This window comes from Miscanthus floridulus, chromosome 18 (assembly GCF_019320115.1).
Source record: "Miscanthus floridulus cultivar M001 chromosome 18, ASM1932011v1, whole genome shotgun sequence".
NCBI lineage: Eukaryota > Viridiplantae > Streptophyta > Magnoliopsida > Poales > Poaceae > Miscanthus > Miscanthus floridulus.
Genome location: NC_089597.1, coordinates 32,240,638 through 32,312,726, shown reverse-complemented (window position 1 = coordinate 32,312,726; position 72,089 = coordinate 32,240,638). Strand labels below are relative to the sequence as shown.

The following is a 72,089-nucleotide window of genomic DNA, read 5'->3' as shown; positions in this document are numbered from 1 at the left end:
TTCTCACATGCCATTTCATGTGTTTTGTGTGTTGAATTATATAATGGCCTACTTCGTTAGGTTTTATTTGTAGCACGTGATCACATTTCAATACGTCCGTAATATTAAGCTGAATATTATGACCACAAATAATGAAAATAACCACATAATGAAAAGTCCAATACTATGCCACATTAAACAACATAATAATATTAGAAGTACATGCCAACAGTAGACATAGGGGGCAAATTCACTTTCAAATCCTAGTTTGAAACATACTGAGTAAGCAACTCATCATCCGAGTACCAGTCCTCTACCACAACCCTGTTGCTGTGGCTAGGCTCACCTGCATTGCTCTGACCTGCCTGTCACCTATAGTAAGTGGCATCCACTTCATCTACGGCCTCTGCAGCCTAAGTGAAGAACATGTCGTCATCCTCCTCCGCCTGCAAGCCCGCATCTGCTAGAGCAATGAGCTCGCTCAGTCTGCCAGTGTTGTCCTCAGCCTCCTCCGCCTACAAGCCCACCTCTGCTAGAGCAATGAGCTTGCTCAGTCTGCCAGTGTCATCCTTAGCCTCCTCTGCCTGCAAGCCCACCTCTATATGAGCGATGAGCTCACTCAGTCTACCAGTGTCGTCCTCATCATTGTCCCCCTCATCAGACAACACAATTGGTGATTGAACGATGCGACCAGCTCACGATCTGTGCTCATCTAACTTCTTTTCCTCATACCTTGCACGAGCCACCTCTGCGGCATGTTCCTCGCTGCATCCAATCCCTTCATGTATAAAATGCAATCAGTTAGCAACGCAATTATATTACATTTAAAATCAGGCAACGAAAAAAGGCTTTCAAGCACTCACTAGCACATAATGCAACAACATGCTTGTTCAAGACCTGCATCTGTACTCTTGTCTCCTCCCTTTCCTTCCTTGCTCTCTCCTCCTCTAACGTCATTCGTCTCTCCAATCCCCATTTGTTAAGCCCAACATCGATCGGGTTACAAATACTGCGCTGTCTAGCAAACTCACGCATCTTTTGTTTGTGATGTTTAATGAATAGGTTGACGTAGTCAGGTCCATATCCCCTCTTCCATGCAATTACTTGCCTCCCCTTCAGTTCATCCAAGAACTTAGCTTGATCATCATAACATTCTCACCTGTATTTCCTAGTGCTCTGTTCAAATGAAAAATTATATCATATATGTCTTAGCAAAAGAAACAAAATACAATTTCATGTTTACCACAAAAATAACCAACCTCATCATAGTCAACCATGTGGCCACAATAATGGCCTATTCCAAGCTCCGAAGAGACTAGGCCATAGTTGGATTTAACACCACATTCGCACATGACAGGAGGTGCTTTGTAAATTACCCTTTCTTTCTTCTTTTCCTTAACCTTTCGTGGTTCTTCCGGCCATTGGTTCTTAGAACCATACAACCACTCCTTGAAACGACACTTCGCCATTGAAAACACCTAAATAATGTGATATTAGTACATGAACACATATAGCTCAATATTTCAACACATACACTTTGTGCTTACTTCATGCTTGTTTAGACACACAAACTCCAACGTATTCTCAGGATTTATCACAGCTCGATCTCTGTAATCGCACAGAGGAGATTCCTCGAGTTGTCTAACTATGACTAGGTGCTTCTCCTTAGCCGTCATTGGCGGAGGGTTAGGGGGGGTGGAACCCACCACTTGAAGTGCTCACGTGGATGTCTCCCTCTAAACCAATCGTCGAAAAGGAGGTACCTAGGGTCAAACTTGTTTGCACCGTCGATCCACTAAAAGAAAAAGCACCCCTCATGGTCCTACACAACGAGATTCCAACAAAATATTTGTAGCATACTTACACAAACAAAGAAAAAAAAGATAGTGGAAACAATTTCTTACATTAAAACGGCTGCATGTGTAGAAGCACCGCGCCGCTGTGTCCGGATGTTTCGATTGAAAAACGTGGGTCGGAAAACCACAGTTACAGTTAGGGACAGGGAGGTCAGGAGGGATGGGGGCATCTTTGCTAGACACGTTGGGGTATAATTCTCAAGGACGACCCCGTTTTCGCCAAAACTCCTCCCGATACATTTCTTGCATCTAACAAAATGGATGTAATTTAACAAACAAAAATCAAAACATCACAAATAAATGGCAATGACAACCATAACTACAATACAACTAATTTTGTTCTAAGAACCGAAAGCAATTAACATTAAACCCTAAACCTAGGGTTTCCCATTTGACGGACAACAATGAACCCATAACATAACTACATACGCTGCGGTTACCTAGGTTTGCTAGCTTTTCCATGCCTTGGCATCATCCTACGGTTGTATAATACAAATATTGAGGGATAGAATGAAACCCTAAGTAATGACGATTCTTAGGTTGAAAAATCCGACTAATATATACCTAATCGATGCGAAAAAAATTAGGAGGGGAGCGATGATACCTTGCTCTCGAAGATCTACGGATCAAATCAAAGTTTCCAAGGTCCAATATGCCAATTTGTGAGATAGGATGAAGTGGGGAGAGAGAAAACCCGAGAGGGAGGAGAAAGAAGAGGAAGAAGGCTTGGGCAGGAAGGTTGGGGCCGGGGTTAAAACACCACCTCGGCGCTAGTAACCCTGGCGCCGAGCTACCTGCCATGTCACCGCCATGTCTGCTTCGAGCCCAAGAGCTCGGTGCCAGGGACGCTGGCGCTAAGACGTGTAAGCTTGGCGCCAGCAATGATGGCGATGAGCTAAGGGTCCAGATTTTGAAATCTTTCCTCCAGGGACATATTTGTGAAATTTTTTCAAAAAAGGCTAAAAAATAAAAAAAATTGGTATTTGCCAGCCATGTACTCATCAGCAGAGCACAGTTGCATGCAGGCAATCAGTAGCACAATATCAAGCAGTAGGCAACTAGTCCAATGCAAATAAAGCTGCTGGCTGCCGGCCACCAAGACAAGCTAGCATCGGACGAACAAACCAAATTCACAGAACACAGGTACATTTAGGCACTGTTTGGTTTCCATAAGTCAGGTGACTTATTAAGTCAGGTGACTGAAAACCAGTGACTTATAAGTCATGCCTGTTTGGTTGTAGATGATTTATAAGCTCATGCCTGTTAAGTGAAAGGTGTGGGCCCCATGCGAAAAAGGATGGCTTATAAGTTTTAAGAAGGGGTGAACCAGCTTATTTCTTATAAGCAGGGTGACTTATAAGTTGGTGGTGTTTGGCAAAATCATTCACTTATTTAATTTTTTAACTTATAAGTAGGTGACTTATTTGGAACCAAACAGGCCCTCAGCAACCGTAGGGCCGCCAACACCGCCGTCCACAATCTCAGCTATCCCGCCGAGATTGCCAGACGCACCGTGACGGCAGCTGCCGGCGCTGCCAAAAGAGCCAACTGCAGGGGCAAGCGCGCAGGCCACGTGACCGAGAACACTGCTGACGCCTTTCAGAGCTCTTCTAGATGGGGTCCGGATCTACGCAGTCGTGGGCCTCCGCCGTGCGGAGCGGCTTAACCACCATGGTTCCGGACTGCTCTCCTTTCCACACGACGACGGCGACAATGAACTCCTCTCCAGTAGACGGCGGCGGTGACCCTCTGCTTCACGCGCGAAGGGGAACATCCGCGCCAAAAGACCGCGCCAAGATGGGAGACCGTGCGAGAGGCAACGATACACGCGATGTCTAGAGCGCGTAACTTTATGTGGATTGAGGGAGTTTTTCTGAAGTCCTAAAAGATTAGGAGGATGTATTAGGAATCGTTGAATAGGGATTTTTTCTCATCTTGCTAAACACAAGGATTAGAAGGAGATTTAGGGAACTCTTGGAGATGCTCTTACTTACCCCCGAAAAGTAGTACCTATCACTTCGACAAATGGTGTGGATTAGGATTGAATATTCATGCCCAAGAATGTTCGGTGCCATATTTTGCTTTCGCTTATGTTTTTTTGGTGTGTGGTTCTTTTGATAAACGAACGGTAATCAAAGGATCTAAAAAATTCTCGAGGTTGTGGTTGTGGTCAGATCAGATCAGACGATGATTGAACTAATAAGTTGGACAAGAAGACTAGGAGAAGCAAAGGCTAGCATGAGTGGCCAAGGCGACATGTGTGAGTGTGACTAGTGACTAGTGACTAGTGCCTTTGTCTCCACACAAAGCTATGAATTTTTTGTATTTTGGCCCTTTTTGAAAACATTTTTTACAAAAAGACCTACGACAAAACGTTTGCTAAAAATAGACCATTTTTAGGCGTCTTAGGATATGACGCCGAGGTATGAGGGTCGGCATCGACTGACACGACGCCGAGGTCTTGCCACATCACGGACGACCCCGGTCGACGGCGACACGGTGGCGCGTGGGGCCAACACGTCGGCGTCGTGTCAGCCAACGCCACGGGCCGAAACTCAGCGCGTAATCACACCGCGTCGAGCTATTAGCACCACCCGGCGCGCGGCCCAGGTGGCCCAACAACCCTTCGTGGCCCAATAGCTGGGCGCGGGGTCACTTAACACCGAGCCACTAGGCTCGGCGCGGCCCGACTCAACGCCAAGGTCCGGTCCCTTGAAGCCACGCCGCGGCCCCCTTCTTCTTCCTCCCTCCATTCTGAAGACCGCCGGCTCTCCTCTCAGCTCTTCTCCCCCACGCCGCCACGAAACCCTAGCCCCGAAAATCGACCCTAGGTGCCAGGATCTCGTCTTCCGAAGCTTCCTCGAGGTAATGGTCCCTCCCCTCCTCCAATCTATCGGCGTAGATGTGCTTGCATTGTCTCTAATCATGTGGAATCATGGGTGTATGGTGTTTTGGTATATGTGTGTTTGCATTTGCAAAATGTATGGCTTACGATGATTGAGTGCATTGTTGTTTAACTGTTTTATGTGCTGAACATGTTAGGTTAGTTTGGTTTCTAGTTATTTTGGTCATTAGGGTTCTTTGTTTATTGTAGGTGTCATTAGGGTTAGTTATTTGTTTGTTATTAGGGTTAGTATGTATTTTAGTTATTTCTTGGTCATTAGATTTCAAATTTTTATGACCAAGGCGTTTTGCCAAGGTACTCCTCTTTCCCCTCTTTCATTTCATCCATTTAGATTCGGTTGTTTTTTAACTTGGCATTATAGGTTTGGTTCATGTTCATGTCATTCATGCAATGTTTGGTGGTTCAAATGATTGAATGACCCAAATGTATGATTGTTGTTGTTGTTGTTGTTGTATATGTTCTGGTTTATAATCATTGAGTTAAATTTTGTGTTTGTTGGGATTCAAATTTGCTTAGGGTTTGTAATGAAAAGCTTTGGATTTAGTGTTAGTAGCTTTACATTCGTTGCAAGGTACTTTGGATTGATTTTTTTTCTACGTAATGTTAGGATGCCAAGGCGTGGTAAAGCTCGTATTCCAAGGTAATCCCAATGTTTATTCATTATTTGTGCAACAAATAGAAAACCCTAGGTTTAGGTTTGGTTCTCCGTTAATATGACTAAATTCTTTCAATTGTAGCTATGGTCGCCAGAGGGCAAATCCCTACGACCTAAAGCCTCTCCCTGAAGGTGTTCCTCGACCAATGTGCTTTTCTGGTGATCCTTGCAAGGTAGACATCTCTGAAGATGAGAAAACATATAGACAAAGGTACTGGATGTGTCCCAATTATGCATGGGAACCTACAAAGCAACAGCGCCGTGCATCGTTTGTGAGGAATTTTTATTGTGTGATAATTAATTTTCTTGTGATATTAAGTATTGCTTATTTATTTGTTTTGTAACAATTTGTTTTTCTTATAGACCGTTCCACCATTGTGTGACTTTGAGCAGTGGATTGACACTGAGATCAAGGAGTCGGACAAGCAGCATCTAGAAGGCCTGAAGGAGTGGGATGCGGAGGTTAAGGAGAGGTTTGAGCAGAGACGCAGACGGGAGGCTATAGAAAAGGAGCATAAGGAAGAGGAGGAAAGGAGGTGTGTTGCTACGTACAGGGCGGAGAGAGGGAAGAAGCTTGAGCGTGTGCGCCGAGCGAAGGCAGCGATGGAGGAGAATCTCGATGCCCAGAGGAAGGGAAAGTGGCCTCGTTGCACTCAATAGGTATTTGGTTTATTCATGAGCGATGTCCTGTAGCCCTGGACTTTTTTTACTATGTTGTAATGCACTCTGCTTTTATTTTAGATGAATTTATTCCCTGGACTTTTTTTTATTATGTTGTAATGCACTATGCTTTTATTTCAGATGGTCTTATGCCCTGTACTTCGTTAACTATCCTAGGACTGTAGTGCTACTGTTTGTATCACTGAAAAGGCTACTTGTGCTATTGCAGTCACTGAAAGGGCTACAAGTACTATTGCAGTCAATGAAAAGTCTATTTGAAAACTCACTGAAAAGCCTAGATTTGTTTACTGTTGTATCCGTATATGCAATGAATTAATATCAGAGTGATGTGCTGCATTTAGATGAAGTGACAAAACACAGGTGTAGCCTTTTCAGATGAAATGACCAGTCATGGTTGTAGGCTTTTCAGATGAAGCATCTAGCCTTTGCAGATTCAATAAATGAGTACGCACACAAGTTTTTTGTCAAGTAGCATTCATGGTGAACCTGCCTTCATCTCTATATATAGTGGTCCATGTCTTGCTCCACATCCACACAACTTGTTTTCTGGTTTAGTTTTAGCAAATGTCGAGCGGAGGTTCCTCTAGTGGAAAGGGTTTCGGCGGAGGGAGAGGAAAGGGGGTGAGGAAGGGACCTCCGATTGTGTGGGAGGGTTCTCTGGGTCCTGATTCTTTTGAAGAACCAATAGAGGAATTTCATTTGTTGAGGAAGAGTGACTTCACCCATGAGAGACCTCTTAGATCATACGACAAGCGCATTGAAGATTGGCCAAAATGCCGCCACGGTTTGGATTGCGTTGTGCAGATGTACAACGACTGTGACGGTGGAGGCCGTCGTTTCTTTAGATGCCCGAGAGGATTTGTATTTCCTTTGAACTCTCTCCTTTTTTAGATTTGCATTTGGTTTCTAGTAGTACTTATTGGTAGATGGGTTTTCAGGATTCAAGCTGTCCAGATAACTGTGGCTTCACTAGATGGGTCGACCCTCCTCCTATCTATCCCCATCAACAGTACATCACATATCTACAGGGACGCATCTTTGACCTAGAGTATGGCCCTAGAAGTAATAGGGACAAGTCGGACGATGACAACAGCAATGATGCAGAGGAGGCACTATGCAATAATCCGTACTGCGAGTGCCCGTACCATAAGAAGGACGGGCCTCCTTCTCCACCGCCACAGCCGCCGTCAACTGGAGGATACTATGGGGAAGGCGCAACTCAGTTCAATATGTGGGAGCATTATTAGGACCAACCTTTGTTAGTCAATCCGAATGTGGAATGCTTGTATGAGTTGTTCTTTTCAATCTCCTAAGGCATGCTAGGTTTAGTTTGCAACATGCCATTGTTAGTTTTCATGTAAGTGTGTACCCTTTGCAACATCTGTATCACTTGTTTCTTTCAATCCCCTAAGGCATGCTAGGTTTAGTTTGTGACATGCCATTGTTAGTTTTGATGTGAGTGTAATCATTGTGCATTCGCTATTTCATAAATTGCAGTTTACCTACCTCTAAGTTTCATGTACTATGGTTGATTCCCAAACTGAAAAAAGATTTGACTCTCTCTAAAAATAGGGGATTGAAATCGAACCAACCTTCGGTTTTTCCTGTAGGAACAAACATACAAACATAAATATAGCATGTCTACTCTTATTAGTATAACTCGTGTTAGTAGAAGAGGAATCGTTGAGAAAGATTTTTCATTTGAATCATGCAAATAGGATTTCAACCGTCTTTAATACTTTATTCTTTCTATTAGGCTCGGCGTCAAGTCGGACGACGCCGAGGTAGATGACCCTGGCGTTGATTCAGACCACGCCAACCCTAGGGTTTGGCTCGGCCGTTTACGTCTCGAGTCAGCCCACGCCAACCCTAGGGATCACAATGGCCGGCGCCAGGTTTGGGCCAAACCTCGGCGCTGAGTCGGCCCACGCCGAGGTTAATGGCTCGGCGTTAATTTACGGCACGCCGAGCTTAGGCACCTCGTCGCTTCGAGACAACGGATTCCAGTATGCACCAGTGGTCGGTGTCAAATAACTAAACACCAAGGTGCCCACCCTCGGTGCGTGTTCAATTGACGCCGAGCTCCTAGGTTCACCAAAAAACATAATACACTGAATACACAGAATTTCACATAACAAATGACCACACCGACATACACATTCATTCAACATCCATACATACGTAAGGTCCAACACATTCAACATCCAACATAGTCCAACACATTCAAACATCCAACATAGTCCATACATATGCTTCATCAATCAACCAACATAGTCCAAACATAGTACAAGGTCCATACATAGTGCATTACATAAGGTCCAATGCATACATAGTCCATGCACAAAATATAGCATATGAAGTCTTTGGATCTTTTAGCTCGCTCCTTGTACCTTAACGTGGACGGCGAGCGTAACGCTTTCCCCTCCCAAACGGATAGGTACCTAGAGTGTACCTATCCACTAGTCTGAGCGTCCTCTGTGGACGTCCAGAACCGGAGGGGCCTTGAGTTCCTTGGGGTGCATCTCCAAGCTAGGACATGCCAATCTCATCATACTCATGATCATAGTACTCTCCCTGTCCTTCATCATCTTCATCATCATAATGACCATGTCCTTGACCACCCTCTGCACTAGTTGCTGCACCATGTGAAGAAGAAGTCCTGCCAACATGTGCACCAGTTGAAGATGAAGTCCCTCCAACATGTGCAGTAGAAGGTCCAGCACCAAGCTGTTGTGGGACTGCCACATCCTCGGATTTTGACTCCAAGGATCATGGCAACGTCCTCGAGAGTGACCGTCATCTCCCCGCACGGTAGGTGAAAGTTGTGTCTCTAGACGCCACTGATCTATCAACGCCGTCAGCGCCGCTGGGTTGAAAGGTGGCGTGCCTCGACGACAAACACGAGCAACGGTAGCAAGGTTCGCTAGCTTTAGGAGGGGCGTGTACCTCTCGTCGTAGACCATGGTCGTAGAGGTCTCATGTGTCATTGGCCTCAACACATTCAAAACTTGCCAAAAAAGACAAGCATGAAAAAATATTAGTTTATGTCACTTTATAAAGAGCATGGACTATAGAGCAAAAGATGAACAATGCACTGTTTCATACGAATTATTGAATATACCTCTCCGTTCTCGATCCTCCGAGCCCGGTGGTGCTCATCTAACCTTGGATCAAGAAGGGGGAACCGATCCATCCTGCAACATAAGGAATGCCAAAGCATTAGTATAAGTTAAAGCATGTATATGTGGTACGAAGTAACATAACAATAAAAAAACAAAAGTAAACCAATGCACTATTACACAAAGCAATTCAAGTAGCTAGCTTGGTGGATACCTGTTGTCTAAGTAGTTCAGGACATTTTCTCTTATTGTGGCCCATCTTATGGCAACCAGAGCAATGTCTCTTTTGGGTGTCCTCTACAAAATATGTCCCAACCTTACTCGTGGTTGATCTACCTTTCATGGCTCGGTCCATATCCATCCTGAACCGCTTCCGCCGCCTAGGTCCTCTACTCTTCTAGAGTAAACCAAGATCAGCCACATACTTGGGGCCATCATAAGTAGGCCATTGACTCTCGTCAAGAAATGGCTCGAACTTAGGATTCCAGGTGCTCATTAGGTTCCTCAAAGAGAACTCCGCGGCCATACGAGGAGGGACCTCAGCGTCAACACGTCTAAGGCGACAGGCTGTAATCATGTGGGAGCAAGGCCTATGGTATATAGTCGGTTTTCCACACGTACACTTGTTCTCATTGATCACTACTTTATGTTTTCGAGCACCCCAGTCTTCACCACCAATGTTAGTTCCACCACCCTCTAGAATCTCATATCCATGGTTGATCGGATCGAAACATGAACCCTTCTGTCGTTTAGACTTTTTCTTTGAGAAAGCTAGCTCCTCAGATGCTAAAAGTGGCCAAGCTTTGCCTGTTGTCCATAGAGACCTCGCATGCTTCTTCCTCGAAACAAACCAAGCATTCAACTTGTAGAAGGTGAATGAGGCAATAGCAGTCACAGGCAGACCACGACAACCTCTTAGAAGGCTATTGAACATCTCTGCCATGTTACTAGTCATGAAGCCCCATCTCCAACTTCCAGTGTCATATGCAAGTGACCACTTATCCTTCGACGCCATCAACTCGCTCAAGAATTGCCTTCCATCAACATTTGTGGCTAACTTCAGGGCATCTAGCTTGTCTTTGAATAATTGAACCTCTTGCTGTCTACAAACCTCCTCAAATAATTTGAAGTTGTCCTTTGTGTGATCACGCCTTATAAGATTCTGAGCAAGGTGTCTGGTGCACCACCGGTGATGTATTTGGTCGTAACCAGGAATCTCTTATTCTACGGCATTCAGAATGCCAGCATGCCTATCAGATATCACACATACATCACGTCCCAGACCAATTACCACTTGTCTTACTAGCCTGAGAAACCAACACCAACTATCCATGTCCTCCTTCCAAACAATCGCAAAGGCCAATGGCACAAGCTGGTCTTCTGCATCTGTCCCAATACAAATAAGCATTGTGCCTTCAAATTTCCCTGTAAGAAAGGTCCCGTCAATTGAGACGATGGGCCTGCAATGCTTGAATGCTTCGATGCTCTGCCCGAACGCCCAAAAGGTCCTTCCAAATACCTGGCTACCATTCCTTGTTTCACCCTCCTTAGGTAAATACTCGAAGTGCATCCCAGGATTTACAGCCCTCATTGCGTTCAACATTACAGGGAGGCGCTCATAAGCTTCTTCCCAATTTCCAAATATTATTTCCAGTGCACGCTGCTTTGCCCTCCATGCTTTTCCATACTTGACATAGTAATTGTACCGTTGGAAGATGATCTCAACCAACGCGAACACCATAATGGTTGGCATATGCTTCACCACGGGCATAACTGCCTTACAATGAACCTAGAATTGAGCTGCAGATGGTTCTCTTCTGCCTCAGCAGTGGCACAAACATGTGGTTGCTTCACTGAGGTAATCTTCCATTTGTCTGCCTACGTCTTCCTAGCACATACTCTCCAACCACACTATTGTTCTTCACAAGCAACAGTGTACCTCTTGTCCTTGAATGAATTGATGACCCTAAAAGGTCGGTTGTGTACAATGGAGTACTCTTGCAACCATGTTTTCAACTCATCCATGGTAGCAAACAATATGCCCTTCCGTATGATGAGGCAACCGCTAACATCAGGCACTGTTGTATCACTTGGCCCACCATTAGCTACTGCCCTATGACCATGGCTAAGGTCCTCGAAATCACCAACTAGTGGATCTCTCCAAGGCAAGACCCTAGACAATATCTCTATTTCCCTAAAATTGAGACGACCAACAGGGCGATCGTCATCAGAGTCTTCGGCTATCTCCTCTATGAAGGATTCATCATCTCCAGCTATCTCCATGTCAAAACGGTTCGTAGCCCTAGCATCACCAAAGTCTTCTTCACCACTAAGATCATCTTCGTCGCTAAGCTCATCCTCAATAGAAAAGTCTCCGCTAGCGTCGTCCAAACCTTCTTCTACATCACCAAATACATAATCATCATCCTCTTCATAACTATCATGATTGCCCTCACCATCGGCAACCGCATTCTCCTCCTCATCTCCACCGTAGCCTAGTTGTGTGACAAGTATTTCTTCTTCAGACAAAGGACCATAACCTATGTGAGCGGGGGAAGATGGGCATGCTTCGAAGCTATCATTTCCTAAGCCGGACTCCTTACTTACTACTAAATCCAAAGATCGCACTTCTGAGGCCAATACAACTGCCTTGTAATCATTCCATTCAGACTCGCTTGTAATTTTGAGCAACCGCTTGATCCGAGGACCCTTCGATGACCCAACATCTATGACACCTTCAAACTGAACATGCACGTCTCCTTCATTCCAGCCTAACTTAACCTTCACTCGCTCGACTAACTGGGTCAAAGATGGTGTTTCAGAAAAAATCAACAACTCCTCACACATGTCCAGAAAATTCTAAACTATCATCTCTTGTCCTAACAATACGCCCTCCATGGTGCAACCTCACTAATTTATCCATCTACAGCCATCACACAACAAGTAGTGTCACATATCAATATATCATGCGAGTTTCAATCCAATAAGTAGAAACTAAAATATACCATTTAATCTTTTTCAACCCCAACAACATAATCATTTCTAGTCATAAAAAATTAAAATCTAATGACCAAGAAATAACTAAAATACATACTAACCCTAATGACCAACAAATAACTAACCCTAATGACACCTACAATAAACAAAGAACCCTAATGACCAAAATAACTAGAAACCAAACTAACCTAACATGTTCAGCACATAAAACAGTTAAACAACAATACACTCAATCATCCCAAGCCATATATTTTGCAAATGCAAACACACATATACCAAAACACCATACACCCATGATTCCACATGATTAGAGACAATGCAAGCACATCTATGCGGATAGATTGGAGGAGGGGAGGGACCATTACCTCGAGGAAGCTTCGGAAGACGAGATCCTGGCACCTAGGGTCGATTTTCGGGGCTAGGGTTTCGTGGCGGCGTGGGGGAGAAGAGCTGAGAGGAGAGCCGGCGGTCTTCAGAATGGAGGGAGGAAGAAGAAGGGGGCCGCGGCGCGGCTTCAAGGGACCGGACCTCGGCGTTGAGTTGGGCCGCGCCGAGCCTAGTGGCTCGGCGTTAAGTGACCCCGCGCCGAGCTATTGGACCACGAAGGGTTGTTGGGCCGCCTGGGCCGCGCGTCGGGTGGTGCCAATAGCTCGGCACGGCGTGACTACGCGCCGAGTTTCGGCCCGTGGCGTTGGCTGACACGACGCCGACGTGTCGGCCCCACGCGTCACCATGTCGCCGTCGACCGGGGTCGTCCGTGACGTGGCAAGACCTCGGCGTCGTGTCAGTCGACGCCGACCCTCGTACCTCGACGTCATGTCCTAAGACACCTAAAAATGATCTATTTTTAGCAAACGTTTTGCCGTAGGTCTTTTTATAAAAAATATTTTTAAAAAGGGCCGAAATACAAAAATTTCACCACAAAGCCGGAGGCACGAGGCACAGGAAGTCACGGTGGTCAAAGAAACAGGCCTCCGCCCTCCGTGGAGCATGGTACCAGGTGCGTGCGTGTTGGCCGTCGTGGTCAGGATGCCACTGCCGCAGAATGCGTCGCTGCATGAAGGCATCATGGTATTTGTTCCTTTTTTTCCCTTGTGCTGCGTCTTTTCATTTGCACTGGGCCCTCCTCACCTCGTCTTGGTTCTTGCGATCGTGCCTTCTGCTGCTCTTGGCCTCTTGTGCGTGCGATCGATCGCAATATTTTATACTGTAATTTTTTTTCCGTCACGCATATCCACAAGGATCACAAGCTGAATGGACGATGGCACGATGCCGACCGACGACCGGGCGCTGCCTGTCCTGTCGCGGTTGGAATGTTGGATTTGCCTTGCGTGTGCTTTCCAACAGCTTCCATATGCTCAGAAAAGGGTTGTAGGCCTGGCGCGTGATTAGTTCAGAAAGTTGTAATTTGGGGTTACTGTAGCACTTTTATTTTTATTTGGTAATTAGTGTTCAATCATAGACTAATTAGGCTCAAAATGTTCGTCTCGTAATTTCCCACCAAACTGTGTAATTAGTTTTTTTCTACATTTAATACTCTATGCATGGCCCACAAACATTCGATGTGATAGGTACTGTAGCACTTTTTAGAAACTTAAGGTGGAACTAAACAAGGGTCTAGGCACTCAGAAATCAGAATCTACTGCGAGATCTGAATAGGATCAGCCTGAGAGAGATGGATGTGGCCATGTGGGGGAAGGGACTACCTCTGGCCATTTCCACTGGCCCTCAGAAATTAAATCAGAATTTACCGCGAGATGTGAACAGCATCAGAGAGGACAGGACAGCCTGAATGAGATCGATGTGGCCACGTGGGGGAACGGACAATTGGAGTAGTATGCAGTCTTGGACTTTTGTATGCTTGTTTAAGGAAGCGGAGTGCTGAGTGCACCGCTGAGCTGTTCGGCGGATGGTTTTTACGGCTGATAAGACAGCTGATGCTGTTTTATTGTGAGAGAAAAATACAGTACCATAGTTGATAAGTTCAAGCGGCATTTTGAACTGTTCTTTCAAGCATAAATCACATCTTCCATTCTTGGTGACGAGTAGATGACTGATGAATCCAGAGAAGCTGCAGATACCTTGCTTAATTTGTTTCCACTTTTAAAACGTAGTATAGTAGAAGTTTTCTTACATAGGTCGAGTGGCAATTGCTATGCGTATAGGTATAGCATCACGTGGAAGTGCTGGCTGAACGCACAGGGAATGGAGAGCCAACGTACCTCCCGACGCCCATCCATTCATGACCAAATATCCCCTCTGAAATCACCATTGTATTCAAGCTGATAATGCTATATATGCCTCACCAAAAACAGGGGCTGTTTAGATCCTTTTATTTTGGAGTAAATTGGAATCTACTTAATGAAACTTATAGCACGCTCTTCATCTCGCTTGCCTGTAGTACATAGAAATGCACCATGTAAGTATCTCCATGCGTGACTAACAATACTATATGCAAATATATTCCACGTACAACCATATTAGTATAATTAAGCTGTACCTAAATTATAATTATTAGAATAAATTTAATTCTATAGATCCAAACGGAGCTAATAAACAAAACTCTAGACCCCCTACCAAGTCACCGAGACACATAAAGCCATTCTAGTAGGGGTCTCGAGCCCAACTGTTTCCTCAAAAAGAAAATATATAAAGCCATAAAATGGTATGCGCGTGCATGTGCCACTCCATTCGATTGAATGGGACAACATCTCAGCATTGAGTCCCTGGTGATGGTGGTCATGGGCGACTCATGGCTGATGACCAACGTGTGCAGCAGGTACACCATCAATTTTCTCGGCGTACGGCAAACACAAGTTTTGTCCTTGGCTTCTTGCCGGCTAGTCGAACGTACACGAGGTGGGGTCAGTGGGATTGGATATCCCTGATACACGTAGGATGTAGGAGTAGGACCACTGGACAAGCAAGAGAGAGCAGCATCCATCCATACACATGGGATGCTTCATGCTTGGCCTTTCATGGTTAGCAAAGCAAAACCATAAAAAAGGTATATAACTATATACTTAACTTTCTGATAGGCACTGGTAGTATGAAGCAGCCTACTACTAGTGATTTGCCATTTCGTTCGGAGCGTGAGAGTCGCTGTGCATGATACACCTTTTTTTTGTAAAAAAAAAAAAAAAAATCCTTGTCCAACAATCATTCCTCACTATATTCGCCCATGGAGGCATGGAGCCACCAAACTGTTGCTTAATTTGATTGAGTTCGTTTCTGTTTTGAATCACTATGCAGTTCGTAGTTAGCCTCGGTCGGATGAAATATCATCCACGAAAGACATTAGCAATGACCTCAAAAAAAAGAAAGACATTAGCAATGACCTCAAAAAAAATGACCTCAAACAAAAGACATTAGCAAAGCAAATTCACCGTCCATAAACTGTACAATCTCACCCCATCTATACATACATTCAAACACCTCCTGAATTTCTCATGATGCTGACTTGCGGAGAATACATGCCTCGAATTCAGTTCTACCGTTCCGACATGCCTCGAGTACCGTTACTTGAAACCTGTTGCTGCACTGCACCTTCAAGCAGAGTTTACGTGCTCCCCGCCGTCGGCCTCGCTCCCAGACTGGGAGTGAGCATACGCCATAGCGAGGAGGCCGGCCACGACGGCCAGAGACGTCAGCTTGCCGAAGCGCCGCCGCCACGTGCCCGTGGCAGGCGTAGGGCGGGCAGCGGCGCCGGCGGCATTACGCACCCTGCGGGAGAAGCGGACGACAAGCGCTGTGCCAGCGACCGTGGCGACTGCGACGCCGACAGGCACGTTGGTGATCGGGTTCTGGCAGGGGAAGCCGGGGAAGATGAGCTTTGCGTCGAGGCCACCGGACGCGGCGGAAGAGACGGCGGCGAGGAGCAGAGCGATGATGAAGCACACCATCTGCCTCGTCCTGGAGAAGCGCGCGCCAGGGGCGCCGTCGTCTGGATTTCCCGCCCCTCGGACGAAGCGGACCACAGGCCTGGCGCGGCGGACCGCGGTGGCTGCGGCAGCGGCGATGACGGCCACGGTGACAGCGACGGCGACGGCGATGAAGGAGGTCTTGCCGTCGAAGTACATTAAGAAGCTGAGTGTGCCAAGGCCGCCGGACGGGACGGACGGCAGGGCGACGAGGCACGCGGCGACGACGAACCCCAGGCACACCGACACCAGCAGGCTCACCTGCGCGAGGCAGTCCGTGGCCGCCGCCGCTCCGTGTCGCTGAGCTCCACCACCACCGGCGGCGTCTCCGGGCCGCGCGTCAAGGACGAAGCGCACGAGGAGCGCGGCGCCGAGAAGGTACGCGGTGACCATGAACATGACGAATAAGCAGATCGCGACGTCGAGGCAGGGGCTCCGCCCCGTAAACTCGAGAAGGACGCGGAGCGCGTCGGGGCCGCCTAGAGCGGCCGCACCAAGGGCTAGGATAATGGTCGTCGGAAGAGGAGCTGCCGCCATGGCTGGGGAGGTTGCTTGATGACCTACACGGCTAGCCCTACCGGAGGAGGGAGGCCGGAGCGGGGGAAGGGCCTAGCGAGATCTCCCACGAGTGTTCCTGTGTAGGCGGCGACTGTCAGGCCAAGGTAGTGTTTATATAGGCACACAAAATGGTACTGGTGTGATATCGAAGGCGACTCGTAACCGTTGCGGTGTGGGAGGTGTGCAAGTGCAAGCAACCTCTCCATAGACCATAGGCACATGAAAATGAAACTTTAAGACAACGGATTATTTGCATCTAAGTTTGCGCAGAAACCTTTGCAGTGTCATGATAACGACCAAACGAGACGGAGTGGCCATTCTTTTTTCTGAACGATGGAGTGGCCACCCTTTCTTGATCTTCACTGACCAAACTATCTTTGCCTTGCAAGTTGCAACTCTGCGTGGACCGCTGGAATTGGGGTGAAAGTGAAACTGTGACTTTACATGGTTGCAAACTTTGGAAATTTTTACTGTCGATGTTAACAGTATTTGGGATTGATCTACCGTGCGAGGCTGCGAGCGGGAATGGGCATTGTCATCAGGCCCGTCGATCAGCAAAGGCAGAGTGGGCGATCGCACAGGAGCCATAAAAATCAGGGGACCTAAATTACATAGTTATCTATCTTTCAATAAGGTCTTGTTTAGTTGGCGAAATTTTTTGAAAAATGATAATGTAGCACTTTCGTTGTTATTTGACAATTAGTGTCCAATCATAGTCTAATTAGGCTTAAAAGATTCGTCTCGTGAATTTCGTCTAAACTGTGTAATTAGTTTTATTTTTTATTTATATTTAATGCTTCATACATGCGTCCAAAGATTCGATGCGACGAAGAATCTTGAAAATTTTTACAAAATTTTAGGAACTAAACAGGCACTAACATGATCAGGAATAGAAGGTAAAGGCCCAAATGCCCCATTTGTGATCCTTACTGATTAGACCCTTTCTAGTTCCTACTCTAAAGCTTTGAAGGAGACGCCGCCCCTTTAGCCACGCACTAGTTCGTTCGTTTGTCTCCTTGTCCCTGCCATCGGCCACCATATTCTGCGCTGTGTCGTGTACGGATGCATTCCTTGTCTTGCCGGCCGTCCCGTCGAGAAAGTGTTTCGATCATATGAATTTCAAGTTTTAGGCCTCCATTTGTAACTCACACCAGGGCCCTAAATTCCTAGAGACGGTCTGTCGATGAGGCCTACTGCTGCTGTAATTTAAACTGTCAGAATTAATCGTCATAACTCATGTGGCCCTGTTCGGCTTACCCGTATTCGGCTTGGTCGGCTGGTTTTTTTAGCCAGAACAGTGTTTTTCTCTCACAGCAATTCAGCCAGAATAATGTTTTTCAGCTAGTTTCAGCCAAGATTCAACGAGCCGAACGGGGCCTTGTCGTAGACGGCCTCAGTTCTATGATATGAAGGGCTGATGATCGGACAAATATCAAAGAAACGATTAAATTGGCGTCTGTAGAGAAACTAAAGCTACCGCCTACCATCACCCTCAAACCGGACTGATAGCCGCCCCTCTCGGTCTCGTCCTCCCTCCATATGTGGATTGACCATTTTGACCTTTAACTATCGTCGCAAAACAACATGAATGACAGCTGCAGCCTGCAGGCAGTGATCCAAAGTCCAACTCGATTATTTGAGGGGGCCAATGGACCATGACGAAGAGGTATAAACGTAATAAAAGTATGTCTACTGTGCACCAACTTTCTGTCAGAACACCTCCCATTTTAGGGCCTTTTGACCTTTTAGAACACAAAAATTTCATAGAAATTATACAAAAAATTCATATAAATCAGCTTTTTCTCATAAAATGTAGAAAAACATAAAAATTCCCCATATTTCGAGGGGGGCTTGGAGAAAATTCTAGTATGCCATCAAAAACTATAAATATCACTTACACGTCATATGTGATGCTTGCATGCCAATGCTACTCCCTTTATTCCAAATTATAAGATGTTTTGTTTTTTTGTAGATACATTATTTTTACTATATGTATCTAGACATAGTGAGTAGTACATAGCAAAAGCTATGTGTAAAAAAGCCAAAATATTAATTTACTGTCATGCCACTGTTAAGTGAAAAGATATTTTTAGCATAATAATGTACAAAAGTTTTTTATTTAGGACTTACCATCCTTTTTGAGAAAAAGATACCACACACGCTACGCAGTACTCCAGGATCCCCCCCGCTAATCACAAAGGCATGACTGTGAGGATCTAAGGCGAAAGACGCGTAATTCGAAGCGTGGGATGCATGTGTGTGTATGGCGCACGAGGCAGAGCACGGGAAGTAGAAGCAGAGCTATAAACATGGATTTTTTTTCTCCTTTGTTAAGGCCTCGTTTAGATGCGCATGTATTCATCTCAGCTCAATCCACATGTGTTGGAGTGGAATTGAATTAAATTCCATTCCATTCCACTCCAACACAAGTGGATTGAGGTGGATACATATGCATCCAAACAAGGCTTAAGGGGATAGCAGTATACACTTCATGAAAATTTGATTAATCTTTTTTAAAATAGTGGGAATTATATTATTAACTTGAGAGGTGTTTACCCTCCCCTTCCCTCTCCCCCTGATCACAAGCTATCCTAAGCAACCAAATCCCGAATTTTTTACAATTTGACCCTTTTTTGAAACTTTCTCACAAATAGACCTCTGGCGGAAAGAATTCAGGAAATGGACCCTCAGCTCGGCGCCATTAATGCTGACGCCGAGCTCGGCGCCACCGTCTCTAGCGCCGAGGTCCTGGGCACGGTCGGTGACCTGCTAGGGGGCTCGGCGCCAGAGTGACTGGCGCCGAGCTCGGAAATATCTACCGAGCTGGCGCCGAGCTCGAAAATATCTACCGAGCCCGCGCCGGTCCTCTCTCTTCTTCCTCTCGCGCCCTAGCCCTGCTGATGCCGCCGCCCTTGCCCGCGCCACCGCCGCGCCACGCCGCCGCGCGCCGAGCCCGCGCCGAGCCAGCGCCGAGCGCGCGCCCCCCGCCCCGCGCCGCGCCCGTGCCGCGCCGAGCCCGCGCCGCAGCTACCCCCCACCCCGCGCCGCGCCCGTCGCCGCGCTGACCCCGCGCCGCGCCCGTCGCCGCGCTGAGGCCGCCTCCCACCCCGCGCCGCGCCCCTCGCCGCTCTAAGGCCATGCCTGCTCCCGTGCCCGCGCCCGAGGCCGTGCCTCCGCCGCCCTCCACCGCCGTCCTCGCCTTGCCCTCCACCGTCAGCCCTAGGTCGCGCCCATCGAGCCAGACTCGCCGCGCGTAGCCCCGGCATCCCGCGCGCGCCGCGCGCCACCGCTGTCGTCTGCCGCGCCACCGCCGGCCCGAATCTTCGGCCTGACCCACGCCCATCATCCACTGACCCGAACAGGTAAAAATTATGAATATGCAATGTACCTACTTAGTTGGTATTTGTTATTTATTAGTTAATGTGATGACTCAGGTAGTTGATTTAGTTGGTGATCTAGTGAGATATATATGTAGATAGATAGAAAAATGGATACATAGGCACATAGATATAGTTAGATAGCTACTTAGATATGTAGTTACATTTTTAGTTATCTATATATGATCTAGCTATTTAGTGAGTACATTGTAAATATATTCGTAGTTATTATCTTGATTACTTAGTTTGTAGTTAGAAAGTACTTATTAGGTACTATCTATCGTCTAATTTGGACTAAAGGACATGTGTTTCGTTACTTGTTTGAAATAGATGGACAACCTAGTGACCATATATCATGGAGGCACCGTTGAAAGCGATCGCTATGGATATGTTGAGTTTCTTGACATGCAAAGCGTGCCTGTGCTATTCAATGATAGGCCTTTCATTTAGTGACATGGTTGCAAGGGCTCGGGAGGAGCTGTATTGCCTTGAAGATGATGGCATTGCAGTTGATGGTGTATTGCACCTAGGTTGTCCTCCGAACATCTTCAGGCGAATGATCTCAATTGGTTGTGTGGATCAGTGGGAGAACTATATAAGATCGGCTATGAAGAGCCAGCTGCAATGTTTGGACGTGGTTGTGCGTCGGGTGTTAGTTGATCCCATCCCTCATGGGTTTACCCCAACAATGGATCATCAGGCATACATCGACCTTCCCGTTCCAGAACCTTACCTGCATGTGCATATTGCACCTACGGTTCCCGATGCTCAATCTGCCCCCCAATGCGGTATTTGGAGATGGTTGTCAAACTCATTTTTTCATGGCAGATCCTCCTTATGAGATCCGTTTGACACAGAATCATCCGAGTAAGTGTCATAACCGCATGGTTTTTGGAAGCTTACCCTGTTCCTTACATCTATTTCTTTCATTTTTTCCTCATTTCTGTAATGATGTTGCAGGAGACATTCCTGAGACTGTGGATGTGTCCCCTGTTGCTGCGCAAGTGTAGTTTGGAGATGGATTCCGTGGGTCAAATAGTGTTGAAATTATGCATGATTCGGAGCCATATGAGATGGTTAGGGCTCTTGATTCTGATGATGATCGCCCTATTGGAGAGCTGACGGAGAGTGATGTTGAGATGATGAGGCGTATCTTTCCCGATTGCCATGATCCTAGAGTTCACGAGTTCAGCGATCTTACTCATTCCGATCAGGCATTTGTAGAAGAACGTGATGATGAGCTCCTAGAAGCTCCTGAGGTCGGTCCTAACATGGTAATTGAGAATGGGAGGGTGTTCAATGACCTCCCTACTTTGAAGATGTGGTTGTAGGCTTTTACAGTGATACGAAAGAGGCCTTACAGGGTATTGCATTCATATGTGGAGCGCCGTTACACAGTTGTGTGTGACAAGGAACGCTGCCCATGGAGGGTTTGTGCAAGGAAGCAACAGGTAATCGGAAAATGGAAGATCACAAAAGTTGTTGGGCCACACAATTGTGCTGACCATGAGCTGACACTGGGCATCGGCAGTTGACATCTACCCTCATTGTTAAGCGGTTGATGGGAATTTTGCAGGGAGAACCCAACATGAAGGTGAGGACAATTATCAGGACCGTTGAAGCGTTGTATGGAGGATATGTGATAACTTATGGTAAAGCATGGAGGGCTAAGCAGTGAGCGTGGAAGATGATATATGGGGACTGGGAGGATGGGTATGAGCAGTTGTCAGTTCTTTTCAATGCAATCAAAGCGGTGAATCTAGGCATACATTATGAGTACATCCCAAAACCTAATGCATGGAAGGATGGGAGGCAGATATTCTTTCGTGCCTTCTGGTGCTTCCCTCAGTATGTCGAGGCCTTTAGGCACTGTCGTCCCGTCTTCTCCATTGATGGTACGTTCTTGATTGGCAAATACCAGGGCACACTTTTTATAGCCATATCCTGTGACATGAATAGTAAGTTAGTTCCTTTGGCATTTGTCTTGGTTGAGAAGGAGAACAATGACAGTTGGGGATGGTTCTTGAGGCTAGTCCGGATACACGTGGTTGGGCCTGGCAGGGAGGTTGGTGTCATATCTGATAGGCATCAGGGCATACTTAATGTCGTGCAAGAGCAGATAGAGGGGTATGCACTATTGCACCATCGTTGGTGTACTTGGCACCTTGCCGAGAATCTACTCCGGAAGGATGGTGTTAAGGGTAACTTTGATCTGTTCTAGGAGGCTGCTCGATAGCTTGATGACAAGTACTTTAAGGAAAAGTTAGAGCAGGTCAGAACCGCATCAAATACAAAAGGTAGACAATGGCTCATAGGTTTGATGAGAGATTTGGAGAAATGGACGAGAGCTCACGACGCCGGTGGCTGGAGGTACGAGTTTCAGTGCAGCAATATGGTAGAGTCATTCAATAAGTTGCTATTGGGGATACGTGGTATGCCCGTGAATGCAATCATTCAATTCACCTTCTATAAGCTTGTTGCCTAGTTCAACGATAGACACGCCCATGCATTGCAGTTGCGGAGTGATAGAGAGATATGGGCTCTGAAACCAAAGGCACACCTAGAGAAGGCAAGAGAAAGGGCTGGCACACATGAGGTTGCATGCTTTGACCACGCCACAAGGACTTATCAGGTCAAGCATAGGGGCGGTACAACGTCCGAGTCCGATGGCGAGGTCCGAGAGTCGAGGATACATATGGTTGTCCTCCAAGATTTCAAGTGCACTTGTGGTAAACCAAGGCAATACCACTTTGTATGTTCTCATTTGGTGGCAGTAGCTAGGCATCGTAACTATAATATCGAGAGGAGGATACCTCATGAGTTTAGTGTCGACACGCTTGTGAACACATGGAGCCCCCGCTTCGTAACTTTCTGGGACCTTGGAGAGTGGCCTCCATATGATGGGCCGAAGTACATTGCAGATCCAGCTTACCGTTGGAACAAGTGTGGATCAAGGCAGAGGACGAGGCACAGGATGGTTATGGATTAGATACCCAGAAGAACTAGGCGTGGGAGAGAAACTCCATTTGTTACTGATCCCGAGCAGTACGAGTGCGGCAAGTGCGGTAGACTTGGCCATAACTCACGAAGTTGCCGTTGGTAGATTAGTGAGGTAGGACTATTGGTTTATATTATTATTTTATATTTGTCTTATTCATATATTTAATTATGCATGTCTCAATTTATGCTTGTATTTGTGTCAATTACTTATATATTTCTAAGTTCATGTTTTATTGTATATTGGAATTCTAATTCATTAACTTTTTTGTAGGATGGAGCAATTCCACCTGCTCGACCCGACGTACGAGGCGACCCACTGAGGACGTCTCATTGCGCTGGGGCAGGTAATAATCTATAAGTTTTATTCATACATGTGTTCATGAAGTAACATGTGACTATGTTTTATTCGATGCAGGACCTTCCGCACCTTCGTTCTAGGACCCACAGTGGGTTCTTGGACATTCGGTACGACGACAGGTACACTCCTTTCCTGCAAAGAGTTGGCCTGGATGTCATCTCTTTTTAGGTTCATCGTGGGTTGCCCAAGTTCAACTCAGCGGCGATAACTGCGTTGGTAGACAGGTATTAAAGTGAATCATTGCCTCTATTCATGGCCATTTGTTCATGTGATTGACTTTTTGACAAGTAATCTTGCTTTGTCTTAAATATAGGTGGCGGCCAAAGACTCATAGCTTTCACCTACCTTTTGGGGAGATGACAGTCTAGCTCTAGGACTGTCAGAAGATGCTAGGCCTAAGGATTCATGGGAACCCAGTCATCAGACAGTGCAGGTCAGAGGGCTGGAGAGCACGAGTGGAGGCCTTCCTTGGGCATGAGCTTGGCGAGCAAGGGGCTCACACTTCTGGAGTTCCCATCTCCTGGCTACGTGTAGAGTTCGCACAGTGCCCCGAGGAGGTAGATGAGGAGACGGTTGGGTACTACTGCCGGGCGTGGATCCTACACCTTTTTGCCTGTGTTCTCTTTCTCGACGCCACGGGTGATAGTTCGCACAGTGCCCCGAGGAGGTAGATGAGGAGATGTGGATCCACTGCCTCAGTGACTGGGACCAGGCGGGTCAGTACAGCTAGGGCTCTACAGTCTTGTGTTTTCTATACCAGTAGCTGTGCGAGGGGTGTCGTCGATCTACGTCCAACCCATCACTTGGTGGATGCGTGTACCTGTTATAGCTGTGGATGTGGGCTCGTCTTCCAGTTGGTCATCCAGAGGTTCTGGCTCATCGTGAGTGGTTCCAAGGTCAGCCTCCAAGTCGCCAGCCGACGTGGGCATACCTTTGGGACCAGGTCAGGGTTCCGCACACGAGGATAGACCGGGCGTACATTGAGTACACGAACGAGCTAGATATGCTGATGGCGTCTAGTGTAAGTAAATTTTATTTTCCATGCTGCTTTGAAAATGATTAGTATACTATCTAACATCTTATTTGGACATGTTATAGGTGGAGTGGGAGCCGTATGGTGGAGAGGACGCACTTCCTTTTTAGCTGAGCAACGTTTGTGGGGCTGACGACGACTTCTATAGGATGAGGTGCCCTCTAATCTGCTTCTATGCTGTTGAGTACCACCTGCCAGATAGGGTTGCACGCCAATTTGGAGTGAGACAGCTTTGGCCTATGGCTCTGTTCTCGACTGGTGTTGACTTACACAAGTAAGTGTTTTGATATTTCAAATGTCTCATGATGATGGTCCATTTCTATTAATATGGTGACACGTACGTGGATTCATGTGACGATGACATACGTGCAGGTTGGATCGTTAGAGGAACAAGAAGATTTTTGACTAGGAGAGGCACCACCAGTCCTACATTGAGGAATGGGAGGAGATGCACGACAACATGGACGACAACAACGAGCCACACACGAACCGTGAGTTCAGGTGATACCAAGCTTGGTACCAGCGTGCGACACGGTGCAGGCTGAGGCTACAGTGGACCGAAGCTGACTACGCCGACATCGAGTCCTCCGACGATAAAGATACGGCGTACGACTAGTCGACTCGTGCAGGAAGGTAGGTGCAGGCAGGACTGATCTTGGACAGAGTGGTAAGCCAATCACCTTATTTTTGTATGTTAAGTTACATGACAATACATTCGGCGTTCTTAGATCGACATTAGGAGTTATCTATTGTAGTTAGTGCAACCTTCGAGCCGTATAACCCTTATAATAAGTTAGATTCTTGCACAAAAGAAAACAAAACTAAATGCTATCTGTTCAGAAGTATTATTATTGAGAACTTTATTGCAGGGCAATACACTGAAATGCTCAGTTGAAGAGATCGAGCGCGTTCGGCCGAGAGTCAATGACGACTACATACTTGGCTTCCTAGACGTAAGATTAAAAATATTCTTTCAAACATATCATTAATACGTTATATTCTTTCAGTTAATAGTTTTGTACAATAGAGGCTGTCATGTCGTCTACGCCATGCGGCTGGTCATTGTGGTTGCAGGACAGACACAACGCAAGATGTGTACGTTCCTTTTGCAGGAAGAGGAGGCTTGGGTTCCTCTAGTCAAGCAGCTATAGGGGACGGGGACAAGGACAAGGAGGACGACGACGACGATGACATGGACAAGAGGCTTGATGAGCTTGTCCCCTCTCAGCTCCATGACGCTCCCTCGACTCATCCTACACCGCCTCTAGGCACTAGGCGACGCCGTCCGCGTGACCCTTACACTCTAGGCACTAGCGCTCTAGGTCACAAGGGTAAGGGCAAGAGTAGGATGCAGTGACGGATGTGGTAGGTGTTAGTATGAACTATTATGGATTTTGTATTACTTTTCTGTAACTATTTAGGGTTGTATGGACATTGTGGACTATTTGGACTTTGCATGACATATTATGTTGGTTGTGATATTCGTTGTGGTTGCATTATGCTCCTTGGATGATTAAATGTTTGGAATATATATTGATGTCTCTGTTTGTAACTGTGGATGCTCTTAAAACAAGACAGTATCTTGCGAATTTTTCCATGAACCTTTAATCATACTACACTTCTACAAAGGCACAAATGTAGTACATAGATTAACTATAAATTTATTAGAACGTGTATAATCCAAGAAATATTGTACATACGTTTTGTAGATGAATCTAGGATTACCAAGCAACAGTGAATGAATCTATGCTTTTCAGACAATAAACATAGACTTTTCAGATACACGGACAACAACGAATTATCACATCACTGATATAGTAGTGGCATGTAAGGAAGCACAACTCCACTCTATCTCCACCATCTATCTTATGACTGTTTGATCCAAGGGCTGAGGTGAAGAGGCACACGGATCGCTGACATGGCGCATTGAGAGGCCTCCATTCCTCCTCTCAACCTATAAATAACCACTCACTCCCTCTCATTCACACACACAACAAGGAAGATGAACACTCCTTAGCATTTGCTTTCGTTGCAGTACCAATGTCTGGAGGGTCATCCAGAGGGAGAGGAAAGGGGAAGGAGACTACCTAGGGGTGGGAGGGTCCTCTTGGTCCCGATTTCTTTGAGGAAGCTCTTTATGAGAGATTCCTAGTTGAGAGCAAAAGTGATTTCACCAAAGAGACACCACTGAGAGGATACGATAAAAGGAAAGAAAAGTGTCCAAAATGCATGCATGGTGACGACTGCCTAGTGCAGATGTTCACCGAGGGATTAGATGGAGGTCGTTGTTTCTTCAAATGCCCGCGAGCATGGGTAATTGCTATTACTATTTGTTTCTTCAATATGTTTGTCTTGTATATCACTTACACGACATACTTATTGTAGTCTTCCTTGGCCAAAGAAAACTATGGGTTCAGTAGGTGGGTCGATCCTCGACCTATTTATCCACATGCGGAGTACATCTACTACCTATAGGACCGTATCTTCGATCTAGAAAGGTAAGTTAGTAGCGGTTACAAGGACGATGGACAGGATGATGACAACAATGGTGCCGATTCACAGGAGGCACTCTGCAATGATCCATATTGCACCTGCCCTAACCACAAGAACAAGGGGCCTCCCCTGTCACCCCTGCCACCACCAACAACAACAACAGGAGGCTACTATGGAGAAGGTGCAACACAATTTGCTATGTGGCCACACTACTAGGATGACTTTATCTTTTTCATATGTACCCAGGTTTAATTACCTAAGGCATGTTAGGTTTAATTACCTAAGGCATGTTAGGTTTAGTCGAAGGAAACTCTGTACCCAGGTTCGGTACATGTAGTCACATACCATTTAATGTGTTTCGTGTGTTGATTTATATAATGCCGTACGTCGTTAAGTTTTTTTGCAGCACGTGTTTAAATTTCAATATGTCCGTATCATTAAGCGGAATATTAAGACCATAGATAATGAAAACATCCACATAATGAAAAGTTCGATACTATGCCACATTACACAACATATTAATACTACAACTACGTGCCGACAGTAGATGTAGCACCCGGTTTTAAGAACAAACCCAGATACACACCATATGTGAGCCCAGGAAGTCAAATCTCACATATAGCTAAAAATAAGGGTAATATCGAAAGACAATGCTCAATATATAAGGAACTTAGTATAAAGAATATAACCTTAGATAGCAAACAGCGGAAAGACAACTCCGATCTTTGGGTGAAGACTCCAATTCCATAGGGAGAACTGACTGGTTGACCACAAGCCTAATTCCTCCAACTCTAGCAATCTGGTACCCATCCAGGATTTTCATCCAAATATTGGAAAAGTAAAGCAAGCGTAAGTACATGTCATACTCAACAAATATAACATGGGGTTCATGAAGCTCAAAAGGCCGACACTGGTTTAACTGCGATTAGCTTTTAATGAGTCATGATTTTAGCAATTGAGTAGCAACAAGTTCATTCACAAGCCCATAAACACATGATCTACTCATGAAAGAAAAATATAAAACCATTAGCTTCATGTGTTTTAATTATATAAAAACATATATAAGATATTTTATAGATAATATAATTTAAGTCAAATTTAGATTTGAAGTATAAAACTGAAGTAAAATAGATCATGTTCTATTTATAAAACCCAGTTGCATAATTATTAATTAAGATATGATTTAAACCATGAAATTTCAGAAATAGTGACATGGTACACAATGTTACTAACGTGTTGATCTCGTTACAATGAATCTAGCGCAACTTGAACGGACTAAAATAGAGTTAAAACGCAGAAGATATGATTTAAACAAGATTTCCTTTAATAAAATAATAGATTAAATCTAATCATGAATTTTAAAAGTTTAAAATATATCTAACAGTAGTACAAACATATAGATTATGAAATTATGGACCTAACGCAAGTTGAACGGGTCAAATCAGAGTTAAAACGAAGAAGTTATGGCTAAAACAAAATCAGTGGTAAGTCTGTAAATAAGTGAAAACGTATTTTGAATCTAAACCGAAGAAACTACGCTTTTCGAAAGAAGAAAATGTAATCTGTGATTGCGCTATGGTCTGCGGGTTGATTTTAGAAAACATCGGGGTTCTTTTGCAAAATTCCTAGACGAAGGGGTATGGATGAATATCGGCCGTCGGATCAGACGCGGGCGGCCGAGATTGGATTAGCGGTGGAAGAGACAACAGTGGCCGGCCAGAACAGGGAAAATCACGGCGGCGCACCATGGCCAGCGATGGAGCTCGGCGGCAAAACTCAAAAACAACCCTACGGTGCATGGTTTTCGATGGAGAAGACACGGAAGGATAGAGGAGGAGATGGCGAACTTACTGCGAAGGATTGCGGTGGCGTAGAGCAAGCGGAGGCAGTGCAGAGCTTGGCACAGCGGACGGCTCGTCGGTGGCACGGACAGCAGCGACGACGACAGCGACGACGACGATGACGGCAATGGCAAGAGAAAGAGGAGAAAAATATAATTTACTACACGAGGGATTTCTCAAACTAGGGGCTCCCCTTATGGTAGTTTTGGTGTGCTTTGCTCAAGGGGTTGGTAGCTATATATAGGAAGAAAAACTCCCCACATCTACATCAACTAGCAATATGGTACTAATTGATGTTACACCCTCCACATTTACTAATGGGCCTAAATAATCATTAAAGCCCATTAGTAAATAAATGCATGGGCCTTTATGATTTATTAGGATTATTGCACATGGACTTTGAGCGTTGGGATAAATGTGAGATTTATTATTTTCGGAATTAATTAATTTCATGGACAAAATAATTCTAGAAAAGTCCAGAATTGATATTTAAGCCACGAAAAATACTCCGAGATCTCCAAAAATTTGGGAAAAATTCCCAGAGACACTTTGGAACATGATGAACTCAAATAAAGTGTTTGGAGCTCATAAAAATATTGTTGGGAACTTGGACCATAAAGATTAAGGTGAAGGAGGTAGGAATTAAATTCCAGAAAGAAGCTAGAAAATTTCTAGAGATAGATATTCGTCTACTAAACGTATTTAAAACACATTTTGCACATAGAAACCCAAGGTGCAACCAGCATGAATGCAACAAACATGTTTCTACTTTATGATAAATTTTAAATTAATGAAAAATTTTATTTTTCTATGTTTTCATGTGCACAATAATTCACAAATAAATCATTTTAACTCTATTTTCAAAAGTAGCAAATTTTAGGGTGTTACAATTCTACCCCCCCTTAAGATTGAATCTCGTCCCTGAGATTCGAAAGACGTCGACTAGGAGATAGGAATACTCTGCCTTTGAATTCTTCTTTACTTCCTCATGCAATTCCATCGTCTTGATAAGGATCCCACTTTACTTTGCACACCTGTTGACCTTACTCCAAATAACTTACCAAAAGGATTCCAAGATTCTGATAGATACCTTGAACAATTCTCAGGTAACTCCAATCACTAGGCCACCTTTCCTTTTTAGTCCGTAATATTAATTCTTTTTCTTAGAATATTCACCTTCCAACGAAGCTTGACGAATCTCTTGGTCAGAAGGATATTCTACTACCAACCTTCAAAACATTAATGATTCCGGTAAAGTTGCTCAAACTTGGAATACAATTCTTAGTCCTTGGTGTCACCCGAACCTTCTTAGCATGATTCTCCATTGCAAAGGGCATCGGTCGTGACTTTTACTTCTCCAAGTGTTAGCACTTTTCCAAGTCATAACCAATTTCATTCCAACAAGGATATCATAAGCTCAAGACCAACTTAGTAAAGATGTCCGGTAGATTCTTGTGATCCCCTTAGATACCACTTTTACTTCTAAAAAGACAGTACTTCCATGCTCCACAATGGATAACTCTAGATGCATGTTAGGTAGTTCAACTCACATTTCCTTAGTTGACTTAGTGAACATGCCACTTCTTTTCTTCTTGTATAAGGACACATTCCACACCTTGACAAGGTCCATCATTGTAGATATGAATCTCTCGAATGGATTTGGCAAAGCTAATACTTAGGTTTTACTCCAACCTTTTCTTGGATTCCTTCAAACACTTAGTTGAGGTCTCTTGATCCAAACTAACTTAAAACTTCTTCCAGTAGCATTATCAATATCCTGATGATCTTAGTTAAACCTCCCTTGAACCTTTAATCAAACTTCATTGAGACTCTGAGTTTCTCTCACATCTTTGAGTACCACCATGCTTCCGCTGCGCAAATTAGAACGTATGATTCTTTATCTTACAAATTCTTCACTTGGCTACCCCCCTTAAGAAAAGATAGACTAAGGGACACAAGAAGGGTAGCTTGCACCTTCTTCCAGAGGAGCTAACTAGTATCACTACGTCCTGACATCCCAATGAGTCTCTTGTGTATGGGCAAGAACAAGAAATCTAGAATTCCTCGTGAGTAGAAAAACAGCAGCATTGTAAAACGGCTGTAACTCTCATTCCGTTAATCCAATGAAGTTGTAGCTTATATCGTTGGAAAGCTTATCAAATTCTCCACAACTTCCTTATAGAACACTTTTCCAAATTCCTCAGTTTTCTTGGTCGAAAACAGTGCACAACAGAAACTGTTCTAGGTTCCAAACAGCACAGATGCATCGCCTTGTGATTTTCGTATCTCCATAACCAAAATAGCTATCAAGCTGATTCTGGCGCTCAGAGAAAGATATTGAAGTCTACTATTGTCCAGAATTTTATCATGATTTTTGATTGTCGAAGAATAGATATATAAGCCGAAGAGTGTAGGCTGCTCTGAAACAATAGGATTGGGAAAACAGAGGAAAACTATAACCCAACTATTTATTTTACTAATCCTTATACCTTAGGCCTATAAACTAAATGAAATTGTGGGAACACCCAACAAGATCATTGCAATCATTACAAAGATACAAAACTATCATAAACATAATGACAATTCAACAAGCAATAAAGATGCATAATTCAATCATTGACTCAACTTGCGATACTATCTTCCTCATTGTACTAGGGGTAACAATCCAAAGACTTAACTTTAGATTATGCAAGAAGGTGGTGGGGAACAGTTCTAAAAGCATATCAAATCAAGGGGTGAAGATGAGAACAAAGACTTTAAAATAAGCATCAAGGAGGAGATAAATATCAAGGATAGATACATAGTAGAGAAGAAAATATCAAGAATTATAGAACAAGGATTTTATAGCAATTTCAAAACCTTAAGATGGCCAATTTCTAACTAGGCTTGCGTCCTACAGTCAGCATTGCTCGGATACCACTTTGTAGCACCCGGTTTTAAGAACAAAACCAGATACACACCATATATGAGCCCAGGAAGTCAAATCTCACATATAGCTACAAATAAGGGTAATATCGAAAGACAATGCTCATTATATAAGGAACTTAGTATAAAGAATATAACCTTAGATAGCAAACAGCGGAAAGACAACTCTGATCTTTGGGTGAAGACTCCAATTCCACAGGGACAACTTACTGGTTAACCACAAGCCTAATTCCTCCAACTCTAGCAATCTGGTACCCATCCGAGATTTTCATCCAAATATTGGAAAAGTAAAGCAAGCATAAGTACATGTCGTACTCAACAAATATAACATGGGGTTCATGAAGCTCAAAAGGCCGACACTGGTTTAACTGCGATTAGCTTTTAATGAGTCATGATTTTAGCAATTGAGTAGCAACAAGTTCATTCACAAGCCCATAAACACATGATCAGGTAAACATGAATAATGAATAGCATAAACAGTAATCATCAGTGAGCATATTCATCATCAGTATCATTCATGTTCATCATCATTAACCATTAGTGATCATCTATTCCGTAAATGTTCCAAGGCCGCTCGTGACCGTGAGCACGGCTGATATACCAGTTTTACACTCTGCAGAGGTTGTACACTTTCACTGTGAGTCATGATTTACCCTTTCACCCGAGGTGACCAGCCTCTTGACCCACTACCAAGGAAGGTTGGCAGGGTTCACTATGAAGCCTTTCAAAGGTTCGTCTAACAAGTTAGGGCCATTAGATTCACTCGGCAAACAGATATAGGAACCCCCCTATCGAATGGCACAATTCCATCACGGCTATACACATAAGACTAGAGGCTTTCCTATACCTGATTCGGCAAGCCATTCTTATGCCAATAAAGGTAACCTCTAACAACCTAGAAAAGGTCCTCATACTGAGCTAAAGCCAGAGCCATATAGCCCTCACAGCTGTACTGTAAGTCCCGAATAAATCACTTACAGATAAGTCCTTAGGGAGAGGAATCTAGAGCACCATAAATAGCCCAATGCTCTAGCCCCCTTGTTCCATATTGCTAAAAAGCATCTTTTAGTGTTTATTGCATATACCATTAGTCAAGTTAAAAGATCACAGTCTTTAATTGAGCACTAGCATCATAGTACCCAATGCAATACCCCAAAGGTATCAAGGTACAAGGTACAAAGTACTAGGAATTCCTTAATGGTAGTCAAGGTAGACACATGCAGTATGAATTAAATGATTAAAGGTGAGTAGGATAACAAGGAAGATCCCTTGCTATACTTGCTTTAAACACCGATCCTTTGGTAAGCTTTAATCCTCAACGTTCTTCTTCTTCTTCTTCTTCTTCTTCTTCTTCTTCTTGATTCAACACGAAAATCTCACCGACTGGACGTAATCATAAAGCACCACACAAACATCCATACAATCATACACAAAGCAAACAATAGAACTAAATCAGAACAATACACCAAACATAAAATCAAAATGAAAAGTTTGTGAAACGAATCTACGTCTCGCTACGAACACAAAGACACGAGAAGCACGCTAATCGGAGCTACGGTTGAAAAGATACATCTACCGAAAGATCTACTCATGAAAGAAAAATATAAAACCATTAGCTTCATGTGTTTTAATTATATAAAAACATATATAAGATATTTTATAGATAATATAATTTAAGTCAAATTTAGATTTGAAGTATAAAACTGAAGTAGAATAGATCATGTTCTATTTATAAAACCCAGTTGCATAATTTTTAATCAAGATATGATTTAAACCATGAAATTTCAGAAATAGTGACATGGTACATAATGTTACTAATGTGTTGATCTCGTTACAATGAATCTAGCGTAACTTGAACGGACTAAAACGGAGTTAAAACACAGAAGATATGATTTAAACAAGATTTCCTTTAATAAAATAATAGATTAAATCGAATCATGAATTTTAAAAGTTTAAAACACATCTAACAGTAGTACAAACATGTAGATTATGAAATTACGGACCTAACGCAAGTTGAACGGGTCAAATCAGAGTTAAAACGAAGAAGTTATGGCTAAAACAAAATTAGTGGCAAATATGTAAATAAGTGAAAATGTATTTTTGATCTAAACCGAAGAAACTACGCTTTTCGAAAGAAGAAAACATAATTTGTGATTGCGCTATGGTCTGCGGGTTGATTTCAGAAAACATCGGGGTTGTTTTGCAAAATTCCCAGACGAAGGGGTATGGATGAATATTGACCGTCGGATCAGACGCGGGCGACCGAGATTGGATTAGCGGTGGAAGAGACGACAGTGGCCGGCCAGAACAGGGAAAATCATGGCGGCGCACCATGGCAGGCGACAGAGCTCGGTGGCAAAACTTAAAAACAACCCTACGGTGCATGGTTTTCGATGGAGAAGACACGGAAGGATAGAGAAGGAGATGGCGAACTTACTGCGAAGGATTGCGGTGGTGCAGAGCAAGCGGAGGCAGCGCAGAGGTTGGCACAGCGGACGGCTCATCGGTGGCACGGATAGCGGCGACGATGACGGCGACGGCGATGGCAACGGCGAAGAGAAACAGGAGAAAAATATAATTTACTACATGAGGGATTTCCCAAACTAGGGGCTCCCCTTACGATAGTTTTGGTGTGCTTTGCCCAAGGGGTTGGTAGCTATATATAGGAAGAAAAACTCCCCACATCTACATCAACTAGCAATATGATATTAATTGATGTTACACCCTCCACATTTACTAATGGGCCTAAATAATCATTAAAGCACATTAGTAAATAAATGCATGGGCCTTTAAGATTTATTAGGATTATTGCACATGAGCTTTGAGCGTTGGGATAAATGTGAGATTTATTATTTTCAGAATTAATTAATTTCATGAATAAAATAATTCTAGAAAAGTCCAAAATTGATATTTAAGCCACGAAAAATACTCCGAGATCTCCAAAAATTTGGAGAAAATTCTCAGAGACACTTTGGAATATGATGAACTCAAATAAAGTATTTGGAGCTCATAAAAATATTGTTGGGAACTTAGACCATAAAGATTAAGGTGAAGGAGGTAGAAATTAAATTCCAGAAAGAAGCTAGAAAATTCTTAGAGATAGATATTCGTTTACTAAACGTATTTAAAACATATTTTGCACATAGAAACCCAAGGTGCAACCAGCATAAATGCAACAAATACGTTTCTACTATATGATAAATTTTAAATTAATAAATTTTTTTTATTTTCCTATGTTTTCATGTGCACAATAATTCACAAATAAATCATTTTAACTCTATTTTCAAAAGTAGCAAATTTTAGGGTGTTACAGTAGACATAGGGGCAAATGCACTTCCAAATCCTCAATCTGAAACGTACTGAGTAAGCAACTCATCATCCGAGTACCAGTCCTCTACTACAACCCTGTTGCTGTGGCTAGGCTCAACTGCGTTGCTCTGACCTACCTGTCGCTTGTAGTAAGCAGCCTCTGCTTCATCTACGGCCGCTGTGGCCTGAGTGAAGAACGTGTCGTCATCCTTCTCTGCCTGTAAGCCCGCCTCTACTAGAGCGATGAGCTCGCTCAGTCTGCCAGTGTCGTCCTTAGCCTCCTACGCCTGAATGCCCGCCTCTGCTAGAGCGATGAGCTCGCTAAGTCTGCCAGTGTCGTCCTCAGCCTCCTGCGCCTGTATGCCCGCCTCTGCTAGAGCAATGAGGTCACTCAGTCTGGCAGTGTCGTCCGCATCCTCGTCTCCCTCATCAGACAATACAATCGATGATTGAACGGTGCGACCAGCTCGTGATCTATGGTCATCTAACTTCTTCTCCTCATACCTTGCACGAGCCACCTCTACGGCATGTTCCCCACTGCAACCAATCCCTTCATGTATAAAATACAATTAGTTAGCAACGTGATTATATTATATTTAAAACCATGCAACGAAAAAAAGGTTTTCAAGCACTCACTGGCACATAATGTAGCAACATGCTCGTTCAATACCTGCATCTGTACTCTTGTCTCCTCCCTTGCCTCATTCCTTGCCCTCTCCTCCTCTAACATCATCCGCCTCTCCAATCCCCATTTGTTAAGCCCAACATCGAACGGGTTACAAATACCGCGCTGTCTAGCAAACTCACGCATCTTTTCTTTGTGATGTTTAACGAATAGGTTGACGTAATCAGGTCCATATCCCTTCTTCCGTGCAATTAGTTGCCTCTTCTTCAGTTCATCCAAGAACTTAGCTTGACCATCATAACATTCCCAACTGCATTTCCTAGTGCTCTGTTCAAAAGAAATATTATATCATATATGTCTTAGCAAAACAAACAAAATACGATTTCATGTTTACCAGAAAAATAATGAACCTCATCATACTTAATTATATGGCCGCAATAAAGGCCTATTTAAAGCTCCGAAGGGACTAGGCCATAATTGGATTTTACACCACATTCGCACATGACAGGAGGTGCTTTGTAGATTACCCTTTCTTTCTTCTTTTCCTTAACCATCCGTGGTGCTTCCGGCCATTGGTTCTTAGGACCATACAATCACTCCTTGAAACGACACTTCGCCATTGAAAACACCTAAATAATGAGACATTAGTACATGAACACATATAGCTCAAGATTTTAACACATACACTTTGCACTTACTTCATGCTTGTTTGGACACACAAACTCCAACGTATTCTCAGGGTTTATCACAGCTCGATCTCTGCAATCGCACAGAGGAGGTTCCTCGAGTCGTCTAACTGCGGCTAGGTGCTTCTCCTTAGCCGTCATTGCCGGAGGGTTAGAGGGGTGGAACCCACCGCTTGAAGTGCTCACGTAGATGTCTCCTTCTAAACCAATCATCGAAAAAAGGTACCTAGGATCAAACTTGTCTGCACCATCGATCCACTGAAAGAAAAAGCACCTCTCATGGTCCTACACAACGAGATTCCAACAAAATATTAGTACCATACTTACACAAATAAAGAAAAAGGATAGTGCAAACAATTTCTTACATTAAACCAACTACATGTGTAGAAGCAACGTGCGGCTGTGTCCCGATGTTTCGATTGAAAAACATGGGCCGGGAAACCACAGTCACAGTTAGGGACAGGAAGGTCAGGAGGGACAGGGGCATCTTTGCTAGACGCGTCGGGGTATAATTCTCGAGGACGACCCCGTTTTCGCCAAAACTCCTCCCGAAACATTTCTTGCATCTAACAAAACGGATGTAATTTAACAAACATAAATCAAAACATCACAAATAAATATCAATGAGAACCATAACTACAATACAACCAATTTCGTTCTAAAAACCGAAATCAGTTAACATTAAACCCTAAACCTAGGGTTTCTCATTTGATCCACAACAATGAACCCATAACATAACTACATACGCCTAGGTTTGCTAGCTTTTTTCACGCCTTGGAATCAACCTACGGTTGTATAATACATATATCGAGGGATACAATGAAACCCTAAGTGATGACGATTCTTAGGTTAAAAAATCCGACTAATATATACCGAATCGATACGAAAAAAACAAGGAGGTGAGCGAGGATACGTTGCTCTCGAAGATCTATGGATCAAATCAAGGTTTTCAAGGTCCAATATGTCGATTCGTGAGGTAAGGTGAAGTGGGGAGAGAAAAACCCGAGAAGGAGGAGAAAGAAGAGGAAGAACGCTCGGGCAAGAAGGTTGGGCCGGGGTTAAATGCAGGGAGCTCGGTGCCACTCACTATGGCGCCGAGCCTCTTGGCAGGTCACCAACCATGCCCAGGAGCTCGGCGCCAGAGACGGTGGCGTCGAGCTTAGCGCCAGCATCAATGGCGCCGAGCTAAGGGTCCATTTCCTGAATTCTTTCCGCCTGGGGTCTATTTGTGAGAAACTTTAAAAAAAATAACCAAATTGTAAAAAATTCGCCCAAATCCAGGTACCGAATGAAGCAGAGGAAATGTTTCCACCAAAAAGAAGAATTAGATCCTGTAATCCCGGTTCAGACTTCAGAAATTTATATGCAGAAAAAAGAATAGATCACCTGACGAATAGAAAATTTGGCAAGTGAAGAAGTCACCTTGGCAAAATGAATTTAGCCGTTCAGTTCACACTTCAAACATATAAATATTTTTTAGATAATGGTAGATTAAACAACTGGCTCCTTCCTTCCGGAAGGAATCAGGCCACGAGTTCAAACACATAAATATATTACACCGAATATACTTGCAAGAGGCCAATACTAGTACTTGGCAAAGAATCACACCTCACCATATATAGTTGAGTTCAAGTACACTAGAAAAGCCGTGGTAAAGTATGAGACCTGTAGAAGAACTACTATGATAGTAAAAGATAGGGGCTCTTATGTTTGTACCCTTGTTTTGTATCAAAATTGTGATTTTGCCCCTATTTTTTTGACTTTGTGAATTTACCCCTACTGTGCCGTTCACGAAGCACCAGTTTGCCCCTGCTCCGTCATCCACACCTACCGGTGTTAAACTTTGTACAAAAGGACATGAATGCCCATGCGATTTTGCCCCTGTTTGTTATGCCTAATTGTGATTTTACCCTGATTTGGAATTAGACTTTTTTATTGTATGCTGACAATTGATTAAATTTGGTCAAACATATTTGGCACAACTTGCAATTATTTGAACTCAGATTTAATATTGATAAATATTCAAAATTTTGGGACCAAAAGGTTCATGATCCTGGGATGGGAGATTACATAAGATGCTACAGAGATCGATTCATATGTAGACAGTGGACTAGACTCTGCCGTGTTTCAGTGTGATGTAAATGATCACGCTGCACACATACACCTCTCCATGTACAAGCTAAGGCTAGGATCGTCAGCGACTCTAGCCCTGGACGCTGCCGCCTTCTCCCGGTGAAACCTCCCGAAGTCGACGCCGAGGCCGACGTCCCCGTCCCGCTTCATCTTCTCCGCCAGCCTCGACAGAAACATATTTAGAATTAGTTGGTAGAGCTAACCATAGTTTCAAAACCAAAGCTTGCAGCATCTGACTTTTGTAAGCATACAAAGCAACATGTAAACTGAAATAGCAGTGTCTGATAATATCCTTACTTGGTCTTTGAAATAAGCAACTGCTCTCTCTGCACACATCTCAAGGCTCTCTCCATTTGGGGGAGGAATATCATAACTGTGACGCCATTCATGAACTTGTTCTTTACCAAATCGATCAGCGGTTTCTTGCTTGTTAAGGCCTTGAAGCTCACCATACCTTAGATGGCAAGGTAAAATTACATGTCAGGTTCAACAAGAAATAATACAATGCACCAGATAATCATTCTAGACTGCAGGAAACTCTTACATTCGTTCATTCAACTGCCAAGCTGTTATGACACGAATGGACTGCTTCTTTGTCTCTTCACTGTATATCTGACTCCACTTGTGAGCTTGTTCACTCTCATTGTGCACAATGATTGGAACCTAAAATGGTCAGTGGCAGATGCCATAACCTCTTTAGTTTATCAATTGCAAACATGAACACACTCGATATGAATACTGGAAATATAAAAGGAAAAGATTTTAAAACCTTCTTACGACGATGCTGCATCTTGGCAAGCATAGCGGTCATCTGAATGAGTGCGCTTTCACCTACAAGCACGTGAACAACAATCTTATAATATATTTAGAACATCAAGCTTGACAGAAACATATTTAGAACATCAAGCTCCGGCTCCGGTCGGCGTACAGCGACCCGCTCACGCCGAGGTCAAAGCTGGAGGGGGCGTAGCTGACGTCCAGCCCCCTCAGTTCCCACTCCGTCTGAAAAGGGCCACAGCCAAAAAAACGACGCATTTCGATCACCTTCTGTTGATAAACAGATATTAGCTCCTGAGGAACGTATAGTTTTCCTTCATCACCTAGAACTGGGTCGCAAACTGCAGCATGTTTGCAATTAGCAAACAAGAATTAACCATGTCTAGTCAGTCTCTAGCTATGACCGAACTTGTCCCAGTTAAATCAAATTTAGTAAAGAAGCAAGCATACAAATAACAAAAGGGGGAAAAGGTTACCATATAAAAGATCAGGATTGACGGATCGTAATTTGTCAACAACTTGTAGCACAGTATCTAATAAGGAAACTGAGCCTATATAACCTGAGAACCATAAACAGCATGGCACTGATTTTTTGCTTGCTATCATGGCGAAATATCATCAGTGACCAAGCAATTAATCAACTTTCTATTTCCTAGACATGAAGGGCCGGCAGCAGTGGCGGATCCAAAGGGGGGGCTGGGGGGCTCCAGCCCCCCTAATGTCTTGATTTCAAGCCTAATCACTGTAGCAAAAGCTTGATTTCACCATTAAATCTTTATGCAAATCAACATCTCCATTGTTTTAGCCCCCCCTTATCCCGCATCGTGCATCCGCCACTGGCGGGCAGGTCTAGTTAAAAGAAGTTATGAAAGTTTCACCTGTTAATAAATGGGTATAATGAAGCAACTGATTTGCCTCCGGTCCTTCAATAAGATCCCATAGCTGTTTGCCATCGAGAACCTGACCTCTAAATGTTGGGTATCCTGAGATAACACATAACGGGAAATCGGGAATTATTTAGGTGTCCCAAGCAAATTGCACATGAGATTCTGTACGCGTACGATGTACCTTTACCTGTATGATTAGAAAACTGTACAGAGTTTATTGGATCCACATCAAAGCCAAGGAGTTGCAGGGGAAAGACGGACGATTTGTTGCCAACATACCCCTGAATTGGAGCAATCAGGGAATGAGAAGAGCATACTATGAAATAAGAAGGTGAAAATGCTTAGCAATCAGGGGATGCTGAGCACGCGGCCGGTATCGGACGGCAGCGCGACAGACAGGATCGGCGGCCGCGCCATCTTGGGGTACACCGCCGCCGCCCTCCTTGTCCTCGTCCTCCGGCCCCTCCGCGTCAGCAGCTGCAGCGACCACCACGGCCCAAACGCGTCACTGCAGGCACAGCGCAGCAGACACGCTTTAAGCGAGAACCAATGCACTCCCGGTCAAAACTCCGGTGGCAGCTCGGCGCGGGGACGTCGGATCCGGTGGCGGCACGGGGAGCCCCCTATCTCCTCCCTCCAGCGACGGCGCGGCACGGGGACCGAGGAGCTCCTCTGTCTCCTTCTCTGGCGGCGTGGATCTGGGCGAGGAGGTCCTCCCTCTCCCTCAAGCCCGCCGGCCATGCTCGCACAGGCGCAGCGCCTAGAGGAAGTTCGTGCCCGCACCTAGAGCCGTGGCCCCGCGCCCACAACCAGGAGGCAGCCCCTTCCCGCGCCCGCGCTCTGGAGCCACGACCTCCCCTTCTGTGCTTCTGCAGCCGCCGCCGCCGGGAACCCGCGCTCACGAACAGCCCGACCCCGATGCAGGCAGACGACACCCGTGCTTCAGTCTAGGATGGATGAGGAGATAAGCATAAGGGGCATTATGGTCATTTAGCCCTTGCTTTTCAGATTTGGAATTTTTTTAATTCGTTTAATTCATGTTAATTTGACGGACGTGAGAAGTAGGGGCAAACGGACCATTCAGTTTAAAATAACAAGGGTAAAAATACAAAGTTAAAAAAGTAGGAACAAAATCACAATTGGCTTATTAGACCAGGGTAAGAACACCATTATCCCTAAAAGATACTTGCTGGCGTTGGTGAGTTCGTGCACGTTGGACCGGTCGACGATAGGCAATTTGGCGGTGCAGCGGCCGCTCCTGCATCCGCCGACCGTAAGAGTCAGCCTTGCATACCGCCAAAAGCCCAGTTCCGGTTTCGGTTCCGGTTCCGGCAAGGCTGGTAGGGACGACGAGGAGACAGGAGGTGACCACTAACATGACAGCGAGAGCGACCGTAAGAGTCAGCCTTGCAAAGCGCTCCGTGCCCGGCGCTGGTGCTTCTGCACCAGGGTGCGCGTCGCGGAAGAAGCGCGCGAGGAGCAAGGTCCCAAGGAGAAGCGCCGTGAAGGCGCAGAAGAGGAACACGCAGATGGCGATGTCGGCGGCGGCGGTCCGCCCTTCGAGGACGAGCAGCAGGCGGAGCGCCTCGGGCCCGCCGACCACCGCGCCGCCCACGGCGAGAACAATGGCCACCGGAGGAAGGCCAGCCATGGGGATGAATGAAGAACACAAGAACACGGCGGGCGGAACGGTGGGCTTCGTCGTCGTCGGGTGCAACTAGGAGGAATGAGATAGAGGAGGATGCCCCTGGGCACTGGCTGTGGTGGAATCTCAATCGGGCCGGGAGGTGTGCTCTTATAGGGCCGCTGGGGCCCAGGCAAGGGCCCGCTAGGCGGGAAGGCCGAAGGAGACCCGCTTGCTGAGCCACGCCACGAAGAGTACGTACGTACTACTACTGTACATCTAGCAGGGAAGGGCAGGGTCGCAGGGAGCACGGCCACAGTCGCTTTCAGTCGACTAGCAGCGGTAGGTAAGGGTGGTGGCTTTGTCGTGAAGGAATATGCTGCATTGGAGTGTCGCATCGCATCAACAAGCGTGTGTTTAGTTCTCACTGTAAATTCCCAAAAAGTGCTACAGTAGTCATCACATCGAATCTTGCGATACATGCATAGGGCATTAAATGTAGACGAAAAAAAACTAATTCACAGTTTGGTTGGAAATTACGAGACGAACGTTTTGAGCCTAATTAGTTCATGATTGAACACTATTTATCAAATAAAAACAAAAGTGCTACCGTAGCTAAATTTCCAACTTTCACCCAACTAAACACGCGCCAAGTTCCCCTTCGTGGATGTATAGTACTACTACTAGAGGGGCCAGCGTTAAAATCTTAACATGTGTTTGGTTTGGAAGCCAAATAGAATGGGTTATGTGAATTCCACTTCTCTGGGTTGGAATCAATCCATCTTTTGTTTGGTTACAGGGATGGGTTCAACCTAGTTTTCTGTTTTGTTGGAGGATACAGTTGATTCGAGTGGTTCCATTCCTTGTTTGGTTAGAGGGATGAGGGTTGACAGGGAATATGATCACCTCTTTGGTGAGATTACCACACATAGCAAATATCTTCACTTCCGATCAAGTTCAAAGTATATTCATGAAAGTAACGGCGCGGTCAAAGAAACAAGCTAGCCTCCGATCGATCCATGAAGCACGGCGTGTTGGCCGTCGTGGTCAGGAACTCGATCAGGATGCCACTGCCGCTGAATGGTAGAACGAGCCGCTGCATGAATTAAGGCATCATGGTCAAAGAAACAAGCTAGCCTCCGATCGATCCATGGAGCACGGCGTGTTGGCCGTCGTGGTCAGGGCGTCAGGAGGCCAAGGTAGTGTTTATATAGGCACAAAAAATGGTACTGGTGTGATATCGAAGGCGACTCGTAACCGTTACGGTGTGGGAGGTGTGCAAGTGCAAGCAACATCTCCATAGGCACATGAAAATGAAACTTTAAGACAGCGGATTATTTGCATCTAAGTTTGCGCAGAAACCTTTGCAGTGTCATGATAACGACCAAACGAGACGGAGTGGCCATTCTTTTTTCTGAACGATGGAGTGGCCACCCTTTCTTGATCTTCACTGACCAAATATCTCTGCCTTGCAAGTTGCAACTCTGCGTAGACCTCTGGAATTGGGGTGAAAGTGAAACTGTGACTTTACATGGTTGCAAACTTTGGAAATTTTTACTGTCGATGTTAACAGTATTTGGGATTGATCTACCGTGCGAGGCTGCGAGCGGAAATGGGCATTGTCACCAGGCCCGTCGATCAGCAAAGGCAGAGTGGGCGATCGCACTGGAGCCATAAAAATCAGGGGACCTAAATTACATAGTTATCTATCTTTCAAGAACATGATCAGGAATAAAAGGTAAAGGCCCAAATGCCCCATTGTGATCCTTACTGATTTGACCCTTTCCTAGTTCCTACTCTAAAGCTTTTAAGGAGACGTCACCCCTTTAGCCACGCACTACAACCTGTTCGGTTGGCTGGTTCGTATCGTTGCTGGTTCGTGAAGAAGTACTGCTGGCTAGTTTGTGTGAGAGAAAAATACTATTTCGGCTGGAAATTTATGATCGTTTACGACACGCTACAGCCAAACGAACGGGCCGTAGTTCGTTCGTTTGTCTCCTTGTCCCTGCCACCGGCCACCATATTCTGCGCTGTGTCGTGTACGGATGCATTCCTTGTCTTGCCGGCCGTCGAGAAAGTGTTTCGATCATTTGAATTTTAAGTTTTAGGGGGGTGTTTCATCCGGCTACTAAAATTTAGGAGGTGTGTCGGAAAGATGTTGTATAGGTGTTCGAATACTAATAAAAAATAAATTACATAATCCGTCAGTACTCCACGAGACGAATTTTTTAAGCCTAACTAATCCGTCATTAGCACATGTTTGCTGTAGCAAAACATTGTCAAATCATGAGCTAATTAGGCTTAAAAGATTCGTTTCGCAAATTAGTCGCAAACTATGTAATTAATTTCGTAATTAGTCTATATTTAATACTCTATATATGTGTCCAAATATTTGATGGGACAGCGACTAAAATTTAGGAGGAACAACCAAACACCCCTTTAGGCCTCCATTTGTAACTCACACCAGGGCCCTAAATTCCTAGCGACGGTCTGTCGATGAGGCCTACTGCTGCTGTAATTTAAACTGTCAGAATTAATCGTCATAACTCATACAGTCATAGACAGCCTCAGTTCTATGATATATAGTGCTGATGATCGGACAAAAAATCGAAGAAACGATTAAATTGGCGTCTGTAGAGAAATTAAGGGGCTGTTTGGTTTCCGCAGAACTCCTAAAATTCCTGTCACATCGAATATTTGGACACATACATGGAGTATTAAATATAGACTAATTATGAAACTAATTGCATAACTTGCGACTAATTTGCGAGACGAATCTTTTAAGCTTAATTAGTCCATGATTTGACAACTTGGTGCTACAGTAAGCATGTGCTAATAACAGATTAATTAGACTTAAAAAATTCATTTCAAAAATTAACCTGTATCTATGTAATTGGTTTTATAATTAATCTATATTAATGCTCCTTATTAGTATGTAAACATTTGATGTAACATTAATTCGAGAAACGACTAAAAAAACCTAACACCCCTGAACCTACCGCCTACCATCACCATAAAACCGGACTGATAGCCGCCCCTCTCGGTCTCGTGCTCCCTCCATATGTGGGTTGACCATTTTGACCTTTAACTGTCGTCGCAAAACAATATGAATGACAGCTGCAGCCTGCAGGCAGTGATCCAAAGTCCAACTTGATTATTTGAGGGGGGCAATGGACCATCATATCGAAGAGGTATAAACGTAATAAAAGTATGTCTACTGTGCATCAACTTTCTGTCAGAACACCTCTCATTTTAGGGCCTTCTGACCTTTTAGAACACAAAAAATTCATAGAAATTATACAAAAAATTCATATAAATCAGCCTTTTCTCATAAAATGTAGAAAAACATAAAAATTCCCCATATTCCGAGGGGGCCTTGGAGAAAATTCTAGTATGCCATCAAAACTATAAATATCACTTAAACGCCATATGTGATGCTTGCATGCCAATGCTACTCCCTCCATTCCAAATTATAAGATGTTTTATTTTTTTTAGATACATTATTTTTACTATATGTATCTAGACATAGTGAGTAGTACATAGCAAAAGCTATGTGTAAAAAAGCCAAAATATTAATTTACTGTCTTGCCACAGTTAAGTGAAAAGATATTTTTAGCGTTATAATATACAAAACTTTTTTGATCTGGACTTACCATCCTTTTCGAGAAAAAGATACCACACACACTACACAGTACTCCAGGATCCCCCCGCTAATCACAAAGGCATGATTGTGTGGATCTAAGGCGAAAGACGCGTAATTCGAAGCGTGGGATGCATGTGTGTGTATGGCGCACGAGGCAGAGCACGGGAAGTAAGGGCAGAGCTAGAAACATGGATTTTCCCCCTTTGTTAAGGCATCGTTTGCATGCACATGTATTAATCTCAATCCACACATGTTGGAGTGAAATTAAACTAAATTTCATTCTATTCAACTTCAACACATGTGGATTGAGGTGGATACATATACATCCAAACAAGACCTAAGGGGGATAGCAGTATACACTTCATGAAAATTTGATTGATCTTTTTTAAAATAGTGGGAATTATATTAGTAACTTGAGAGGTGTTTACCCTCCCATTTCCTCTCCCCCTGATCACAAGCTATCCTAAGCAACCAAATCCAGGTACCCAAGGACGCAGAGGAAATGTTTCCACCAAAAAGAAGAATTATATCCTGTAATCCCGGTTCAGACTTCAGAAATTTATATGCAGAAAAAAGAATAGATCACCTGACGAATAGAAAATTTGGCAAGTGAAGAAGTCACCTTGGCAAAATGAATTTAGCCATTCAGTTCACACTTCAAACAGATATATATTTTTTAGATAATGGTAGATTAAACAACCGGCTTCTTTCTTCGAGAAGGAATCAGGGCACAAGTTCAAACACATAAATATATTACACCGAATATACTTGCAAGAGGCCAATACTAGTACTTGGCAAAGAATCACACCTCACCATATATAGGGTCCGTTTGGTAGAGCTCCGGTTCCAGCCAAAATAGCTTCAGTCGTGGCTTCAATGGTGGAGCAGATTCACCTGAAGAGCTGAAGCAGTTTTTTGGACCATTTGGCAAAACAGCTTCTTCTGGTAATCCAAAAGGACGGCTCCAGCCAAAATACCTTCAGTTGTGGCTTCAATGGTGGAGCAGATTCACCTGAAGAGCTGAAGAAGTTTTTTGGAACGTTTGGCAAAACAACTTCTTCTGGTAATCCAAAAGGATGAATTGTCAATAATACCTTTTTTTCTTTTTCTTTTCTTCTACCTTGACTTCTTCACGCGTCGACATTCGCCCGTCTCCTCCACGTAGCCGCGTAGGCAAAGCACTGCCCAGCTCCTCCATGCACCGGCGTCCGTTCATCTCGTCCATGTAGGCAAACTCTGCCCCACGTAGGCAACTGAGGCAAGCTCCCTCCAGTTCCTCCATTGAAAGGTCCTTGAGTGGTTTTGGTAATTGAGTGACAACATAGGTGGACTAATTGTGTTTATATGAGATACACAGGTCATTAGTCCATAGGTACATATGTGTGAGCAACATATGCCATGAAGGTGAAAATGGCTTGGAGATGTTGCAAAGCTCACACATGTGATGATGAAGGAGCTCATTGCACATGAGACATGACATTGACTCATGTGATCAAGGTGGAGAAGATCAAGACAAGACTTGGCTTGATGGACCGGTTGTAAGCATGAAGGGCAAGTCAAAGGCTTTGGAGCGATGGACCGCGTGGCAGTGAAGCTTGAGCAAGACTTGGCGTCGATGGACAAAGGCAACGGTGAAAAGCAAGTGAACTCAAGATCGATGAACCAATATGATCACGTGATGATATGAAATGGATCATATCATTATTGATCATGTTGGTGCATGTGTTGCATCAACATTGGAGGAGGTGGAATGGAATGCGCAAGGCAAAGGTATAACCTAGGGCATTTCATTTCATCGGTCATAGGTGTGTAGAGAAGTTGATGACCAAGTTTAGGATAGATGGCCGTACTATCAAGATGGGCAAACTTGTTTGCATATCGGTCATCTAGTGCCACTCGAGTGAATTAACTTTGCATCGTCGCTAGGATTGAGTGGCGTGGCAAGTTGAGTGGCTAATCCTTTGAAAAATGATTATGAAAATGCTAACACACATACACATGGTGGTGTACACTTGGTGGTGTTGGCACATTTACAAAGGAGATGAAGTTGGAGTTGATGTGGATCAACTCGGCGATGGAACAGAGGTGAGAAGGGTTTTGAAACTCCACCGGCGGAGTTCCGCCCGTAGAGTGTGGACAGTCCGATGGTGCCACCGATGCTCTATTCTGAAAAGATAGGGTCTCACAGAGTGGACCGAACACTGGTCACATAGTGACCGGACGCTGGGTTCCAACGTCCGGTTAGAAGTGGTAGTCAGCGGGCAGGCTTCGGTATTCGACCGGACGCTGGTGCTGGAAGTGACCGGACGCTGACAGGGTGCGTCCGGTCAAGGTAACGTGTGATGACGCAGGCAGAGCAGTGTTGCTGGAGGTGACTAGACGCTGGTGCTGTGTCCGATCACGACCGACCGGACGTGTCCGGTCATGTCCGGTACCTTACTAGAAACGACCAGATGCTAGGGTTGGTGCGTCCGGTCAGTTCAAGCTGTTGCGTCTGGTCGACAGATGACCGTTGAGATTGGGCGAACTATGTTTGAAGAAGGGGACACGTGGCATGCATCGCACGACCGAACGCTGAGGTCCAGCATCCTGTCGATCTGACCGGAGCATCCGGTCGTCCTGAGTTTTGCCCAGTGAAGGGGTAATGACTCTATTTGTTCGTGGGGTTATAAATAGAAGCCATGGTCGGCCTTGGGCCGGAAGCTGAGCACACTAGAGCCTTGGTGGCTTGTGTAGTAGTGCTTGGGAGCCCTCCATCTCACATATACTTGATAGTGATCATTCGATTATGTGAGAGAGCGATTCTAGTGCGATTGCATCGTGAGGTTGCATCGAGTGGCACTAGGTGATCGAGTTGCAAGCCGGTGGTGCTTATTACTCTTGGAGGTTGCCACCTCCTAGATGGCTTGGTGGTGGTCTCCGTTGAAGCCCACAAGAAGCTTGTGCGATGCTACGGAGAAGAGCTTTGTGAGGGGCATTATGCTCGCCCCACGGGAGCCACGAAAAGCAACTCTAGTTGAGCGTGTCATTGAGCTGCCCTCACTTTTGGGGTAGGTTCTTGTGGTGCCCGATGTGTGGGCTTGGTGGGTGATGCCAATTTGCCGCCGAACCACCAAGTGAGCGATCGACACAACGGGGACGTAGCGTGTTGGCAAGCACGTGAACCTCGGGAGAAAAATCATCGTGTCAACCTTGTTCTTTCCGTTGGTTTGCATCCTCATTACACAAGCTTGTAATTACTTTCATATACATTGTGCTTGTGTAGTTGCTCTTGTAACTAGTTAGCTTGTGTAGCTTACTAGTTACCTTCTTGCTTGTGTAGCATAGAAGTAGATCCCTTGCGTAGCTAATTAGGTTTGTGTAACCTTGTTAGTCACTTTGCTTAGTTTGTGTAGCTAAGTATTTGCGCTCTCTAATTTGGCATTGGTTGCCTTGTTATTGAGCATTGCTAGTGAGCTTAGTTGGCTTTGTGCTTTTGCTTACTAGCATATGTAGGAGCTCCCTTGTTGCTTAAAGTACTAGTGGCATAGGTTTGTGTGACCTTGCTCCTAGAATTGGTTAGGTGAGCTCTAGCTAGCCCGGCACCTTTGTTGCTTAATTAGTATCTTTGGAAGGTGCTAGAGAACATAGATAGAGGGGTGTAGTCTTGGCTAGACCGATAGTTCTAATTCCGCACTTGTTTCGGTTAGCCGACGCGATTAATTTTAGAAAGGACTATTCACCCCCCTCTAGTCCGCCATCTCGACCCTACAAGTGGTATCAGAGCAAGGTCTCTCATTTGTGGTCTTTACCGACCCGAGAGGATGGCGTCTAATGGGCTAGATGTTTGTGAGGCACACATTTTTGATGGCACAAACTTTGCACTTTGGAAAAATCACATGCTTGATCATTTTCGTGCAAAGGGACCTAAATTTTGGTGGGTTATCACAAGTGGTCTCACCCATGTCTTGGATCATAGAAATCTCACCAAAGCTCAAAGAGTTCTCTATGAATTTGATGCACATGCTTGTTGTTTTCTAATGGATGCTTTAAGCTTTGATTTGATGAAACAAGTAAACATCAAGGAAACCGCTCGTGAGATATGGGAGTCCATCAAGGAAACCTTCGGTGATTCCTCCACATGGGATGATGGCAAATTCAAGAAGGAGGATGAGCCCAAGAAGGAGGTGCATGAGTGTGTTGAGCATAACCACAATTTGGTGATTGTGGAAGATCGCTCCACCTCATGGTCAAGTGATGATGATGATGATCGATCTACTACAAGTTCACTTGACAAGGTTGATGATGATGCCACAAGTGTTGCAAGTGATGATGCTATCCCATGCACACTTGATGGTGATGATGGTTCATGCTCAAGCCATGATGAAGATGCTACTACAAGCTCTCCAACTACATCACCACATTGCTTCATGTCACAAGGTGACACCAAGGTAACAAATGATAATGTGGTTGATCATCTTGATTCATATGATGAGCTTGTTAGTAGACTTGCTAGCATGACCATGTCTTTAGAAAATGAGAAAGCTAAAACATTGAACTTAGAAAACGAAAACTCATTTCTAAAGAACTCTTGTGAAGAACATAAGACATTACTTGATGCATATAAATCTTCACGTGATGAGCTAAAATTGAATCATGAGACACTACTTACATCTCATGATGAATTATTAGAACAACATGCTTCTCTCATTAAAGTGTTTACAAAGAAACTTAAAAATAATGAGAGCTCATCACATGGATCAAATGATAAATTGCAAAATGTTGCTAACCCTTGTGATGTAGGCAAGAAGCATGTATCCACCTCTTGTAACGATTTATTAGATATGCCATGCTCTTCACAATTAGATGCTTGTTCTACTTCTATGTCTTGTGAGACTAACCATTTGAAGGAATGAGCTCAAAAATGAAGTGAAGAAATTGAGCAACAAGCTAGAGAGGTGCTACAACTCAAAAGTCACCTTTGAGCACATGTTGAAGACTCAAAGAAACTATGATGATAAGTGTGGCCTTGGCTTCAAGAAGAAGATGACAAAGGGCAAAAGAAAGAGAGAAAGAAAGATGAAGAAGCTACAACAAAGAAAGCTCTCTCATACCATGTGCTACCGGTGTCATGAAGTGGAACACTTTGCAAGTGGTTGCCCTAACTTTGAGAAGCTCAAGAAGATAAAAGAAGATGAGAGGCTCAAGCATGCAAGTGCTTCAAGTGCCGCACTTGGGGTCATCTTACCTCAATGTGCCCAACCAAGCAATTGGTGAAGCAACAAGTGAAGCCTCAACCAAAGCCACAAGTTGAGCAAGAGAAGACACCCCAAGAGCAAATCAAGATCAATCATGAAGATGGTGGTGACTTGATGATGATGAAGAAGAAAACAAGAAGGGGTGGAAAGGCAAGGCATCCAATGCAAACTCAAGATGCCAAGATGATGAGCAAGAATGAAGATGATAAGAAAGATTATGCTCACATCAAGTGCTTCAAGTGTGGAAATATGGGACACTTTGCCTCTAAGTGTCCTACCAAGCTTGAGAAGAAGGCTCAAGCAATCCATGAGAGGCAAAGCAATGAGAAGCACCACATGAGCAAAGAAAAGAAGGCTCAAGCAAAGAGAAAGTGCTACTCATGTCGGAAAAGGGGACACATGGCACATTCATGTCCCCTAGGTAATATTTCTAAGCCTATTTCAATTGATGATGATTTTATGCTTAGAAAGGATGGTAATGGTACCTCTATGGTCGCTATTACAAAACATCCCGCTATTCATGCTAAGGCTATGCCTAAGTATGTTGCTCCTAACTTGAGAGGACCCAAACTTATTTGGGTACCATCAAAAAGTGGATGATTGATTATAGGTACCATTGGCATTGGAGGCTTGGTTCAAATGATATTCATCTTGTTGATTATGTAGTTGAGCCAAGTATTGCTAAGTGGTGATCATTGTCCCAATGCCATGGCAAATTGAGTGAAGTCCAAATGTCCTACAACATATAAGTATCAAATTCAAGTTGTTGGTAATTTATTGGATATATTTGATGACATACAAATAATTGAATTGAAGCTTGCAAGTTGGATGATCATGAGCTAACCAAGGTATATCTTTTGTTGATCATTTCATTTGGGTGCATATGAGTTGATTGAATTGGATAAATATGCAATGTTGCTTGCTATGAGATGATTGAATGGATAATTGATTAGTAGTCAAGTTTGAATTGATTTGTGTTGGATTAATTCATGAGATGACTTTTAGTAAGTGATTTGAATGGATATATGTCTTATGGAAGTATTCAAACAAGTTAGTTTCAAGTTTGATTCATACATGATGAAGTATAGCTCAATTGTTGAAATCTGTCTTATAATTGAGAATCTGAGCTAGCTGTGATCTTAGCCATATTTGAGTAATCAACACTTATTGGATTGGCATAAAAATTGGTGTTCATGCTCTAGACTTATGGTATAAGATGCTGTACAATTTTCATGAGACTTGGATAAGAAATGCTTCGGTTTTGGAGTGGATCTTGTCAGCTATAGTGCAGCTATTTTCAGCATGTAGCAGTGGTGGAAGAATTGAAATCTGGTAGCAATCTAGAAGTCAAATGAAGCTAAATTTTTTACAGCTGCTAGGTAACTTAGTATTGCACACCTCCACCAAATTTAGTGGTATTTGGATTTGTACTTTGAGAGATATGCTTATTTATTTGAAGGGTACAAAATCTGTCAGAAAAGTGACAAATGTTGGATTGATCTAGAGTCACTTTGATTGAAAGGTCCTCAAGTTGGAAACATGTTTACAAGTGTTTGAGGTACCTAAGTTTGGTTTTGAGATGATCTAGAAGCATGACAAGCAAAGAGTACAAGACTATTTGATTGTGAAGTGTACTTTGCACACATTCGGTACTCAAATTGAAAGATCAAGATCAAACTCAAGATAAAGTTGAAGTTTAAGTTCTAGTGACTATTGGAAATTATTTGGTAGAAAGAAAAGGACTTAAACAAGAAGAAAGAAAAGGACTTAAAGAAGAAATCAAGGTTACTCACCAAGTTAAGTCCATCACTTGGATCAATCAATCAAGTCATTTTAAGTGAGTATCAAGAATGATTCTTGGAGAGAGGTCACTTCTCCCTAGTGTAGGGGCTTGCCGCCTATGTGTAGGTGAACCAAGTGTGGTACGTGGAAGGCTAACATGGAAGTGATGATCCGAGGAACATTTAAGATGCTTAGTTGAAGCAATCAAAAGAGTTGATCAAGAAAAGCAAGCAACACCCAAAAGAGAGCTAGTCATGATATTTCAAGTGGTATTCTCAAATTGATGCTCTCATGCAAGCAAAGATCAAAAGATGAAGCAAGCCAACCACAACAAGAAAGTGCACTTGATCATAAGTGGTATTCATTTCATATGGATGAAGAATGGAATTCAACATGGTATCTATTGGTCTTCACCAAGTTTATAATTGGACTTCACATTGCTATTGGAGTAATGAGTTGGAATCTATGTGACTATCCTCTACTCCAACATAGCAAATGTATCATTGTAATATGCATGATCATTTCATCCCTTACTAGTATGCGGTTAGTGCATATAGTACATACTTCATAGGATCATGCATAACAAATGAAATGCTTAAATTCAAAGCCTACCACTATTGTTTGAATGATTACTTGATCTAGTGGTTAGTACATGAATTTGTTCATGAGCTAGTGAACCCAAGTACTTGACTCAATTTGGATTGCTAACAAGTGACAAGTACAACATTGGCAAGATAACCCTTGCAAGAGGTGTGAAGAAGCTTATCATTGGTTCAAACCAGACTTGGAAGCTTAGGCAAATCAATTTAGTTCAAGTCAATCATAGAAGCTCATGATAGCGATAAGAGTACAAGCACAAGACAACAATGCAAATGGATATCTAGTTTGTTTGTTTCAAATGGTATATAGACTCAAGTATTTCATCAAGAATCTACAAGTAATGTCTAGATCAACTCACAAGTGATATCCTATAAGTGTACTCATGAAGATAGCAAATGTTTAAGAAATGGTTCTTATTGATAAATCGAACAAGTGGTTCCATACTAAAAGATTCTTTCAAGTGATATCACATCTACACATAATATCAATCATGAAAGACGATGGTTCCACAAGTGATCCTCAACTTTAAGTGATCATCAAATGAAGAATGCATCCCTCACCTACAAGAGCTCAAGTGTATCAAATGGATGACCCATGCTATCACATAGGGGGAGGTGTCACACAAATTGGTATCAAGATCAAAGATCCTATGTATGGTATCTCAAGAAGCCTTACACAAGATACAAGTGGTATGAGTTACAAGTGGAATCTACAAGTGGTGTCATTCCAACAATCAAGTGATGTCCATAAAAAATACAAGATTCAAGTCTCAACCATCTACCCCAAAATGCATACCTTTGCATCAATGAGAAGCACACTTTTTATGGAAATTGATGACAAAGGGGGAGAGATTGTACAAAGATATATAAGCTTTGAGATTAAGATTATACAAGGGGGAGAGATAAGATATAAAAGCTCAAAGAAGTAGAGGTTGGACATGGACATGGACAAAGAGGGAGCAACATTGAAGAAAAGAGATGGATCAAAATTCTTGGATAAGAGAAGCACACAAGTAGGGGGAGCAAACTCATGAACTTTGATTAATTGCATTTGATATGTGCATATTCATGTGCTTGCTTGCATTGCATAAGCTTTCAAATTCAATATGCATGCTTGTGTGGTGTATGCTAGTTGTAGAACTTGAATGATGATTTGATAACTAGCATGCATAGGATGATAGCTAGACACTTGGTATGCTTTTCAAGTAATGCTAGTACCTTGCTTTTAATGTTGATCTCACAAGGTATCTAGTGCTTTTATTTCCAAGTAATATCTAGCTAACCATGGTGCTAAGGATGAACTTAAAGGTGCAACTCCGATTGGTACACGCTTCAAAGGTTTATTCTATACATATTAGCATCATTTGGTAGTAATTACTCTCCCACATTTTCAATCTATGCATATGTGCGAGCTTCAAATCAAACACTCTAGCACATATGAAGGGGGAGCTATTACTACTATTTTGGGTTTGTGGTACTTGTCCAAAATCATCTACACATGGTAAAATTGCTTGGGCAAGCAACATGAATCCAAAAGAGCTTAATTTCCATATCTTTGTAGAGTTATCATCAATTGCCAAAAGGGGAGATTGAAGGTCCTTGTGTGGTTTTGGTAATTGAGTGACAACCTAGGTGGACTAATTATGTTTATGTGAGATACACAGGTGATTAGTCCACAAGTACATATGTGTGAGCAACATATGCCATGAAGGTGAAAATGGCTTGGAGATGTTGCAAAGCTCACACATGTGATGATGAAGGAGCTCATTGCACATGAGACATGACATTGAGTCATGTGATCAAGGTGGAGAAGATCAAGACAAGACTTGGCTTGATGGACCGGTTGCAAGCGTGAAGGGCAAGTCGGAGGCTTTGGAGCGATGGACCGTGTGGCGGCGAAGCTTGAGCAAGACTTGGCGCCGATGGACGAAGGCAATGGTGAAAAGCAAGTGAAGTCAAGATCGATGAACCAATATGATCACGTGATGATATGAAATGGATCATATCATTATTGATCATGTTGGTGCATGTGTTGCATCGACATTGGAAGAGATGGAATGGAATACGCAAGGCAAAGGTATAACCTAGGGCATTTCATTTCACCGGTCATAGGTGTGTTGAGAAGTTGATGACCGGGTTTAGGATAGATGGCCGTACTGTCAAGTGGGGCAAACTTGTTTGCATATCGGTCATCTAGTGCCACTCGAGTGATCTAACTTTGCATCGTCGCTAGGATTGAGTGGCGTGGCAAGTTGAGTGGCTAATCCTTTGAAAAATGATTGTGAAAATGCTAACACACATACACATGGTGGTGTACACTTGGTGGTGTTGGCACATTTACAAAGGAGATGAAGTTGGAGTTGATGTGGATCAACTCGGCGATGGAACAGAGGTGAGAAGGGTTTTGAAATTCCACCGGCGCCCTATTCCAAAAAGATAGGGTCTCACAGAGTGGACCAAACACTGGTCACGTAGTGACCAGACGCTGGGTTCCAGCGTTCGGTTAGAAGTGGCAGTCAGCGAGCAAGCGTCGGTCTTCGACCGGACGCTGGCGCTGGAAGTGACCAGATGCTAATAGGGTACGTCCGGTCAAGGTGACGTGTGATGACGCAGGCAGAGCAGTGTTGCTAGAGGTGACCGAACACTGGTGCGGCGTCCGATCGCGACCGACCAGATGCGTCTGGTCATGTCTGGTACCTTACTGGAAATAACCGGATGCTGGGGTTGGTGCGTCCGGTCAGTTCAAGCTGTTGTGTCCGGTCAACAGATGACCATTGAGATCGGGCGAACTGTGTTTGAAGAAGGGGACACATGGCGTGCATCGCACGACTAGATGCTGAGGTCCAGCATTCAGTCAATCTGACCGGAGCATCCGGTCGTCCCGAGTTTTGCCCAGTGAAGGGGTAATGGCTCTATTTGTTCGTGGGGTTGTAAATAGAAGCCATGGTCGGCCTTAGGCCGGAAGCTGAGCACACTAGAGCCTTGGTGGCTTGTGTAGTAGTGCTTGGGAGCCCTCCATCTCACATATACTTGATAGTGATCATTCGATTGTGTGAGAGAGCGATTCTAGTGCGATTGCATCGTGAGGTTGCATCGAGTGGCACTAGGTGATTGAGTTGCAAGCCGGTGGTGCTTGTTACTCTTGGAAGTTGCCACCTCCTAGATGGCTTGGTGGTGGTCTCTGTTGAAGCCCGCAAGAAGCTTGTGCGGTGCTCCGGAGAAGAGCTTTGTGAGATGCATTGTGCTCGCCCCGCGGGAGCCACGAAAAGCAACTCTAGTTGAACGTGTCATTGAGCTACCCTCACTTTTGTGTTAGGTTCTTGCGGTGCCCGACGTGCGGGCTTGGCGGGTGATGCCAATTTGCCACCGAACCACCAAGTGAGCGGTCGACACAATGGGGACGTAGCGTGTTGGCAAGCACGTGAACCTCGGGAGAAAAATCATCGTGTCAACCTTGTTCTTCCCGTTGGTTTGCATCCTCATTACACAAGCTTGTAATTACTTTCATATACATTGTGCTTGTGTAGTTGCTCTTGTAACTAGTTAGCTTGTGTAGCTTACTAGTTACCTTCTTGCTTGTGTAGCATAGAAGTAGCTCCCTTGCGTAGCTAATTAGGTTTGTGTAACCTTGTTAGTCACTTTGCTTAGTTTGTGTAGCTAAGTATTTACGCTCTCTAATTTGGCATTGGTTGCCTTGTTATTGAGCATTGCTAGTGAGCTTAGTTGGCTTTGTGCTTTTGCTTACTAGCATGTATAAGAGCTCCCTTGTTGCTTAAAGTACTAGTGGCATAGGTTTGTGTGACCTTGCTCCTAGAATTGGTTAGGTGAGCTCTAGCTAGCCCGGCACCTTTGTTGCTTAATTAGTATCTTTGGAAGGTGCTAGAGAACATAGATAGAGGGGTGTAGTCTTGGCTAGACCGATAGTTCTAATTCCGCACTTGTTTCAGTTAGTCGACGTGATTAATTTTAGAAAGGACTATTTACCCCCCCCCCTCTAGTCTGCCATCTTGACCCTACATCCACGCACCGGCATCCGCCCATCTCCTCCCCGCAGGCATGGTCCGACAGCAGCATCTACCCAGCCCGTCTCCTCCACGCGCCTGTCTCCGCCTAGCTCCGCCCCTCCCTACGCCGGCGGTCATCCCTGTCTCGGGGCAATCTGGACCACGACAGTGTAGTGGGGCCACGCGAGTGAGCGAGAGCCGCGCGAAGCTACATATTTCGATTTTTTTTATTTTTAACACTTTTTATAAACTAATTTTAAATCTAACACTATTTTATTTTTTTCTCCAAAACTAACACTTTTGCCCGTGCCTATTTCCCTGGTGTGGCAAAACGCCTGTGCCGCACCATGCATGGTGGCACGGCGAGAGAGATGATGTGGCGACGACCGAGGCACTGACCGGTGACATGGTAGGTTCTACCGCGCCATAGCCCATGGCGCGGCACTGACGCGCCTAGGCCCACGGCACGGCAGGACCTGGACGCAGACAGAAGCTGACCAGCCTCAATTACAATTGAAAGGGAGCTGCTATCGGTGCTATAAACAACTACAAGTGCTGCCGCGACGCATTGAAATGAATATGAAGAAAATAAATTTGAGTCCGTGCGCACGTTGATAAGTTGCCACATAATATTTTCATTGGTTCATGAGTCTGCAAGTTTCGGACGACAATATCCGTTCGACATAAGTTCGACATAACCAACTAAGTTCTAGTAGTGTAAGGATCCCTCGAACATCTGTGTCTCTTTGGATTTGTAGGCAACACATTGGGAGTGTAGCCAACGTCGGTGTGGTCGCGTTGCCGGTGCTTACAGCTCGTACCCTACAAGTATATGATATGCACGATTACTTATAATCTTTATGATCGTTAGTTCATGGAGCCTACGTATTTAAAGAGACTACCTTTGTTACTACCTGTGAGGCTCCTTGGGTACCAAGCGGGGCACCACCTAGCTGAGACATGCCGATCTCGTCCTGCTACCAAGGGTCCCACTGGTGGTGCTGTATGCGGAAGCCCAGGGGGTCATCGTCGTCGTCCTCGTTTGCAGGGTCGTTCCTAGTGCTATAATGTGGTGGTGTATGCATAGCGGAAGCGGTACCTGTCACCGGCTAAGAAGAGCCGGCTGGTGTCCTCAAAGAGCCAGAAGACGTGGCACCCGACCGCGCCGGGTAATCGGGTTCCACCCTAGGAGTGTCCATGCAGGTCAACTTTTATGCTAGCTTCCTGTAGCTCCGCTTCACCTTCTGTATGAATGGACATTAAAGTTAGTGCATTTCCCAAACGCAAATACACTAAAGAAACATTTTTGGAACGGACAAGTTTATGTTTACCTCAACAAAAGCCTCGAGAATGCCTGGCCCCTACCCTCTAGAGTCGTGAAGCCGAAACACTGCTTCGTTGGACAACCTTGACAATTGTGTTGCCTGGGTATAGAAATACGGTTGGACAGTTTTAGTACACATACTTAATATCAAATGGATAACAAATTGTACCATTCGAGTATCTTACCACGTATCTTCGAAGCGGGGCTCTCTACAGTTGTGTGTCATCCCTAGTGTCAACGTCGTACACATCTTCGATCACATCTTCCTCGTCGTCCTCATCAATCGCCTTCTCAGTGTACAGGGGCTTGATATGTGTCCTCGTAGACCTATGAAGCCACCGCAGATACTCATCGAAGGTGTGCTGGTCGTGTGCGGAACCCGCATCAACCGGCTACCGGTCCCTGGTCTGCCACAACTGGATGTACGCGTTGTGTGTCACACGCCAATCCTTAGTCTTGTACCTCTTCCTACGGTCACACCTGCAACAAAACGATTGTTAGTTCTACCATACACACCTATGAATTGTAGCTTTGTTATTAATCGATAACGCACCCGTGCAATTCTTGGTTGGTGGAGTAAAGCGGTGGTGGGTAGGCTATCATTCTTCCAAACTATCTGCAAACCCGGATAGGCAAGTGAATCTCGATCACGTGGAAGAAAATAAGAGGGACGTTGCAGCGATACTCATCTAACTCATCCCTAGTGATAGGACTAAGATAGTCCTAGAGCTCCGGAGTATCCCAAGGACACCAATGCACCTGAACATTTCATAATTAAGTTAGGTTGTGATATAGTGTACATCGAAGAAGACACATGTATGATAGTAAAGAGAGCGTAACCTGGTGATGTGTCAGGACGTCCGGACAGTCCGTGTACTCCCTGTACTTGCGCCTCACATTTCCTCTGACTAACTCTGCTTGCGTCTAGATATACAGAGCTGTAGGCAGTGTATTCTGCCCGTTCCAATGCTGCATTGAACACGATAATGAATTATTCATTAATAATTTCATCATATGTAACTGCCTCGAAGAATATAGTGAACCGAAGTACTTACAGGAAAACCAGTAACAAGGGGCCTGTCAACAGGCCATCGTTCCCAACACCAAACCTGGAGTAGGTAGGAGCAACCCCCAAGGTTCGTTTACCCTAAGGTACGATGGCAGGCAACACATAGCTGTCGATACGTCTATGCTAGGACTGCGCTGCCCTAGCTGTACGCCGCTATGTTATTCCATGGCAGGCGCGGCGGGTGGGCAGGCGCGGCGGAGGGTAGGCGCGGAGGGTAGGCGTCTAGGCGCGGCAGCCGGCAGGCGCGGGCGGGCGAGGCCGCCGCGTGCGGGCAGGCGGGCGGGCGTGGGCGTGCGTGCGGTGTGCAGGGCGTGGCGCGGCGAGACTGGGCCGCGGGCCTTTAGCGGACCTACCGCGCCAATGATCAGGGCGCGTCACTGCCGCGCCAAGATCGGTGGCGCGGCAGACCCTGCCACGTCACCGGTCAGCACACTGGTTGTCGCCACGTCATCCCTCTCGCCGCGTGACGCGGCACAGGCGTATCACCGCTCCAGGAAAATAGGCGCGGGCAAAAGTGTTAGTTTTGAGAAAAAAAATAAAACAGTGTTAGCTTTAAAATTAGTTTACAAGAAATGTTAAAAAAACCACAGCTCCGTCTGAGCAAAAGAGCTCCGTTCACCGGTTTTTACGGAGCTTCCCAGACGGAGCAGTTTGGAAAAGAGTGTTTCAGTCTCTGATGGATATAAAAGGAAATATGTCCAGAATTGTGTGTAGTTTTACTTTAGCTTTAGTTTTCAGTACCATGTGGCAACCAAGGAAATTTCTTGCTAGTTTGTTTTTTCTAATAACAAGCTCGTTTGCTTATCATGTCATTGCTGGATAGCAAGAATATTCATTAGAATGTTTGAAGAGCGAATCAAGCTGTCTTCTTTTATGATAGCAATGTTCAAAAAGGCGCTAGGCGATGACCCATAGCCTAGAGCCTAGGCAGGCCTAAGCGAGCCTAGGCGTTTTAAGGCGTTTTTCTAGGTGTTTTAATGTTTTAACTTTAATTAATACACATTCATATATTACCTTAGATTATCTTAAATAAAAGAAGAAATATGAGACATGTGGACCTAAAGTTGGAAGAAAGGCCCATCAAAAGAGCCCAGCCCATCTTATCCATACTCCTCCCAGCCCCTTCCATACTTTTCTTATAAAAAAAAACAAAGAAAAGAAAAAGCCCCTTCCATCCGCATGAACCAGCTTATTCATATCCATCCGCGTCTCCTTCCAGCCGCACACACCCTCCGCAACCGCAAACGCCACGACTCCACCCTTCTCCGTCGCCGCTCGGCTCTGCTTCTTTCTCCACCGCGGCCAGCCTCCTCCCTTCCGCAGCACGTGCCCGCACGCGCCTACCGCCGCCGTCCGCACGCGTCCGAAGCTCCTCCTCTATCACCGGCGACCTCCGCCAGGCGCTCCTCCTCCCCCACCGGCGCCGCCGACGAGCTGGCGCCGCCTAGGGGTCCGCCTACCCTCTAGGCCAGGTGGGACCCCCTGTCTAGTGCCTAGTCGCGCCTAGGTGGATGCCTAATGTCGCCTTTTTGAACATTGTATGATAGTGTGTCTGAAATTTCAGCACTCAGTAAAAAAATTATTATTGACCGCATGGCAAGTATTGATTATTTTTTGTTGCAACAAAGTTATGCTTCAAATACTTTTTCAAAATCTTTTATTTCCTGATCCTGCATTGCAACGGTGCCTTGCAGAAAAAATTAAAGATGTGCCACTGTCACTTCTCAAGACTCTCCTATCGATCCAGATATGAGAGGCACTTGCAACTTATGCTAGGAACGGTGAGACTAATATTACCCTCAAGGCATCTATAATGAACTGTCGCATCAAATAAATAAAAAAATAAAAGAAAAAAATAAGATAAATTATGACCAGCCATTATGCAAAAGGATAATCTGCATCTCACCAAGATTGCACGGATTATGGTAATTTGCATTTGTGTATCATAGAGATCAGTTTCTGAGTAGGAAACAAATAAGTGGCCCTTTGTTAAGCTATGTTTATTAAGTTATTATTTATGTGGACTCGGTTCTTGTCACACTCATTTTTAAGAATAAAATGGGATGCATAATCTTATGTGCGCCCATAGATCAATCACACATATAAGCCGATAAATTATAGAAAGTACCATCACAAGTGTTTATTACATCACGAATATAAACACATAGTCTTCACATAAATATAGCGAAAATATAAAGATAACTCTCTCGCAGAAGCTCCATAGGATAGGGACGTCAATTGGTTGACCACAAGACTAGTAATCCTCAGGGAAGTCGTCATTACCATAGCAATCTGTTACCCATCCAGGATTTTTATCCAAATAATAAAAATAAACAAGCGTAAGTACATCTCGTACCCAACAAGTGTAATATGGGGTTCATGAAGCTCAAAAGCTTGACACGTGTTTGACTGCATTTAGCTTTTAATTGTTACAATTTTAGCATTTGAGTAGCATCAAGTTGTCATAATCCCATAGTAAACACATGATCAATGTAAACATGATTAATGGATAGCATAAACAAAATAGTCATTAGTGATCATCTATTCCATAAATATTCCAAGGCCGCTTGTGACCGTGAGCATGGTTGATATACCAGTTTTACGCTCTGCAGAGGTTATACACTTTCACTGTGAGTCGTGTTTCCTATTTGTCCGGGGTTTGCAAGTCCCAAAAACACTACCAAGGTGAGCAGGCAGGGTACACTATGAAGCATTTCAAAGGTTCATCTAACAAGTTAGGGCCGCTAGGTTTCTAATTGGTAAGCAGATGTAGGAACCCCCCTTTCGAATGGCAAAATTCTTTTGTGGCTATACACATAAGTGTAGTGGTTGTCCTATACCCGACTCGGCAAGCCCCTTTTGCGCCATAAAGGTAACCACTAACAAGTTAGAAAAGGTCCTCATACTGGGCTAAAGCCAGAGCCATGTGGCCATCACAATTGTACTATAAGTCCCAGATGATCACTTACAGATAAGTCCTTAAGGAGAGGAATCTGAAGCATTTAGAAAAGTAGCTAAATACTCCGCCCCCCTTTTATCAAGTTGCTAAAAAGTCTCATTTTAAGGTTTATTGCATATACCATTAGTCAAGTTACAAGATCAAGGTTTAGGTTGAGCACTAGCAATAGCTATCCAATGCAATATCCCATAGGAGTCAAGGCATAAGTTCAATTCTAGGAAATTCTTATCAAGGTGACATGCATATATGAATTTAATATATTAAGATTAATAGGAAACACGGAGGTCCCATGCTATTCTTGCCTTGAGCAAAGTGTTCCTGCTGATCCTGCTCGTCAAAGTAGTACTCTTGATCACCCATGAATTGCTCACCATCTATACTCGATCAACGCAGCAACATACAAGCATCCAGAAGTAATCATGCATGGCAAATAAAGGCTATATATTAGAACAGTACACCAATAGCATAGAATCAAGATGAAAAGTTTGTAAAATGAATCTGCGTCTCGCTATGAACACCATACGCGAAGATCACAAAAATCAGAGCTATAACGAAGAAGTTATGAATTAAACAAGATTTCCTTTAGTAAAATAATAGATTAAAACTAATCTTGAATTTTATAAGTTGAAAACATATCTAACAGTAGTATGAACATATAGATTACGCAATTACAAATCTAACGCAACTTGAACGGATCAAAACAGAGTTAAAACAAAGAAGTTATAGCTTAAATAAGACTAGTGGCAAAACTGTAAATAAAGAAAACGTATTTTGAACCTAACAGAGAAAATCTACATTTTCAGAATGAAAAAACGTATTCTGGTAATACGCCATGGACTGCGGGTTCTATATAGAGGAAACAGAGGGTCTCTTTAGCAAAAAGAACAGCGAAGGGGTATCGCGTGATCTGGATCGTTGGATTGAGATTGGACGGTATAGATTAGATCGGAGGAGGGGAGAGTCGCCGACGGCGAGCTGGGACGGTGGCGCTGTCACTAGAAAAATAGGGGAACTCATTGGCATTCATCGTTCTCGACGTTTCGGGCATCATCGGTCGCAGGGAAAGCATAGGAAGCAAGAGGAGAGGAAGACGAAGTCACCACGGCAGTTTGCAGCGGCGAGGAACAGGCGAAGATGGTGGATGGTTCAGAACAGCGACGGAACAAGCTCGGCGACCACGACAGTTAGGGTTGTGGTGGCTGCGAGCTTTAGGCGAGGGCAGTGCTTGCTCTAGGGTTAGGATAGGTAGGCGATGCGGGTGCAGAGCCGCTATTTATGAGACGGAGAGGCTTGGCGCGCACGCTAGGATCGTAGGAATCGGCGCGTCGGTGGAGTTCGACTCGGGGCAGAGTCCCGAACAGAGATGAGCGCAAGGTGGGGGAAGGCACTGACATGTGGGCCCGGCTCATCAGCATCACCGGGGAGAGAGGAGAACACCCACGTGGCTTGCTTGGCTGGCCTGCTAGTGTGGGCTGCGGGAGCGGAGCTGGGCCTAGGGAAACAAGGCCGAGCGGGGGAATTGGCCAGCGGCCTAAAAGAAAGAGAGGGAGGGAGAAATCCTTTTCATTTTCGTTTGTAAATTTCCAAAGCAATTTTCAAATGGATTTTGAAATCCTGCTCTTCTAAGGGTATTTGCTCTTCAGGTACACGCAAGCACTTCTTTAATTGGTACACATGGAAAACATCGTACACACCTAACAAACTCTCAGGCAGTTCTAACTGATAAGCCACTTCACCACGTATCTCTAGAATTTTGAAAGGTCTGATATACCTTGGTGCCAACTTTTCTTTCAAATGGAACCTTCCCATACTTCTCATTGGTGATACTATGAGGTAGACATAATCCCCTACTTCAAAAACCAATTCTCTTCTTCGAGTGTCAGCATAACTCTTTTGTCGAGACTGTGCCACTCTCAAGTTGTCTCTAATTATCCTTACTTGCTTCTCTGCATCTCTTAGAACATCTGGTCCGAATACTTGAGTTTCTCCCGTTTGATTCCAAAATAATGGGGTTCTACATTTCCGTCCATACAAAGCCTCGAAAGATGCCATCTTGAGACTTTTCTGATAACTGTTGTTATATGAGAACTTCGCATAAGGCAAACTCTTGTCCTAACTTGTACCGTACTGCAATGCACAAGCTCTCAATATGTCTTCTAAAATCTAGTTCGTCCTTTTAGTTTGTTCGTCCGTCTGTGGATGGTAAGCTGTGCTGAAGTTCAGCTTCATTTCTAACGAAGTATGTACCGTTTACCAAAAGTGAGCCGTGAATTGAGTACCTCTATTAGACATGATCTTCTTTGGAACTCCATGGAGGCATACTATTCTCTCCATATATAATGTAGCCAACTAGGGTCCAGTATAAGTAGTCTTGACCGATATGAAGTGAGCAACTTTAGTTAACCAATCCACTATTACCCATATCGAATCATAACCTCTCTAAGTGCATGGTAATCCCACAATGAAGTCCATACCAACTTCTTCCCACTTCCACTCAGGGTTCTTCATTGGTTGTAACAATCCTATAGGTCTTTGATGTTCTGCTTTAACTCTTTGACATGTATCACATATAGCAACATATTCAGCAACATCTCTCTTGAGTCCATACCACCAATACTTCTCTTTTAGGTCCAGTACATCTTGGTACTTCCAGGGTGTATAGAATAAGCGGACTCATGTGCCTCTCACAGAATTGCATCTCGTATAGCCTTGTTCTCAGGCACACATAGTCTTTTCCCAAATCATAGAGTTCCATTATCATCCATATGGAAACCTGGTGCCTTGCCTATCACTATGTTCTTGGCTATCTCCTTCAACTTCTTATCCTATAACTGACCCTTGTGTATTTTTTGCTCCAATGTAGGTTCTATCATCAACTCCACTACATTAGTGACAAAACCCAAGTTTAGTTGCTCAAATTCAGCACATAACTCACTTGACATAGGTGTCACTTGCACCTCATTGGCATAACTCTTCCTGCTAAGAGCGTTGGCAACAATGTTTGCCTTTTTAGGATGATAGTGCACATCCAAATCATAATCCTTAATCAACTCCAACCATCGACGTTGTCTCAAGTTCAGATCTGACTAAGTGAAAATGTACTTCAAACTCTTGTGATCAGTTAGATGTCCCTCTTATGTACAACTAGGTAGTGCCTCCATATCTTCAGAGCATGAACCATTGCTGCTAACTCCAAATCATGAGTAGGGTAGTTTAGCTCATGCTTTCTCAACTGTCGGGATGCATAGGCCACTACTCTTCCTTCTTGCATAAGAATACAACCAAGACCTTGGCGAGATGCATCACTATAGATTGAGAAGTTCTTGTTCAAATCTGGCAAAACCAGTACTGGGGTTGTAGTTAATCTATTTTTCAATTCCTCAAAGTTAGCCTGGCACTTCTCAGACCACACAAACTTAGCATTCTTCTCCAACAGAGCTGTCATAGGCTTGGCAAGCTTAGAAAACCCTTCAATGAACCTTCTGTAGTATCCAGCCAATCCCAAGAAACTACAAATCTCCCCCACATTGGTTGGTGGTTTCCAGTTCAATACATCTCTCACCTTACTTGGGTCCACTGATATTCCACCATTAGAGACGACATGGCCTAGAAAAGAAACTTCCTTCAACCAAAACTCACACTTGCTCCACTTAGCATATAACTTGTGTTCCTTGAGCTTCTACAAGATCAACCTTAGATGTTCAGCATGCTCTTCTTCAGTCTTGGAGAATACTAGTATATCATCAATGAATACTACCACAAACTTATCTAGAAACTCCATGAACACCTTATTCATCAAGTACATAAAATATGCAGGAGCATTAGTCAAGCCAAAGGATATAACTGTGTACTCATACAACCCATACCGTGTAGTAAAAGCTGTCTTGGGTATGTCAGTTGCACAAATCTTCAATTGGTGATATCCAGAACGTAGATCAATCTTACAAAACACACAAGCACCTCTCAACTGATCAAACAAGTCATCAATTCTAGGCAATGGATACTTGTTCTTCATAGTAACCTCATTGAGTGACCGATAATCAACACACATCCACTGAGTACCATCCTTGTCAACAAATATAACCGGTGCTCCCCAAGGTGAAGAACTAGGACGAATGAAACCTTTCTCCTACAACTCCTTTATTTGTTTCTTAAGTTCCTCTAGTTCATTAACACCCATTCTATATGGACGCTTAGCTATAGGTGCAGTTCCAGGTAGTAATTCAATAATAAACTCAATGTCACGATCAGGTGGCATACCTAGCAAGTCATCGGCGAACACATCCGGGAACTCATCCACAACTGAGTCCTTGTTGGCGCTATCATCAAGCTAATTCACTGTGGTTGTCGATTGTGCTTGCACTACCACATCGACACTGATTCTATCCCCATTCGACATGGTCACAACTACCTTCTCTTGACCTATATTACTGCCTAGTTTTGCTTCATCCAATCCATACCTAGAATCACATCAATGCCAGATGTCCTCAACATAATGGGCTCACTTTAAACTCTACCCCCCTTAAAGATAGATTAGTTGGGAGGCAACGATAAGAAGCTTGCATACTTTCTCCTAGTGAGTTTACTAGTATGGGATCTTTCATGGCACATAAAGGTATGCTATGCATTCTAAAAGATTGCGAAGTTTCAAAATAAAAAAAGAATGGTGGCAGGAGTGGAATTGACATCGAACATACCAAGCACGACTTCTGGTTCTGCAAGCGCTATTTCTGTAGACACATGATTCACCCTTCTAGTGTTGGGTGCTGGCTTCTGGGGCATTCCCTCCTGATTGCTGTGCGGACCCTGGGGTGCTTGTTGATTCTGCTTCCTTGGATAATGGTTAGCATAGTGTTGGGTTCATAAACCCGGGGTCCCTCATGGACCAGCTTTCCCGCAAAAGCTCGGCCAAAGCAGACAGCACGCAACTCATGGGCTGGCCCAAATACCTGAGCGACAGGTGGAGTGATCCAATCTCCGACCAGAAGGTCAAGCCGAGGAGGAACAGCGCCTATTTTTTGACTTTGACCCACCTCTCCGACCGGAGCGCTCGATTCAGTCACCAGCCCACCTCCAGACGGCCTCTTCGACTAGAAGGCCTAGCCAAAAGCACCGCTTCCGACTTCGACCAAGGATACACCTAGCCTCTGCTCACCGCTCTTCTCTGACTCACACGATCAAGAGCCAACTGGGATCAACCAACCGGGGATGCCCGCTCGGTTGGGACCAGGTGACGTGCGGAGAAAAGCAAGGTAAGGCGCACAAGTCAAACCATGGTACCAGGGACCGTACCCTGCACGGAACAGTACTCTACAACCACCCTAACACAAACAATGTTGTAGGCACCTACATTTCCCCTATAGTTTTATGGGTGCCATTAAACTCCCATATGGTAAGGTTCCCCCCACATGCCTCTGGGCATCGATAGTGTTGTGGGCGCCGGGATTTACCATACCGAGTGCACATGGTGAAACTCCTCACATGCCTCTGGGCATCAACAGTATATGTAGGTACCGACATCTGCCATACCCAAACAAGGACGATGGAACCTCCCATATGCATCTGACATCCAATAGTGTTGTGGATGCCTATCATCATCCTGTACCCATCGGCGTGGGCAACATGGCTTAGAAGCATTCGTACTCTCAACCTCTCACTTGTAAGGCCATCCCCTTCATCTATAAAAGGGGATGCACTCTCTCCTAATAGACCAAGTTGATTCAAGTCGATACAAGTTAATCTAGATTGATCAAGTTCACTAGCTCACAACCATAGAACCGCTAGGTTCGGACCTCAGGCACACGCTTGAACACTTAGCCCATAGCGGAGCTCCTATCGCTCTTGGCCCTTTTGACCGGAGCTGACCGGACCTCTTGTACACCCTATCTTTCTCCTTCTCGTTTGTAACCCCACTGCAGACTTCGAGCACCTAGGCTCAAGAATAAAGTCACTGACCGACTCAAACTAGACGTAGGGCACATTGCCTGAACCAATATAAACCCTATGTCATTGAGTGCTTGGCCACCTCCGATCACAACGTACGGCAAAACTACAAATATTTACGTGTTGGTCACTTTCTGCACCAACAGTTGGCGCCGTCTATGGGGAAGACACTGTACATTCAACACTTTTTGGTCATCGGATGGCCCACTTTTCTGCCACCCTTGCTGTGGTGGGCCCAGGCGATACGATTCACTTCAGCTCGCTCGAACTTCCCGCTCCCCCACCGGTTGGGATGCGGGTTCCACCCATCTTCGAGCCATCCCAGGCCTTCCTCTTCAGAAGCCTGGACTTCATCACCGACCGGCTTGGCATACTACACCTCTGTGAGGAGGCTCACATCCCGGCACCCATCGGAGGGGCGCCCTCCATTGACTCTAGGATGCACGACTTCGACGACGCGGCATCTGCGTTTCATTCCGAGCAAACTCTCTGCTCAAACCCTGCTGTGTGTAACTTACATGCTGTTATTTACTTACTATTCTCTATCTTCCGCTGATTACCCGGAGGAACCCTGTTGGCCCCGACGCGACCGCCATACGACCGGTTCCCTTACGGCCTCATGTCTTCAATGGACACATACACTCGGGGACTCCGAAGGATGACAGCACTGCCCCCTCTCACATCCGAATTTGTGGGAATGGCGAGCTATGCTCCCACCTGTTTCCTCGACCTCATGGATGACGATGGCGAGAGTGATGGCTCTAGCATCGGTGACATGGCGTCTAGCCACCATTCATCCTCGGAGTGTGCCATGGCGGACGCTCCGGGACACCCACCGGTGGAAGCAGAGTCCTCACAGACTCACACCTCATCGGACTCTCGTGCGGAGACCCCTGAGATCACACGGGAGCACGGCTAGGCACTACGACTGATGTAGACTAGGCCCAATCTTCCGATAGGTATGATAGCGTCGATTGGTGGAGACTCGACGTTCACGATCTAGGCTTCGAACCAAGACTAATTTAGACCCCCACAACTGTTACACCACTGCTCTGTTGGTTATCAACCACGCGAACGCGATTGACCTCGCCAAGAAGGCTTTCCTGCAAGCGAACCGAGAACACAAGCAAGAACGAGATAAATACAATCTGAAATTGCAAATAAATATGAGGCTTATGATAATGAGAAAGAGTTCAAGTCTTTATTCGAAAGGACTAATTGCCACAGGCGAACAAGATCAAGAACTAGGGCCCTGGTTCACAGCAAGCGGCCTTGGCGGCGACAGTTGCAGCAAAACGACGTCTGTTTCATGAGGAAATCAAGAACTAAACAAAACCCAAACCCTAAGGAGAGCGACGGCTGGTATTTATAGAGTCTTGGGCGTCACCCCCCTGGACGCGCCCCCTAATGGGCCCAAACATGATACACGGTCCAATGGACCAAAAACTGGTGTCGCAGCACCCTAGCAGATTCTGAACACTGACTTGTTTCAACGATTCCTGTTGATTCCGAAGAGATTTTGATGTGAAACCACATGGATTGGCTTCCTTATCAAATTATCTTTCCATCCATATGTGAATCATCGAAAACAGAGTCCGGATGCGTCCTGGGTGACCAGTTTAAGGCAGACTGGTCCTAGAGGCCGAGACAGACTCGAACTTGAGTTGCTTTGGGCCTCCACCTCAGGGACTCGAACCGAATTAGCTTCAGGCCTCCTTCTCGGTTAGGACTCCCTTGCTGATCTCCTTGGTCTCCATATGGTTCTCCAATCATGGTCATATGTATGGAGGTCATGTCCTCATCAACCTCCCTTTCTTGACGAAAAGCCATCCTCGGCGTCGATTTTGTTTGAAGTCGATCCTTCACAACATGAGGACACTCGAGGTTTCCAAAATAATGAAAATGGACAATATTGTGAGAAAGAATATGACCACATGTCCAGGTTTGTAGCATGTCTTGTTCTACAGACATGTAGTCTACTCGATTGAAATACACACGATCTTTGCCAATACTATCCTGCAAAAGATTAGTACTAACAAGAAACATATGCTCCCTTTCTTTGGATTCCACTTGTGTTCGAAAAGCAAAACTAGAGGAATATGGCATAACAACAGTGTTGATTTTACTATCCTCTAGTTGATCATTACTTTGCACAACAAAAGGAGAATTCGGATTTGTACAAATATAAACTCATTGTATCAAATATTGCCCTTGGTTGTTATATTTACCAAAAACATGATATGTATGTCTAGAGAACCATGGTAAATTAGCATATGCATAAAGTTTCTCCTCTAAAGAACTAAGATTACATGGAACATCAAATTTAATATAACCCAAAGTATTTAAAGAAGACAACAATTTCGGCTCATCAACTTCACTAGCATTATGAATAGCAAGTCTATTTTCAGCACAAGTGCTCGATTTCAGCACACATATAGCACGATCATTCTTCAATGATTGCATGGGTATAACATAAATATCATCATGCAAGTCATCTTCATCACAAAAAACATCAAGCAAATCATCTTGTGAGAAAGGTAAATCAAGCGAAGGCTCCACTAAAATTTGCTCTATCATAGCATGATTGGTGGAAAAATTCAGCACATCAAGAGAACTCTCACCTTCCGTGAGTTTAGCATCGCGGGCTTTACCTTTGCTCTCATGTTCAGTAGAAGTAATAGTTGATGGTTCTGAATTGTCACATGAGACTTTGAGCATCTCATTTTCTGTCACGTCATCCTTGCTCTTTTGTACATTGTCCTGCAAAAGGTTAGGCATAGCAGGAGGAATAACAAGAGATTGATCTAGTTGATGCACCTCATCATTTGAATTAATTACAAGAGATGGATTAACAAATTTTTCTCTCATAAGATCTTTATCATTCCAAGTTTGAGGTTTATCAGAAGGATCTAAAGACTCCCACCAAGATAAAGCAGAATGTCGTAAAACACTAGATGCATTTTTTACCTTCCTCCTTGGACACATAAAGCGAGTAGCAAATATGTTATCTATGGTAATTTCCCACTCCATGTACTCATCAGCACCTATACCATCATAAGTCGGTGGATACGAACAACCTATCATTGTTAGAAGATAGCAAAAGACAACACAAAAGTATTATCCCTACCAACTACTTAGGTTGTGGACAAGGAAAAACAAGGCACTCAACTCTCAAGCGTCTTACCACAGTCTTACAAGTATTCTTACCAAAGCAACAGGCGGTGCAATCGGTCGGTGACTGTGATACCATTGTAGCTTGAGTGTAATAGTTGCAAGGCGAACCTGTACTTTGTTAGAAGAAAGTGGAGCTTGGACAGGCACAATATAGTAGCAAGGAATAGCAAAATTCGCAACTGAATAGCAAAGCTGAATAAGTATCCTAAGTACTTGTCTTAGTTGCTGGCCTACTCACGTTCCAAGTACCAGATGTATCAAGTGATGTGGACAGCAAGAATATGATTAGGAACAAGGTAAAAATCAGCACACGCAAATACAGCTCAAATGGCGCTCTCTATGTGCTCCTCTAGATATTGTTCCACTTTTGCCCCTCTCTTTTTTCTCTATTTTTGGACTGTCTTTGACTTTTTCTTTTTATTTTTTTGATATTTTTTCTTCACTTAGGAGCATAAAAGAAGTAACCACAGAAAATTTGAGCTTAAACAAGTGAAAGACGTGGCCTGTGGAATTTCCAGAAGACGTGCTTGAAATCAAAAAAGACCTTGTGACCACGAAAAGAGGATCTTGTGACTACTTTTTGACCAATCTAAAATTTTTGAACCCCGAGAATGCAG

General features: G+C 44.4%; 3 protein-coding genes across 3 annotated transcripts; all 3 read right to left on the bottom strand.

Moving 5' to 3' along the window:
• Window positions 1–15,542: 15,542 nt before the first annotated feature.
• Window positions 15,543–41,629, bottom strand: LOC136522569 (uncharacterized). Its single transcript, XM_066516373.1, has 2 exons — window positions 41,491–41,629; window positions 15,543–16,746 (listed from the first exon to the last, which is right to left on the bottom strand). The coding sequence occupies exon 2, from the start codon at window positions 16,647–16,649 to the stop codon at window positions 15,741–15,743; it is 909 nt and encodes a 302-aa protein (XP_066372470.1). The 5' UTR covers window positions 16,650–16,746; window positions 41,491–41,629; the 3' UTR covers window positions 15,543–15,740.
• On the bottom strand, window positions 19,516–20,013 carry LOC136523618 (uncharacterized). Its single transcript, XM_066517237.1, has one exon. It carries the CDS (start codon window positions 20,011–20,013, stop codon window positions 19,516–19,518), a length of 498 nt encoding a protein of 165 aa, XP_066373334.1.
• LOC136522570 (2,3-bisphosphoglycerate-dependent phosphoglycerate mutase 1-like) lies at window positions 38,275–40,442 on the bottom strand. Its single transcript, XM_066516374.1, has 6 exons — window positions 40,302–40,442; window positions 40,106–40,210; window positions 39,220–39,281; window positions 38,995–39,113; window positions 38,748–38,904; window positions 38,275–38,600 (listed from the first exon to the last, which is right to left on the bottom strand). Exons 3-6 carry the CDS (start codon window positions 39,259–39,261, stop codon window positions 38,463–38,465), a joined length of 456 nt encoding a protein of 151 aa, XP_066372471.1. The 5' UTR covers window positions 39,262–39,281; window positions 40,106–40,210; window positions 40,302–40,442; the 3' UTR covers window positions 38,275–38,462.
• Window positions 41,630–72,089: the final 30,460 nt, after the last annotated feature.

Bases quoted from the DNA above. Each gene is read 5' to 3' on its own strand.
- LOC136522569 (XM_066516373.1), bottom strand. From the start codon at position 16,649: ATGGCGGCAGCTCCTCTTCCGACGACCATTATCCTAGCCCTTGGTGCG.
- LOC136523618 (XM_066517237.1), bottom strand. From the start codon at position 20,013: ATGGGCGTGGGTCAGGCCGAAGATTCGGGCCGGCGGTGGCGCGGCAGA.
- LOC136522570 (XM_066516374.1), bottom strand. From the start codon at position 39,261: ATGACCGCTATGCTTGCCAAGATGCAGCATCGTCGTAAGAAG. The intron at 38,905-38,994 runs GTAAGAGTTTCC...TTGCCATCTAAG, and splicing joins TGGCAGTTGAATGAACGAAT to GTATGGTGAGCTTCAAGGCC. The intron at 38,601-38,747 runs GTAAGGATATTA...CTGGCGGAGAAG, and splicing joins TTGCTTATTTCAAAGACCAA to ATGAAGCGGGACGGGGACGT.